Genomic DNA, 72089 nt, shown 5'->3' with positions numbered 1-72089 from the left:
TATAAAATGTGTGAGTAAAAGTATAAAATGTGTGAGAAAAAGTTAAAATGTGTGAGTAAAAGTATAAAATGTGTTAGTAAAAGTATAAAATGTGTGAGTAAAAGTATAAAATGTGTTAGTAAAAGTATAAAATGTGTGAGTAAAAGTATAAAATGTGTGAGTAAAAGTATAAAATGTGTTAGTAAAAGTATAAAATGTGTTAGTAAAAGTATAAAATGTGTGAGTAAAAGTAATTAGAAACAAATAATAAATAAACCTAATATATAAAACATCAAGACATTTAAAGCCCTAGCTTTCATTAATACACTCACCAGTGGCTGAAATAATGAGTGAGTTACAGCAAACATAACCATAGTTTTCATATTGTCAATGATGGTAGAGGTTGTTGTCAGCCACATATCTGCACCCTTATCTGCACACATCACATATCTGCACCCTTATCTGCACACATCACATATCTGCACCCTTATCTGCACACGTCACATATCTGCACCCTTATCTGCACCGGTCACATATCTGCACCCTTATCTGCACACATCACATATCTGCACCCTTATCTGCACCGGTCACATATCTGCACCCTTATCTGCACAGGTCACATATCTGTACCCTTATCTGCACACGTCACATATCTGCACCCTTATCTGCACACGTCACATATCTGCACCCTTATCTGCACACGTCACATATCTGCACCCTTATCTGCACACGTCACATATCTGCACCCTTTTCTACACCGGTCACATATCTGCACCCTTATCTGCACAGGTCACATATCTGCACACGTCACATATCTGCACCCTTATCTGCACACGTCACATATCTGCACCCTTATCTGCACACATCACATATCTGCACCCTTATCTGCACAGGTCACATATCTGCACCCTTATCTGCACACATCACATATCTGCCCCCTTATCTGCACAGGTCACATATCTGCACCCTTATCTGCACAGGTTACATATCTGCACCCTTATCTGCACACATCACATATCTGCACCCTTATCTGCACAGGTCACATATCTGCACCCTTATCTGCACAGGTTACATATCTGCACCCTTATCTGCACACGTCACATATCTGCACCCTTATCTGCGCACATCACATATCTGCACCCTTATCTGCACAGGTCACATATCTGCACCCTTATCTGCACAGGTTACATATCTGCACCCTTATCTGCACACAACACATATCTGCACCCTTATCTGCACACATCACATATCTGCACCCTTATCTGCACACAACACATATCTGCACCCTTATCTGCACAGGTTACATATCTGCACCCTTATATGCACAGGTCACATATCTGCACCCTTATCTGCACAGGTTACATATCTGCACCCTTATCTGCACACGTCACATATCTGCACCCTTATCTGCACACATCACATATCTGCACCCTTATCTGCACAGGTCACATATCTGCAAACTTATCGGCACAGGTCACATATCTGCAGCCTTATCTGCACAGGTTACTTATCTGCACCCTTATATGCACAGGTCACATATCTGCACCCTTATCTGCACAGGTCACATATCTGCACCCTTATCTGCACAGGTCACATATCTGCACCCTTATCTGCACAGGTCACATATCTGCACCCTTATCTGCACAGGTCACATATCTGCACCCTTATCTGCACAGGTCACATATCTGCACCCTTATCTGCACAGGTCACATATCTGCACCCTTATCTGCACAGGTCACATATCTGCACAGGTCACATATCTGCACCCTTATATGCACAGGTCACATATCTGCACCCTTATATGCACAGGTCACATATCTGCACCCTTATCTGCACACATCACATATCTGCACCCTTATCTGCACACATCACATATCTGCACCCTTATCTGCACAGGTCACATATCTGCACCCTTATCTGCACAGGTCACATATCTGCACCCTTATATGCACAGGTCACATATCTGCACCCTTATATGCACATGTCACATATCTGCACCCTTATATGCACATGTCACATATCTGCACCCTTATATGCACAGGTCACATATCTGCACCCTTATATGCACAGGTCACATATCTGCACCCTTATCTGCACACATCACATATCTGCACCCTTATCTGCACAGGTTACATATCTGCACCCTTATCTGCACAGGTTACATATCTGCACCCTTATCTGCACACGTCACATATCTGCACCCTTATCTGCACACATCACATATCTGCACCCTTATCTGCACACGTCACATATCTGCACCCTTATCTGCACAGGTTACATATCTGCACCCTTATATGCACAGGTCACATATCTGCACCCTTATCTGCACAGGTTACATATCTGCACCCTTATCTGCACACGTCACATATCTGCACCCTTATCTGCACACATCACATATCTGCACCCTTATCTGCACAGGTCACATATCTGCAAACTTATCTGCACAGGTCACATATCTGCAGCCTTATCTGCACAGGTTACATATCTGCACCCTTATATGCACAGGTCACATATCTGCACCCTTATCTGCACAGGTCACATATCTGCACCCTTATCTGCACAGGTCACATATCTGCACCCTTATATGCACAGGTCACATATCTGCACCCTTATCTGCACAGGTCACATATCTGCACCCTTATCTGCACAGGTCACATATCTGCACCCTTATATGCACAGGTCACATATCTGCACCCTTATATGCACAGGTCACATATCTGCACCCTTATCTGCACAGGTCACATATCTGCACCCTTATATGCACATGTCACATATCTGCACCCTTATATGCACAGGTCACATATCTGCACCCTTATATGCACAGGTCACATATCTGCACCCTTATCTGCACACATCACATATCTGCACCCTTATCTGCACACATCACATATCTGCACCCTTATCTGCACAGGTCACATATCTGCACCCGTATCTGCACAGGTCACATATCTGCACCCTTATATGCACAGGTCACATATCTGCACCCTTATATGCACAGGTCACATATCTGCACCCTTATCTGCACAGGTCACATATCTGCACCCTTATATGCACATGTCACATATCTGCACCCTTATATGCACAGGTCACATATCTGCACCCTTATATGCGCAGGTCACATATCTGCACCCTTATCTGCACAGGTCACATATCTGCACCCTTATATGCACAGGTCACATATCTGCACCCTTATATGCACATGTCACATATCTGCACCCTTATATGCAAAGGTCACATATCTGCACCCTTATCTGCACAGGTCACATATATGCACCCTTATCTGCACAGGTCACATATCTGCACCCTTATATGCAAAGGTCACATATCTGCACCCTTATCTGCACAGGTCACATATATGCACCCTTATCTGCACAGGTCACATATCTGCACCCTTATCTGTACAGGTCACATATCTGTACCCTTATCTGCACAGGTACCATATCTGCACCCTTATATGCACAGGTCACATATATGCACCCTTATCTGCACAGGTCACATATCTGCACCCTTATCTGTACAGGTCACATATCTGTACCCTTATCTGCACAGGTACCATATCTGCACCCTTATCTGCACAGGTCACATATATGCACCCTTATCTGCACAGGTCACATATCTGCACCCTTATCTGTACAAGTCACATATCTTTACCCTTATCTGCACATGTACCATATCTGCACCCTTATATGCACAGGTCACATATCTGCACCCTTATCTGCACCCTTATATGCACAGGTCACATATCTGCACCCTTATATGCACAGATCACATATTTGCACCCTTATCTGCACCCTTATATGCACAGGTCACATATCTGCACACTTATCTGCACAGGTCACATATCTGCGCCCTTATCTGCGCCCTTATCTGCACCCTTATCTGCACTGGTCACATATCTGCGCCCTTATCTGCACAGGTCACATATCTGCACACTTATATGCACAGGTCACATATCTGCACCCTTATCTGCAAAGGTCACATATCTGCACACTTATCTGCACAGGTCACATATCTGCACACTTATCTGCACCCTTAAATGCACAGGTCACATATCTGCACCCTTATCTGCACAGGTCACATATCTGCACCCTTATCTGCACAGGTTACATATCTGCACCCTTATCTGCACAGGTCACATATCTGCACCCTTATTTGCACAGGTCACATATCTGCACCCTTATCTGCACAGGTCATATAACTGCACCCTTATCTGCACAGGTCAAATATCTGCACCCTTATCTGCACAGGTCACATATCTGCACCCTATCTGCACAGGTCACATATCTGCACCCTTATCTGCACAGGTCACATATCTGCACCCTTATCTGCACAGGTTACATATCTACACCATTATCTGCACAGGGCACATATCTGCACCCTTATCTGCACAGATCATATATCTGCACCCTTATCTGCACAGGTCACATATTTGCACACTTATATTCACAGGTCACATATCTGCACCCTTATCTGCACAGGTCACATATCTGCACACTTATCTTTACAGGTCACATATCTGCACCCTTATCTGCACAGGTCACATATCTGCAAACTTATCTGCACAGGTCACATATCTTCACACTTATCTGCACAGGTCACATGTCTGCTCACTTATGTGCACAGGTCACATATCTGCACAGGTCACATATCTGCACCCTTATCTGCACAGGTCACATATCTGCACCCTTATCTGCACAGGTCACATATCTGCACCCTTATCTGCACAGGTCACATATCTGCACACTTATCTGCACATGTCACATATCTGCACCCTTATATGCACAGGTCACATATCTGCACACTTATCTGCACAGGTCACATGTCTGCACACTTTTCTGCACAGGTCACATATCTGCACACTTATCTGCACAGGTCACATATCTGCACACTTTTCTGCACAGGTCACATATCTGCACAGGTCACATATTTGCACACTTATCTGCACAGGTCACATATCTGCACCCTTATATGCACAGGTCACATATCTGCACACTTATCTGCACAGGTCACATGTCTGCACACTTTTCTGCACAGGTCACATATCTGCACAGGTCACATATTTGCACACTTATCTGCACAGGTCACATATCTGCACAGGTCACATATTTGCACACTTATCTGCACAGGTCACATATCTGCACACTTATCTGCACACGTCACATGTCTGCACACGTATATGCACAGGTCACATATCTGCACCCTTATCTGCACAGGTCACATATCTACACCCTTATCTGCACCCTTATCTGCACAGGTCACATATCTGCACCCTTATCTGCACCCTTATATGCACAGGTCACATATCTGCACAGGTTACATATCTGCACACTTATCTGCTCAGGTCACATGTCTGCATACTTATCTGCACACGTCACATGTCTGCACACTTATCTGCACAGGTCACATATCTGCACACTTATCTGCACCCTTATATGCACAGGTCACATATCTGCACCCTTATCTGCACAGGTTACATATCTGCACACTTATCTGCACACGTCACATGTCTGCACAGGTCACATGTCTGCACAGGTCACAAATCTGCACAGGTCACATGTCTGCACAGGTCACATGTCTGCACAGGTCACATGTCTGCACAGGTCACATGTCTGCACAGGTCACAAATCTGCACAGATCACACAATCTTTGTCAGCTCTTACACAAGCACATTTATCTATGTGAAGTGGCTTTTTGCAGAGTTTTTCCTTTATAATCCCATAGAAAACTGCAATAACCCACAAGGTATCTAAATGCATAGGGGACAAAGTGACAGTAGTTTTCTAATGCATCAGAAACATCTCCAGTAGTTTTTCTCATATTTGTCGATTTTTCAAATTTCACAGCCTTAGCAATTTGAAAACAAATTTCTGTTTCAAGTGTACATCTTGCCTGTTTACAATGTTTCGTATATTTTTTTTCTTAAAGCATATGCTTAGAAACTAACACCTAGATTTAGAGCTTTGCGTTAGCCGTCAAAAGCAGCGTTAAGGGGTCCTAACGCTGCTTTTTACCGCCCGCTGGTATTTAGAGTCAGGCAGGAAAGGGTCTAACGCTCACTTCCCTACCGCAACTTCAGGCTACCACAGATCCCCTTATGCCAATTGCGTATCCTATCTTTTCAATGGGATCTGCCTAGTGCCTAACGCCGGTATTTGGAGTCTTGGGAGAAGTGAGCGGTAGACCCTCTACGGACAAGACTCCTACCGACAAAAAAAGTCAATAGTTAAGAGCTTTATGGGCTAACGCGTGAATATAAAGCTCTTAACTACTGTGCTACAAAGTACACTAACACCCATAAACTACCTATGTACCCCTAAACTGAGGCCCCCCCCACATCGCCGCCACTATAATAAAAATTTTTAACCCCTAATCTGCCGACCGGACACCGCCGCCACCTGCATTATACCTATAAACCCCTAATCTGCTGCCCCTAACATTGCCAACTCCTATATTATATTTATTAACCCCTAATCTGCCCCCCCAAGGTCGCCGCTACCTAACTACACTTATTAACCCTTAATCTGCCGACCGGACCTCGCCGCCACTATAATAAATGTATTAACCCCTAAACTGCCGCACTCCCGCCTTCGCAAACACTATAATAAATGTTATTAACCCCTAATCTGCCCTCCCTAACATCGCCAACACCTACCTTCAATTATTAACCCCTAATCTCCCGCCCGCACCGTTGCCGCTACTATAATAAAGTTATTAACCCCTAAACCTAACTCTAACCCTAACACCCCCCAACATAAATATAATTTAAATGAAACAAAATAATATTCCTAAAATTAACTAAATTAACCCTATTTAAAACTAAATACTTACCTATAAAATAAACCCTAATATAGCTACAATATAACTAATAATTACATTGTAGCTATTTTAGGATTTATATTTATTTTACAGGCAACTTTGTATTTACAACCAATCAGATTTTTTCTACCTTAATTCCGATTGGCTGATAGAATTCTATCAGCCAATCGGAATTGAAGGGACGCCTTCTTGGATGACGTCCCTTAAAGGAACCTTCATTCGTCGGTAAGTCATCGGTTGAAGAGGATGGCTCCGCGTCGGCTCCGTTGAAGATTGCTCCGCTCCGGATGGATGAAGATTGAAGACGCCGCCTGGATGAACACTTCTACCGGATGGAGGACCTTTTTTTTGGGGGGGGGATTTTTATTTTATTAGGGGGCTTAGATTAGGTGTAATTAGTTTAAACTTCTTGTAATTCTTTTTTATTTTTTGTAATTTAGTGTTGGTTTTTTTTGTATTATAGAATATTTTATTTTATTGTATTTTAATAGCTAATTGTAGGTAATTTATTTAATTAATTTAATGATAGTGTAGTGTTAGGTGTATATGTAACTTAGGTTAGGATTTATTTTACAGGTAATTTTGTACTTATTTTAACTAGGTAGCTATTAAATAGTTATTAACTATTTAATAGCTATTGTACCTAGTTAAAATAAATACAAAGTTGCCTGTAAAATAAATATAAATCCTAAAATAGCTACAATGTAATTATTAGTTATATTGTAGCTATATTAGGGTTTATTTTATAGGTAAGTATTTAGTTTTAAATAGGATTAATTTAGTTAATTTTAGGAATATTATTTTGTTTCATTTAAATTATATTTAATTTAGGGGGGTGTTAGGGTTAGGGTTAGAGTTAGGTTTAGGGGTTAATAACTTTATTATAGTAGCGGCGACGGTGTGGTCTACAGATTAGGGGTTAATAAGTGTAGGTAAGGTAGCGGCGGTGTTAGGGAGGCAGATTAGGGGTTAATAAATATAATATAGGGGTCGGCGGTGTTAGGGGCAGCAGATTAGGGGTTCATAGGGATAATGTAGGTTGCAGCGGTGTCCGGAGTGGCAGATTAGGGGTTGATAATATAATGCAGGTGTCAGTGATAGCGGGGGTGGCAGATTAGGGGTTAATAAATGTAAGATTAGGGGTGTTTAGACTCGGGGTTCATGTTAGGGTGTTAGGTGCAGACTTAGAGAGTGTTTCCCCATAGGAAACAATGGGGCTGCGTTAAGAGTTGAACGCTGCTTTTTTGCAGATGTTTTTTTTCAGCCCAAACTGCCCCATTGTTTCCTATGGGTATATTATGCACGAGCACGTTTTTCCAGCTTACCGCTACCGTAAGCAATGCTGGTATTGAGGGTTGAAGTGGAGCTAAATTAGGCTCAACGCACCCTTTTTTGAGCCTAACGCAGCCAGTCAGACAACTCTAAATACCAGCGTTGTCTTAAGGGTGCGCTGGAAAAAAAGCAGCGTTAGCTACGCAGGATTTTACCGAAAAAACTCTAAATCTAGCGGTAATTTTGTACACTCAATTTGTTTTCTCTCCCCTTTCTCTTTCGTTCTCCCATTTTAAATGTAAACATGAATCATTCAATGAAAAAACATTAAAGTACTGGAAAATCACTGATAAAACCTAGGTTATAATCATTTGATTTTAAGGTAAACTGTGATTTTAAGAGGGAAGATGAACTTTTAAATTTATAGTTGTTTTCATTGGTCGATTAAAATTCAGCATTCCCGTAAAGGGTCATAAAGCCCCAACTTTCCAATTTACTTCTATAATCAATTTTGTTTTTGTTTTCTTGTTATGGTTTGTTGAAAAGTAGGAATGAAAGCTTAGGAGTGTGCATGTGTCTGCAGCACTATATAGCAGCGGTTTTGCAACAATGTTATACATTAGCAAGAGCACTAGATGGCAGCACTATGTCCTTTCATGTAGTGCTTCAGACGTGCACACTACCTAGGTATCTTTTCAACAAAGAATAACGTGAAAACAAAGCAAATTTGAAGTAAAATAAAATGTATTCTCTAGTTGAATAATTAAAGACAAATTTTGGGGTTCATATCCCTTTAAACGTCAGCATGTACAGGTGTGTGATAACTCTGGTTAAGTGCCTTTGTAGCAGGAAACACATTGGTTATTGATGCTATGATGGAGAGCTGTGCCCAATTGTGTTTTTAATATGAGGTATTAAAGTAGTCATTTTAAACACATACAGCCCTGTCTGTATGCTGTCGCTTTAAGATGATTACAATTGTAATGTGTCTGCACATGCTCGGTTCACTAGAGTTTGCTTTTATATTATTTACCAATATGAGCAATTGTACTAATCCAGATTGCAGCTTGTTTAATGTACTGAAGAGGCTAAGAAGGAAAAAATGCACCTGAGCTAGCACAAAATATTTTTGCACTGATGGATTGGAATTTAAAAATAGAATCCATAACTTCACAGAGACAAGGAACAGCATTTACTCATCTTGTGGAAAAAAAGCTAATACAAGATATACATTGAATTCAACTTTTTATGGCTTAGTCCTAGATTTACTAAAACAAATGTTTCAGCTGCTGTATTCTATATACAACCTATTCACTAAAGCTCGCTCATATCTCCATTCTCAGGTTATTTCTGACTCGGTAAATCATGGGAGTGTCTAGTTAACTCCTTGGCTGACAGAAAGATCTACAACACGTTGTTCAACACTGTGTTTTCATCCATTTTGGCAGTTAAGAGGTTACACAACATAGATATGTCCTAAACACATGGGAGAATGCAAACAATAAATTGTAGTTGTCAAGAGACAGACGGTTACTGGTGAGGTATAGATTCATGTCATGTTTTTAGAATCATTGTTTAAAGATGCCTTGCTCAGCGTGAATAAATGGTCCATTTACAAAATGCCCATTTTGACAAAATGCAATCTTGCGTCTACGTATCAGGCATCTGTGAGTCAGTGCTGTCAGTGCGTGAGTTTCATGCTAATCAGCTAATGTGCCATCACTTGGATGTATATATTTGATGCATATTGAAGCAGACAATTTTCTATCAGCCTTCCTGAATTGAAGTCTGTTTGCTAACTCTGCTATGTATATATACAGTTTATAAATATATTTATATATATAATACACATACATACATACATGTACACAGATGTTGTAAACATACTGCAGACTACTAATTTTAGATTATAATATAAACACTTTATTCTATTAAAATGAAAAATCCACTGAACATAATGCAAATAAATAAAAAGCTTTCTAAGCTATTTTATCTTTATTTGTTAAACTATTTTAATAAATTAAGAGGGGGTCATTTGTTTCAAGATCATTAATTCTCATTAATTCTTTTTATTTTATGCTGGGGGGGGGGGGGGGGGTTCTGCCAGCAACGCACAGTAGCTTTGCATCTGTTTGCTTCAACTTAAGTTATGTTTTCAATAAGGAAAAAGGTGTAGGCGAAGAGCCAGTAGATAAATGTGAGGAAATATAAACTAAACTAATAAGAATCTGTCTAATTGCACATATTTTTTACAGACATATACATATAACACATATAAACACATAAATATATATGTACACATATATAGACATATACTGTGTATATATATATATATATACTATATATATATATATATATATATATATATATATATATATATATATATATGCATTGGAGCACTTTGCAGTTAAGTAAATTAAAACATGTAAAAGCATATTTATGCAATATTCTCATTTAACAAAGTGTTCAACTATGTATTTAGTGTAAATATTTCACATTCCAATGTTCTTCACATAGCAGATTATGCTCTATGTATTTATAAGTAGCGATGTCGCGAATTGTTCGCCTGCGAATAGTTCCTGGCGAACATAGCTTGTTCGCGTTCGCCGCGGCGGGCGAACATGTGCGATGTTCGATCTACCTCTATTCATCATCATTGAGTAATACTTTGATCCTGCACCTCACAGTCAGAAGACACATTCCAGCCAATCAGCAGTAGACCCTCCCTCCCAGACCCTCCTACCTCCTGGACAGCATCCATTTTAGATTCATTTGGAAGCTGCATTCTTAGGTAGAGGAGGGACAGTGTAGCTGCTGCTGATTTAATAGGGAAATCGATAGCTAGGCTAGTGTATTCAGTGTCCACTACAGTCCTGAAGGACTCATCTGATCTCTGCTGTAAGGACAGCACCCCAAAAAGCCCTTTTCAGGGCTAGAACATCAGTCTGCTTTTTTTTTTCATGTGTAATCTAATTGCAGTTGCCTGCCTGCCTGCCAGCGTGTGTGTAAGGCTCACAGGGTATACTGTCCCCACTTGCCCAGTGTCACCACTCATATCTGGTGTAACAGTAGTATAGATTTTAAAAAAACAACACTTTTTTGACTGTGTTTAAGGGACATTCAACACTTCCCTTAACATTATTTGAGCTAGAAATATAAGAACCGAAGTTCCGCATACACTATACCCCTCCTGCCATGCCGCCTTGATTCAGTAGTAATCACTTTCGGTAACTTGTGTAATACCGGGTAAATATGGCAGCCGGACTCCCCCCACCGTTACGTAGCTGTCTTCTTCTTCAAATCATCATCAAATAAGAATCCAGTCCTCGGACAGAAATTGCAAGCGCGTGCAATTTCTGTCCGAATACTGGATTCTGATTTGATGATGATTTGAAGAAGAAGGCAGCTAAATAACGGTGGGGGGAGTCCGGCTGCCATATTTACCCGGTATTACACAAGTTACCAAAAGTGATTACTACTGAAGCAAGGCGGCATGGCAGGAGGGCTATAGTGTAGGCGGATCTTCGGTTCTTATATTTCTAGCTCAAATAATGTTAAGGGAAGTGTTGAATGTCCCTTTAAATAATAGCAGTCAGTTTCCTTCACACGTGTGCGTTTCAGTGCCTGCCTGCCAGGGCACAGTGTCACCCCAGTGCAACTCATATCTGGTGTAACAGTAGTGTAGATTTAAAAAAAAAAACACTTTTTTGAATGTGTTAAATAATAGCAGTCAGTTTCCTTCACACGTATGCGTTTCAGTGCCTGCCTGCCAGGGCACAGTGTCACCCCAGTGCAGCTCATATCTGGTGTAACAGTAGTGTAGATTTAAAAAAATGGGGAGTTTGCGGTTGTGCAAATGGACTGTTTGCGGTTGTTTGCGGTGCGTTAAAGGGACAGTCTAGGCCAAAATAAACTTTCATGATTCAGATAGAGCATGTAATTTTAAACAATTTTCCAATTTACTTTTATCACCAATTTTGCTTTGTTCTCTTGGTATTCTTAGTTGAAAGCTTAACCTAGGAGGTTCATATGCTAATTTCTTAGACCTTGAAGCCCACCTCTTTCAGATTGCATTTTAACAGTTTTTCACCACTAGAGGGTGTTAGTTCACGTATTTCATATAGATAACACTGTGCTCGTGCACAAGAAGTTATCTGGGAGCAGGCACTGATTGGCTAGACTGCAAGTCTGTCAAAAGAACTGAAAAAAGGGGCAGTTTGCAGAGGCTTTGATACAAGATAATTACAGAGGTTAAAAGTATATTATTATAAATGTGTTAGTTATGCAAAACTGGGAAATGGGTAGTAAAGGGATTATCTATCTTTTAAAACAATAAAAATTCTGGTGTAGACTGTCCCTTTAAACGGGGAGTTTGGTCTGTCACTGTGAAGCGGGCGTAACCCTTACACTACCTGATCGATACAACATCATACCTGATGTTTTAAAGCACGTTATTCCAAACAATTTAGGAATGTTAGGTGATTTATGCCCTTTATGGATTAAAACCAGACTCTGCATCAACTATGTAATTTTCCATAGGACTTTTGCCATGGATCCCCCTCCGGCATACCACAGTTCAGGTGTTAGTACCCTTGAAACAACTTTTCCATCACTATTGTGGCCAGAAAAAGTCCCTGTGGGTTTTAAAATTCGCCTGCCTATTGAAGTCTATGGCGGTTTGCCCGGTTCACCCGTTCGCGAACAGTTGGGGAAGTTTGCATTCGCCGTTCGCGAACGCAAAATTTTAGGTTCGCGACATCACTATTTATAAATAGATATTCCTATATATATATATATATATATATATATATATATATATATATATATATATATATATATATATATATATATATATATATATATATATATGTATATATCTATACCTATATATAATTATAGATAGATAGATACTGTAGATAGATATTGTACCAAAATGCCATCATATTTATATATATATAAATATGTATTTATAGATAAATAGAACATATTCTGCTATGTGAAAAACATTGTAATGTAACATATTCATATTTTCATGTTGGGTTAGCACACATGAGAATATGTAATCGGGTTGCGCGCAAGTAGGGTGTTTTTTTTTCTCAATTTTTTCCACTTTTTTTGCTAATTTTCCTCTAATTTAGTTCTGAAAATTTTATTTTTTCCCACTTTCCCAGAAAAGATGGAGTGCGTTTTAACCCTGCCCTTCACTCATGCTGCACATTGATTAGCTGTGTGCAGGAGCTCATTTATATCTGTCCCTAATTGGCCCCTCTATAAGTAAGATGAACATTTACAACACGTTTCAAAGGGTGTGTCCTGGGACAGCAAAGCAATGCATATTTTTCAAACAAACTGACAAGCTTTTAACCATTTATTTTGTATGCACATCTGATGCAACACATTAAAACTTTAATATCCTGTTTAATTAACAAAAAAATGGGGCAACATGCATAATAAAGTTTTCTTTCCACACATAATTAAACATTTTAAGTGTTTCATGACCATTTTAATATGTTTAAATGGACATAAAATTATTTTTAGTGGCCGAGCTATTTTGCATATAAAGCTTAGCAATACACTATGTATAAAAAGACTAGAGCTTGTCTCAGAGGGAAAAAATACGTGTTTTTAAGGCATGCACATCCAGTTAAAGGGACATAAAATCTAACATTTTCTTTTTCATAATTCAGATAGAAAAATCTGTTTTAAACAACTTTCTATTTTAATTCTATCATCAAATGTTTATCATTCTCTTGGTATCATTTTCAAAAAGCAGGGTAGTAAGCTCAGGAGCGTGCAAGTGTCTGCAGAACTTTGTGGCAGCAGTTTTGCAAGAATGTTATACATTTGCGAGAGCACCAGATGGCAGCACTTCCTGACATGTAGTGCTCCAGAGATGCATGCTACCAACCTAGGTATATAACAAAGCAAATGTAATAATATAAGTCAAATTGAAACTTTTTTGAAAAATTGTATGGTCTGTCTGAATCAGAAACAAAATTGTGCTAAATGTCCCTTTAAATATCTTTATTTATCTTTTCTTTTAAATGAAGAGTATCTCTAACAGACTTGTTCTGGGGTAAAATAGACTCAACATTAGCAGTATTAGAAAATTGTTTTATCTTCCTTTATTTAAGACTTTTGCTACTTCAAAATCAAATTAGAACTTGTAAACATTCAAATTTTTACATATGTTATTTATTTTAATAACCAGTTAGAGAAGAATGCATGTAGGTTTATTGGAACATCACAAAAAAGCGCCTAGCAAGTAAGTTAAACAAGGATCCTGTGTTTTTTTAAACATGCAAATTGTATTGTTTGTTGTATATTTGCATCTGTAAAATAGGTCCATTTGGGGATGGGACCAAGTGTAAAACAATATCTTATGTCATTTAGGCAATATTTATATGTCATAAAACAGCTTATACATGTAACCTAAAGATAGTTTTCTATAGCTTTTAATATTTTTATTCATAGTATAATCAGATTATATATTACAGTAATCAGAAAGGTAAAATTTGTTTTTGTTTTTTTAAATAAATATCGACTAGAATTTACATTATATGACACAAAAAAACAAGCCAAGAACACAAGCAGAGGAGATTGTAACTAACTGATGGGGAAAATGGTAATTTGTAATCATTTGAGTGTTAAAAAATGTTAATAAAGAAGTCTGGATTTAGGAATAATTCCATATTTTGGAATCCTGGATTTGGGGATTTATACCTCTACATTTTGGGTTGGTAGGCACTGCAACCTTGAAAATTTAAAAAAAAAATCATTCAGTATTTTTTAGATACTTATATGGAAAAAAGTTTATTTTGCTTTGTGGAAATAGAACCAAAATGTAGCCATTGTTAACAGTCAAAAACTAGTGCACCAAAAATACATACATAAATTAAATAAATACATTTATTCAAGTTAATCTTCTAATTTATTTGTCAGATAATGCTACTGTAAATAAATAATTCTCATATTGCATTCATTAATACACTTTAATTCCTTTGGGGAAACAAAAATTCCGATCCATAACAATATTGTATAATGGGGTTGATCTTTAGCTGAATTTAGAGAAAAACTACTTGGCAAATTGAAACACAAACACATCTTAGATCATTTGTTGAGATATTTCTCTGTTGAAACTGCCATCTATACTGGAAATGTCAATTCCTCAGTAACACATATAGAAAAGCAATTTAAACAAGAGACAGGGGAAGAAATCACACTCCCATTATGGGGTGGAAGAGCTATATGATAAAATATTATTTTTATTTACAGACAGAGATAAGGAAGCCTTTGTGAGAATATAGAGTGATAAGATAATGAAGATTGCTCTACCTGCAAGTTCAGTTCATGTTAATGAACTAAACAGCTATTTAATCTAGAAAAATAAATGTAAATGATCAATTTTGAATTCATTGCATACTCTGCCGCTGGTTTAACAGTACACTGCCCCTGTATTGAGATCTAGGCTGCTTTTGATAGTCTACGTCTTCGTACATTTGCAAAGAGCCAAATGTTTCTCAGTCTTGTTGTCTGAGTGATGCACTAAACAAGCTTCATGTTTATATATCAGCCATGACATCACCAGAGGTTTGTGATTTCATCAGGAGTTTTTAAAATGTTAGATTGTTAAGTACAAGTAGACTGCTTTGTTTAGGATAAAACTCTGTAAATACATATAAACAAAGTATCAATAATAAAATGTAAATGTACAGTATTTATTATTAAACCATGGTGTGGTGCAATGTGTGTGTGTGTGTATATATAAATATGTGTATATATATATATATATATATATATATATGTATATATATATATATATATATATATATATATATAAATACCAATAGGATCCCACACTCACTACTCCAATCCAGCCTCCGGGGTGCACTTAAAACAGTAATATGCAAAGTAGAAAGAAAGGCACTCTCCGTGTAGCATAAATTCAATTTTACTAGATGAACGTTTTCGGGGTTGCCCCCGTCCTCAGACCTTACAAAACAAACAAAAAGTGAACAATTTATGTGATTACATGGTTGCGATCCCACCAGAGCGTGTAGCGTCCCCATTGCGCAACTGCGCATGCGCAAGAGATTATACAGAGGCCCTGGAGGTTCAAAAGAGTCACCAAGTCAAAACATACAGAGAAAAGTAAAACAAGTTAAAAACACGACACATAGCAAATTCGCCTTAACTGATATGTGAAATAAGAATGTGAATGAAATATATGTCCTATATATAAATTATGCAAGTATATCATAAGTGTATATAAGTGTATACTATCGATGTGTTAAACGGCTATGTCAACGTGTGGCTTAGTGGATCCACATCATACCCTCAGGCAATATAGAAATCATTCAGATATAGCAACAAATTAAATACTACTGAGTACGCATCCAATCACTTGCTTTAACTACATCAACTATAATTTTCACAACTACGATTCTAATTTTTCACCAATGTTGTTGCCCAGCAACTGTAAGCATGATTGCTGCACAAATCCAGTGATTGACCTCTATTGCAGAGGGAGCGTAGGTGGATCTTTACATTAGACACTCTGGCACCTAAGGGATTGAATGTTCATTTTGATATGCAGTGTTTCCTGTGAGTATCTATCTCCGTATAAGGGTGACTTCGGTTACATAAGATACAAGCAATTTCTAAATGATTACTTCTTTCTAAATGACTATCTTTGAGGATATTTATCTACCTTTTTAAGGTTGAGTCTCAATGATCTCTTCAAATATAGAGTAGATGTTAGTACTCCCTGGATGTTTTGAATATATACTTTACTTTTATTTTTATTTTTGATACACTTCAGTTTTGATATACACCTCATTTTTTATATATATTTAAATTTTTATATGTACATCTCTTGGCACCTTTGGATTTGGAGCATGTTGGAGTGTTATCATTACATATGATTATGTAGAATATATCTTCTTGATTTGTTACATGCTATTGAAAGTGTATTTAACGTTTTTCTTGTTTTAGAATATACATCATTGACGATATACATATGAGGTTTTGACTTAAGTTGACAACATTGCTTTGCTGTTTATATGTTCTTGTTATCATAGTGTATAGATATGACCAACCATAGGATTCTACGATATGATGTTATGGCTATCTGGTGATTGTTGTCTTGCTGACTAATAAGAGGTTCTTGTGATTAAACTGCTGGATTATACCATTACTCGCTGGAGTTTAGGTATCTTGTGTATATCTACGGTGATATATTAACTAATATAAAGATCATGTTATTAATGTTGTTACTGTGAAAAAATGTGTAACTAAGGTCTTTAAGTTTATTATAACATTGTATAGGCAAGATCAGGTTATGATATTGACAACATATATTGTCAAAATATGTATTTTGACTGTGGCAGCGTGTGTCCTGATAATATAACCATTTATTGGTGTTTATGAACTATAGGGCGTGGGTTAACCACGTATGACTTGTGGATTGGTTATCTGAGAGGTCAATCACTGGATTTGTGCAGTAATCGTGTTTACAGTTGCTGGGCAACAACATTGGCGAAAAATTAGAATCGTAGTTGTGAAAATTATAGTTGATGTAGTTAAAGCAAGTGATTGGATGCGTACTCAGTAGTATTTAATTAGTTGCTATATCTGAATGATTTCTATATTGCCTGAGGGTATGATGTGGATCCACTAAGCCACCCTTTGACATAGCCGTTTAACACATCGATAGTATACACTTATATACACTTATGATATACTTGCATAATTTATATATAGGACATATATTTAATTCACATTCTTATTCCACATATCAGTTAAGGCGAATTTGCTATGTGTCGTGTTTTTAACTTGTTTTACTTTTCTCTGTATGTTTTGACTTGGTGACTCTTTTGAACCTCCAGGGCCTCTATATAATCTCTTGCGCATGCGCAGTTGCGCAATGGGGACGACGCTCTGGTGGGATCGCAACCAGGTAATCACATAAATTGTTCACTTTTTGTTTGTTTTGTAAGGTCTGAGGACAGAGGCAACCCCGAAAACGTTCATCTAGTAAAATTGAATTTATGCTACACGGAGAGTGCCTTTCTTTCTACTTTGTATATATATATATATATATATATATATATATATATATATATATATATGCATAAGAGGTTCCAGTGAACAGAGGCACTCGCCGTTAAGGTGAACAAAAGTGTTTTTATTCTATCACATCAGAATAAACGTTTTCGGGCGATAATGCCCGTCATCAGACTCCTGTGAAAACAAACAGTGTAAATTTATTATTACCTAGCCAGGGCCTAAATAGACCATGAGCTGCCCGGGACGCCACCAGCCCCTCCGCTGCCGCACCGGAAAACCGGAAGTGACGCGTGAGCGTCTGACGTCACACGTTGGAAGCCGTAGCGCCCGGACCACTCCTGGCAGGAAACAAAAAAAGTTATTACAAGAAGTGCATATAACATCGATTACTCAAATTAACATGGTGTATAAGTGAACTTTTAATTTCCACATTATTTCTTATAGTAATTTACACTATTGAGTATACACATATTTCCCAATAACATAAAATTATCCCACTGGATTAAGTCACTTTTTCACTTATACACCATGTTAATTTGAGAAATCGATGTTATATGCACTTCTTGTAATAACTTTTTTTGTTTCCTGCCAGGAGTGGTCCGGGCGCTACGGCTTCCAACGTGTGACGTCAGACGCTCACGCGTCACTTCCGGTTTTTCGGTGCGGCAGCGGAGGGGCTGGTGGCGTCCCGGGCAGCTCATGGTCTATTTAGGCCCTGGCTAGGTAATAATAAATTTACACTGTTTGTTTTCACAGGAGTCTGATGACGGGCATTATCGCCCGAAAACGTTTATTCTGATGTGATAGAATAAAAACACTTTTGTTCACCTTAACGGAGAGTGCCTCTGTTCACTGGAACTTCTTATGCATACTTAAACTTGGGAGCACCCCGACGCTGCAATTTAATAGAGAGTGCTGGTACTATTGGATTTATATATATATATATATATATATATATAAAAAACATACACGCATGCATATTTGTCTGTATACAATATAGAACATGCATCCATGCCTATGTATCTATACAACCTATTCGAAAAATATTTAGGGCTAGATTAGAAGTGGAGCACTAATTTATCGCGCGATAAAGAACCAGCGATTAACAAGTGGCTGGTTATTGATACCGTGAGCTTGTGGTAGCAATTAAGGCTCAAAATGTAAGCCCTCTGGTTAATTTTTTAAATGTGCCCCAATTGCCCCCAAAATGCAGTGTTTAGTGCTTTTTATTAAAATAAAAAATAGCATTTTTTATTTTAAAATAAACTGCACTAAGCAGTTTTTGGGGGTTTTAAGTTGGCGGCTGTGGTGTGTTAGAAAGAAATAAGTGATATAAATATAAGTCTACCTTCATCAACTTGTTTATCCTTATTCTTTGCAATTGGAATTCCAATGCAAAGAATAAGGATAAACAAGTTGATGAAGGTAGACTTATCTTTATATAACAATTTAATGACCATAGTGAAAAAATATCTTATATCATAAGGAGGCATTGGCATGTAATTCAAACTTGTAATAAAAGTATAGACATATTACAGAAAACCCCTATCATGGCACATAGGAGAGTTAAGAATTTGAGTGATATTTTGGTACAGTCAGACATGGATTCTAAACGTATTAGTAAAACTAGATACATCACTGAAAAGAATTCAGGATGTTACCCATGCCTAAACTGTAGCAATTGTAATTCTGTTATTAAGGGAGGTGAATTTGTTCACCCAAGGAGTGGTCACAAATTTAAATTAAAATCTTATTATACTTGTAATTCAGTATTCGTGGTCTATATGATAAAATGTCCATGCTCCAAAATTTATATAGGGGAAACGACACGAATGATGAGGGAGAGATTGAACCAACATAAATCTAACATTAGGATTGGTGACCTCCAAGCCCCTGTAGCATGTCATTTTTTGGAATGTGGCCACCAAATTAATCAAATTAGGTGGCAAATTATTGATCATATGGATATACCTAGAGGAGGAGGTAATAGAGAACCCCTCCTGAAACAAAAGGAGGCATACTGGATCCATAAATTGGACTCTATGTATCCTAATGGATTAAACAGAGAATTAGATCTGTCGGTCTTCCTCTAGGTGTACAAAATTATATGGGTTTCTTCTCACAGCTGCTCCAAATCTCTGTGTGTTTATATTGGTTTTATTTTAATATCTATGACATTATATTTAGTCTAGTTTCACTTTTTAATAGTTTTAATAGTTTTCTATGCCATTGAGTGTTCATTTACACTTAATTGTATGCTCCTTGTATCTATATAGAGATATATTTTGCTAAAAATGATTGTATCCATATCCGTTATATCCTCTAGATGGCGGTGCTATTACTGCCTGCATATGAAATGCTTAAAGGAAGGATGTGTTCAAAATGCTGTATTGTGATTGGTTAGTCACACCTTTAAGTAAAGGTACAGGTGCACAGTTTAGTTTGCATGATTATGGGACTGTGTTCCCGAAACATTGCATAACTTTCCGTCCATGTGTATTCAATAAAGGACATTTTATTTATTGAAAGGTGCTGAGGATTATTATTCTCGTGGATCTATGTGTGGCTGGAGGTCGCAAGCTTTTCCTACATGCACCTAGACTGATAAAGCTACACCGGTGGTTTCTGGGTTCATCTTGTTTTGTTTCTATATTCAATAAGATGAAATCTACTGAAATGCTATTGGCTGTTCAAATCAGCCAATAAGATTTCAGTAGCTCTCATCCTATTGGCTGATTTAATCATTTCAGATAATAGGAATGCAAGGTACCCCAAAAAATATGGGGTACCTTGCATTTAATCTTCAGTGTGCGGTGGACGATCGCATGAAGAGGAGCCTCTATGCCGCTTTGGACCGCCGCTGCTGAGAACCGCCACTGAGGACTGCAACTAAGGATCCGCGCATCGGGGAAGCGAGCTCTGCACCTCCGCTCCCCGCCACCTTTGCTCAGGGTGAAGATAGAAGGTGATGGAGCCACCTGGAAGAAGGTTTTTTTTAGATTAGGGTTTTTTTTTACTGTAAAATAGCTGATTGCCCTTGTAAGGGCAGTAAAAGAGCTGAATGCCCTTACAGCTTAACTTAGGGCAATGCCCTACAAAAAGGCCCTTTTAAGGGCTATTGGTAGTTTAGATTAGGGGGCATTTATATTTTGAGCGGGCTTTTTTATTTTCATAGGGAATAGGTTTAATTTTTTTTATTTTTGATAATTTTGTTTTTTTTCTGTAATTTCAGTTTTTTTATCTTTTGTCATTTTAGATAAAAAAAATTGTAATTTGATGTTAGGTTTTATTTTTAAATTAATGTTAGGATTTGTTATTTTAATTTTAATTTAGTATTGGGGTTAATTTAGGGGGTGTTAGGTTAGGGGGGTTTAATTAAATTAGTTATTTGCGTTGCGAAGGGTTGGCCGTTTAGGAGTTAAAAGGTTAATTAGGTTTATTGCGATGTGGGGGGTTGGCGGTTTAGGGGTTAATAGGCTAATTAGGTTTATTGCAATGTGGGGGTTAGCGGTTTAGGGGTTAATATTTTAATTATGTTATTTGCGTTGTTTAATTTGCGGATTAGGGGTTCATTACTTTATTATTTTGCGATGTGGGGTTTGGTGATTTAGGTGTTGTTATTACTTTGTGAGGTTAGTTTTTTTTGTTATACTTCATGCAGGCGGTTAGGTTTTTTTATTATTTTGTGCGGGCGGTTTCTTTTTTTTATTATTTATTGCGGGTGGTTACGTGTTTTTTTTTTTAAAGGCTTTGTTTGCCTATGCTGCATCCAGGTGGATTCCAAAAATGGCATGGTGGATTATTTCGCTGCATCCAGGTAGATTATTTTGGCTGTGTGTGCAGCCAACATTCTTTTGGCTGCCACGCGCAGCCAACATTTCTTTGAGAATGCGTTTGCTACTGCCGACGGCGACAGACGCGTTACACACGTAATTATATTATGCTGTATATATATATATATATATATATATATATATATATATATACAGTATATATATGTTATGGGTAAAGTCAGAAATTGGGCAATCCTAGGATTACCCGGGTAAAATGGACATTACCCAAGTGGCTGTGGGTAAAACCTGATGTAAGTTAATAAATCCCTTCAGAGTGCATTCGCTTCATCAAGCCACCACATAAAACATATATACGATGCACTTTGATTCCCCCATCTTCACTATCTTTTTTGCCTCTGCCTAGGGGGTTCAAGGGGGTTGAAGCCCTCTTGTAAACCTCATTCCCCAAGGTTCACTTGGGTTGGATGCCTGAGGTTCAGTGAGGTGCCCCCCTTCAACCCCGCAGGCAGAGGCAAAAAAAAATAGTGTAGATGGGGGAATTACAGTACATCGGGTTTTACCCACAGCTGCTTGGGTAATGTCCGTTTTACCCGGGTAAAATGTACAAATGCAGAAATACAGATGGGTAATGCTATGTAGAGTTATACTTGCGTGTATTATTACACACATTGAGGGTGCACAGTCGAGAATGGACAAGCTGAATAGATATTCAAAATTGTCAAAATTATCACATTTTTCAAAGGTTACCATACGTACACTCGGTAAATGCTACTAGTATATAATACTGGTTAACTGGGGAATGTCCCATTATATATAGTGTGCAGATTACCATAGGACAGTTTGATAAAACTGTATATTATTTCAAAGCTATTCAGACCTTATCCACCTCTTATGCCAAAAAATGGATGAATATTGAGCAAATTATATTAGATATAACATATTCTTATATATGACAGTTTTCAACAGGGACATAATGTATAAGGTATAACAGCATACTAAAATACTTTTTACTTTCTAAATGATGTAAGGAAGGCATATGTATTGCCAGGGCTATGCTATTCCCAATGGTTCATCACATCATATCTGGAATTAAGGCCCATTGGAACTCTGGTACCCAATGTGAAAATCCAGTATGCCTCTTGTTTAGCAAGAATTTGATCTAGATTACCACCTCTTTTTGGTTTTAAAGCTTTCTCAATAGCACACCAAGAGAACGTGTTTAGGTTGCCATTGTGATAAATACCAAAATGCTGCACCAGAGAGGTGGATAATCTAGTTGTTTTGATAGATGAAAGATGCTCTCTAATCCTTGTGTTAACATCACGTGATGTCGTCGTTCTTAACCAATGATTTTGTTTTGTACTCTTTTTAAACATGGATCTTGTATATGCACAGAAGGCTATGATTACGGCTCTTTAGCCGAAACGCGTAAGCTATGTGTGCTACGCTGTATGCATGGAAAACTTATGGTTGCGTGTTTAAAGCTGACCAAATACATTTTGGACTTTTAACCTGCAAGAAATCATTCCCTTTTTTCTCATAGTTAATATGTGTATATACACATATAAACACATAAATATATGTGTATATAATCATATACATATATATTTAAATTTGCTGCCCATCACTGCGTGACTTACCCCTTTCACTGTGCTAGTTCTTATGCCGTGTCTTACGGCATGAGAATGAGTCTACCATTAGAGACTATGGAAGCGCTTTTCCGTGCAATGCGAACGTGAGGCCGTGTTTGCATTACACCTAACTTATAATACCAGTGCACATATGCATGCGCTGGTATTACAAAGTGGAGCACAAATATCGCTTTAGCAAAAGTGATATTTTGCACTCCACTTGTAATCTGGCCCTTAATTTCGTTGCTCACCTAAACTAATACTAGTTGCATGAAAAAAAAATGTAATAGCTGTTTATTTAATTCTTATGAACATAATACTTTAATGTAATATATTAAACATACTGTATAGTAATTCAGTTAGCAAATGTATGCATAGGAACTTACATTATATACATAGAAACTTACACTGTATGCATATTAACTTACACTATATACACCAAACAATCTCTTGATTCATTTATAGCCAATTTTTTAATATGTATGATAAGATGACTGCTTTTACTTTAGGATAACTTGAATTAATATATTTTGTCTGTTACTATTAAACTCACAGCAGGACATTAAATGCCTCATAGAGTTTGGACAAACTTATTGTTAATATCAAATCTTTTAGTTTCAATTATATTGTAACCCACATTATTAGTATTGCTGCTTGTTATATTTCTAACTGCCCTGAAGCCCTAATATTTATTTTCCATTTTCTCTCTGAGCAGTACTTTGATCATTGATAGTTCTTAATTGGCCCAGTAACAAAAATGTTACCCTATGTGGATGAGCTGTGAAGTAATGAAAGTAAATGTTAAATATTTATCATTTTTCTTAAATCTGTCTTCTTTAATCTTGATTCCTGACTTCATCCTACAAGTCATTAAAGGAACATTAGCCATGCAGCATTTTCATGGTCATTGACTCATTTGGCCAACACTCCTTACCCTACCACCTTCTGACTTGGTCATTACTAATTTGTTTATCCCTTGCTATTCCTATGATGTAGTTGATAATTACTGTCCAAAGGGGATACAAATGCTATGTTGTCTAAGTGCTATGTTGTCTAAGAGTCCTGCATAGCACTGTATTTTCAGATACTGCTGGAATTACAGTAAATATATTATTTGATCACTGCATTTGATCTTAGTATGAAAACTTCAAGAGATATTTCCCATGAGACTGCATTAAATATGATTTCTGTGCATGTAACAGAAATGTAAATGTGCGTGCATATTCTACAGATAAAAAAATATTCAAATGTCTAAAATATCTCTATTTTTTATGTTACATTACTAATTTCAATTTATTTGGAGGACTAATTATGAGTTTCATGCAGAGAAATATTTAATAGACTTAAAAACTAGATAACAAACATCTGTACGATTTGCTTACTGTTTTCTAATCTGTATTACAGATGTATGATTTTTAAATTAAGATAATAATTTAATCAGCATTAAAATATCAAATAACTATCGGCTAGATTACGAGTTTTTGTCGGTAATGGTGTGCGATGCTAACGCACAGTTTTTCCTTACCGCTCACCACAGACAGCGCTGGTATTACGGGTCTTTAGAAACCCGGCGTCAGCCGCAAAAAAGTGAGCGTAGAGCAGAATTTAGCTCCACATCTCACATCAATACCAGCGCTGCTTATGGTAGCGGTAAGCTGGAAAAACGTGCTTGTGCACGATTTCCCCATAGGAATCAATGGGGCTGATTCAGCTTAAAAAAGTCTAACACCTGCAAAAAAGCAGCGTTCAGCTCCTAACGCAGCCCCATTGATTCCTATGGGGAAAGACTTTTTATGTCTACACCTAACACCCTAACATGAACCCCAAGTCTAAACACCCCTAATCTTACACTTATTCACCCCTAATCTGCTGCCCCCGGCATCACCGCCACCTGCTTTATTTTATTAACCCCAAATCTGCCGTTCTGGACACCGCCGCCACCTACATTATACTTATGAACTCCTAATCTGACGCCTCCAACATCGCCGACACCTACATTATAGTTATTAACCCCTATTCTGCCTTCCCGAATGTCGTCGCAACCTACCTACAATTATTAACCTCTAATCTTCCGCCACCAACGTCGCTGCCACTATAATAAAGTTATTAACCCCTAAACCTAAGTCTAACCCTAACCCCCCCAACTTAAATATAATTTAAATAAATCTAAATAAAATTACTATTATTAAATAAATTATTCCTATTTAAAACTAAATACTTACCTATAAAATAAACCCTAAGCTAGCTACAATATAACTAATAGTTACATTGTAGCTAGCTTAGGATTTATTTTTATTTTACAGGCAACTTTGTTTTTTTTTTTAACTAGGTACAATAGTTATTAAATAGTTATTAACTATTTAATAACTTCCTAGTTAAAATAAATACAAATATACCTGTAAAATAAATCCTAACCTAAGTTCGAATTACACCTAACACTACACTATAATTATATAAATTACCTAAATTAACTACAATTAAGTACAATTAAATAAACTAAATTATGAAAAAAACACTAAATTACAGAAAATAATAAAATAATTACAAGTTTTTTTAAACTAATTACACCTAATCTAATCCCCCTAATAAAATATAAAAGCCCCACAAAATAATAAAAATCCCTACCCTATACTAAATTACAAATAGCCCTTAAAAGGGCTTTTTGCGGGGCATTGCCCCAAAGTAATCAGCTCTTTTACCTGTAAAAAAAGTACAATACCCCCCCAACATTAAAACCCACCCCCCACACAACCAACCCTACTCTAAAACCCACCCAATCCCCCCTTAATTCCAATTGGAATAAAGGTAGAAAAAATCCTATTGGCTGATCCAATCAGCCAATAGGATTGAAGTTCAATCCTATTGGCTGATTAGAACAGCCAATAGGATTGAGCTTGCATACTATTGGCTGATTGGAACAGCCAATAGAATGTGAGCTCAATCCTATTGGCTGATTGGATCAGCCAATAGGATTTTTTCTATCTTAATTCCGATTGGCTGATAGAATTCTATCAGACAATCGGAATTGAAGGGACGCCATCTTGGATGATGTTATTTAAAGGACCTTTCATTGTTCCAGTCGCCGTTGAACGAAGAGGATGCTCCGCGTCGGATGTCTTTAAGATGGACCCAATCCGTTCCGGATTAAGATATAAGATGCCGTCTGGATGAAGACTTCTGCCCGTCTGGAGGACCTCTTCTGCCCGGATAAGATGAAGACTTCGGACCGTCTGGAGGACCACTTCTGCCCGGTTGGGTGAAGACGTCTCAAAGTTGGGTGATCTTCAAGGGGGTAGTGTTAGGTTTTATTAAAGGGGGATTGAGTGGGTTTTAGAGTAGGGTTGGGTGTGTGGGTGGTGGGTTGTAATGTTGGGGGGGTATTGTCTTTTTTTTTTACAGGTAAAAGAGCTGATTACTTTGGGGCAATGCCCCGCAAAAAGCCCTTTTAAGAGCTATTTGTAATTTAGCATAGGGTAGGGATTTTTATTATTTGGGGGGGGGGGGTTATTTTATTAGGGGATTAGATTAGGTGTAATTAGTTTAAAAAACTTGTAATTATTTTATTTTCTGTAATTTAGTGTTTTTTTTTTCGTAATTTAGTTTATTTAATTTAATTGTAATTAATTGTAGATAATTTAGGTAATTTATTTAATTATAGTGTAGTGTTAGTTGTAATTGTTACTTAGGTTAGGATTTATTTTACAGGTATATTTGTATTTATTTTAACAAGGAAGTTATTAAATAGTTAATAAATATTTAATAACTATTGTACCTAGTTAAAATAAATACAAAGTTGCCTGTAAAATAAAAATTAACCCTAAGCTAGCTACATGTAATTATTATTATTATTATTATATTGTAGCTATTTTAGGGTTTATTTTATAGGTAAGTATTTAGTTTTAAATAGGAATAATTTATTTAATTTTAGTAATTTTATTTAGATTTATTAAAACTATATTTAAGTTAGGGGGGGTGTTTGGGTTAGACTTAGATTTTGGGGTTAATAAATTTAGTATAGTGGCGGCGACGTTGGGGTCGGCAGATTAGGGGTTAATAAATGTAGGTAGGTGTCAGTGATGTTAGGGATGGCAGATTAGGGGTTAATAATATTTAACTAGTGTTTGCGAGGTGGGAGTGTGGCAGTTTAGGGGTTAATACATTTATTGAAGTGTTCAGTTAGGCAGATTAGGGGTTACAATTTTTAGTGTTTGCGATGTGGGGGGCCTCGGTTTAGGGGTTAATAGGTAGTTTATGGGTGTTAGTGTACTTTTTAGCACTTTAGTTATGAGTTTTATGTTACGGCGTTAGCCCATAAAACTCTTAACTACTGACTTTTAAATGCGGTATCAGTCTTGACAGGAGAGGCTGTACCGCTCACTTTTTCCAAGACTCGTAATACCGGCGTTATGCAAGTCCCATTGAAAAGATAGGATACGCAATTTACATAAGTAGATATAATACCAGCGGGCGTTAAAAAGCAGCATTGGGACCTCTCAACACTGCTTTTTAAGGCTAACACAAGACTCATAATCTAGGCGTTATATAAGCCATTTGCATTTCATAAAATTTCATTTCATAGTGGCTGCTCTTCCAACCTTATATAAAATATATAGCAACAGTCATTATTAATTTTGGGGTGCATTACATCAGTTTAAAAATTACTGGGTTCACAATGCATAATAATCACTGTTTAATTTAGGTTTAATTTTTTTAAACATATTAACTTAATTTTTCTATTAGATATGGAAACTGTTTGAGTTATCTAATAAGCATCTTACAAGCATTAAATTACAAAAGTTAGACAAGAGAGTGCCAGGATAGTTCAGGAAACAGAACACATCATTAGTGTTATGTGGTTCATATTTCCAAAAATGTAAATCAGGAAACATATGTTATTTTAGACAAACTTCCACCTAACTGTCCTGAATATGGTGTTAAAACATTGCATGACAGGCTGTTCTTTGATATCTCTAAAGACATTGTAAAGCGGTACCTATAGAAGTATGTCAGTAAGTGAATTAGTGTAGATAAATCAATCAAAAAGGAAAGTTTACAGAATTACACAAAGATGTTTTCAAAAATGTTTCAGTGAAACTGTAGAGCAGTGATTTTTAACCTTTTTTTTGCCGTGGCACACTTTTTTACATTAAAAAATCCTGTGGCACACCACCATCCCAAAATGTAAAAAAAATCACATATTGTAGCCTAATACAGCATATATATATATAAACATACACACAAACACACACATACTGTATGTATTGTGCTGTTATGCCATGCCTCCTACAAACTACCCCTGCACTGGGAGTAAAAAACAAGCAAAGTTTAAAAAATATGTCACACTGTTGTCAGTCTGCCGTGGCACACCTGAGGATCTCTCACGGCACACTAGTGTGCCACGGCACACTGGTTGAAAAACAATGCTGTAGAGCATCCAAAATGAATGTTTGAAATTATGTACAAAGTGGCACTAATCTGGTAAATTATTGTTAAGTATTTAAAACTAATTGTGACAATAATCTACTGTTCTAATTAGAGTTTTTTAAAAGCATTGACCTTCTTAACTGTAACAAATGATTTTATAAGTCCTAATGTTGGTAAATTATATGATAGGTTCTTATCAGAACCAGACACAAACTGTTAACTACATACAACATATTACTGTGACTGTAGTGACAAAACACCTTTGTAACATATCTCGCCAATTACTTCACCCAGCTGTATTGCAATTGTTACTCAGTAGGTGTTTTTCTGTGAATCCAGAGATCAATGTCCTTTACCTAACCCCTTACCTAACCCCTTAATGTAACTTAAATTGCACCCAACACATAAAAAAGAATTACACCTAATCTGATAGCCCTATCAAAATAAAAAATCCCACTCAAAAAACAAACAAACCCTAGCCTACAATAAACTACCAATAGCCCTTAAAAGGGCCTTTTGTGGTGCATTGCCCCAAAGATATCAGCTATTTAGCCTAAAAAAAAAATACAAAGACCCCCCAACAGTAAAACCCACCACCCAACCAACCCCCCAAAATTAAAAACCTAATTCTAAAAAAACCTAATCTACCCATTGCCCTGAAAAAGGCATTTGTTGGGCATTGCCCTTAAAAGGGCATTTAGCTCTTTTGCTGCCCAAACCCTAATCTAAAAAAAAAACTCACCCAAAAAAACATTAAAAAAACCTAACACTATCCTCTGACGATCCACTTACAGTTTTTGAAGTCCCGCTTGAACGATCTTCATCCAGGCTGCAAGAAGTCTTCATCCAGGCATCCTCTTCTATCTTCATCCAGACGGCAAAGTCCTCATCCAGGCGGCGAGAAGTCTTCATCCAGACGGCCTCTTCTATCTTCATCCAGACGGCATGAATAGGGAATAGGGGTTAATAACTTTAATATTGTGGCGGAGGTATCGGGAGCGGCAGCTTAGGGGTTAATAACTTTATTAAGGTGGTGGCGATATCGGGAGCGGAAGAATAGGGGTTAATAACTTCTTATAGGTGGCGGCGATATCCGGAGCAGCAGATTAGGGGTTAATAACTTTATTTAGGTTGCAGCGATATTGGGAGAGGCAGATTAGGGGTTAATAACTTTATGTAGGTGTCTGTGATGTCAGGGGCGGCAGATTAGGGGTGTTTAGACTCGAGGTTTATGTTAGGGTGTTAGGTTTAAACGTAACTTTTTTTTCTTCCCCGTAGACATCAATGGGGCTGCGCTGCAGAACTTTTCATTCCGCAATCGCAGGTGTTAGGCTTTTTTCTGACCCGCTCTCCCCATTGATGTCTATGGGGAAAGTGTTCACGAGCACATCAAAACAACGCTTGTATTGTGTGCAGTATGGAGCTCAACACAACCATATCGCACGCACAAGCCGGCTGTTTGAAAACTTGTAATGGCTGTGCTATAGAGGGTTAAATAACACAAGTTTTGTTGCGTTCATTAATTTTCCTATAGCGCGCATAACTCGTAATCTAGCTGATAGTTAGTAAGGACATTTGAGGGTGCAAGACAAGAAAAATGTGGAGAGGCTTACATCTCTCTGATTTCACAAAGGGGATACAGAATATTACCTTTCAGCTACATTAACATGATATGGATCAATATTTTTTTTTTTTTCCAAAAGTAATTTTTATTTTAAGGTAAACTGATACATAACAATGACATGTTATACAGTTTCTTGTATATACATAGGTCTTTCTGAAATCACAATGGGAATGTCAGCATAAGCAAACACAGGTCGTATCAAATACCCACAAGGGTTTCTCAATTTACATAAACACACAAGACAATGACATTACATTTTGACTGATCTTAATTATAATGATTGGTAGGATATAATAATCCTAGGTATTAACTCAACATTATAGTAGTTACAGGAAGTCAGTCTAGGGAAAACCATTACCATGCTTCTCTCAGTGATCCGACGGATCAATTCCAGTGTGCATCTCCAGGCGGGGCAAACCGCCCCAGAAGAAATAGGAGCAGTAGAAAGTAAGGTCTGGGGTAGGGGAGTAGGTTGCATAGTGGGAGGTGAGAGGGTGGGGGATAGGGAAATAGAAGGTGGAGATGAGAGGGTGTGGGTCAGTGATTGCAGGTGAAAGAGAGCAGATGGGGGGGTCTGTGACAAGGGTCCAGGATTGCCCATCTATCTAGAGTTTTCTTGGTAATAAAACCAGGGTTCCCATATCTGCCAGTAGAGATCTTCTTTATCCATATTGAAGTAAAAACCTTGCTCCATCCTGGCATATGTCTGTATTATGGAGGTGATGGCTGCAATGTCTGGGGGTTGTGTCTGTTTCCAGGCTCTCGCTATCGCCAGTTTAGTGGCCGCAAGGACAAAAATTAGTAGTTTAGACAGAGGGGCCTGAATATGTCTCGGGAATATGTGCAGTAGAGCTATATCAGGGGTAAGTGGTCTATCAAGCCCTAGGGTAGAACAAAGGGAGGACACTTGCGCCCACAGATGCTTTAACCTAGGGCAGTCCCACCAGATATGTATATCAGAACCTCTCAAATCGCAGTCTCTCCAGCAGAGAGGAGATGTTGTAGGAAACATCTGGGAAAGTCTAGAGGGGGTATAGTACCATTTTAGAAACAATTTCATATACGATTCTAGAGTGTTCGCACAATGTACTGTCTTCTTGGTTAGTGTCATTGCCGTGTGTAGATCTTTGTCAGTGATTGGTCTGGACAAGTCTCCCTCCCAAGCTCTAATTTGCCAAGGTCTGTCTTTGTTTGTGGACGACTGTAGTAAGTTGTAATGAAATGAGATAAGTTTAGGGGTCCTAACAGGGAGTTGCCATAATTTTTCCCAGGTGGTCAAAGGTCTATTAGGGCCTTTAGGGAATCCCCAAGAGATCAAGAAAGCGTATAGTCTAGAGTACTCGAATTTAATCCATACGGGGGGGTTTGGAATGACAGATCTTACATTGCTCGGGGCGACCAAAGTGCCCGAGGGATATAGCTGGGAGATCGTTTTCAAATCCCAGACACCCCAGCTCTGCACATGTGTGTCAGGTAGGGCTGCAAGCAAAGCGGGTAAAGACTGGATAGGAGATGGGTGCGGAGCAACCTCTGGCAGATTTCGAAGGGTATACCAAATTTTCAAATTTTCTCTAATAATGACATTTTTAATTCCCAGAGTGTCTAATCGATAGGCAGGAATCCATGGCAGGTCAGGTAACCTCAGACCTGTAGGGAGATCACAAGCCTCAATGGTCTTCCATCCTTGCGGTTCACTTTTATCTGCCCATGCTAAAATATGAGAGAGCCTGGCGGCCTCATAGTACCCGCGAATACTAGGCATAGCTACGCCTCCTTGGTCATACTTTTTCTGAAGCATCTTTGCTGCAATACGAGGCTTAGAGTTACCCCAGATATACTTTTGACCTAGAGATTGGAGCTTATCTATAAGGGCACTAGGAACATTGAGGGGAATGCAGCGGAAGTAATAAAGAATTTTGGGCAGGATCGTCATCTTAAAAGAGGCTATGCGGCCCAGCCATGAGATTTATTTGAAGTTCCATGAAGTGGTGAGCTCAGTAACTTCTTTAATAATATTTGAGTAGTTTATAGCAAGTACTGCTTTTGGATCTGCCCCAAGTTGGATCCCCAAGTGACGGATGGTGGAATGTGACCATTGAAAGGAGTATGAGGTTCGCAAGATATCTAGTTCAAAAGTAGGGAGACCAACAGGCAGAGCCTCGGTCTTAGAGACATTGACCTTATAATAACTATGGGCACCAAATTTGGAGACAAGATCCAGGAGGGCAGGTAGTGAGCCCAGTGGGTTTGTAAGGAATAGTGTCACGTCATCCGCGAACAATGCAATTTTTGCAGTTCGGCCGGAAAACTGTACACCCTGTATCATACGTGAGTTTCTAATGGCTTGGGCCAAAGGTTCAATGGCAAGTGTGAAAATTAGGGGTGATAGGGGGCACCCCTGTCTAGTGCCATTTGTGATACAAATTTCCGGAGAGGCAAAACCCAAGCCCTTAACAACCGCAGATGGAGAGGAGTATAAGGCGCGGATAGCTGTTATCACTTCGCCTGGCATGCCGAATTGGGCTAGTGTACACCACAAGTAATCCCATCTGACCCTGTCAAACGCTTTTTCTGCGTCTAAAGACAGGGCCAGCATGGGAAGTTTTAAACGAGATGCCTCTATGAGAACATTCAGCATTTTCCGAGAATTATCTGGCCCTTCTCTACCAAAGGTAAATCCAACCTGATCTGAGTGTATTACCTTCGGGAGTAGGGTATTAAGGCGGTTGGCCCAAAGTTTGGCATAGAGCTTTACATCGCCATTAATCAGTGAGATTGGCCTGTAGCTGGTACATTGAGTTGGATCTTTATTTGGCTTGGGGATTGGTAGAATTATTGCCTGCAGGAATTCTTTAGTAAAAAGGCCTGACTCTCGAGCTTCCGAAAAAACCTTGAGAAGGATTTTATTTAAATCAGCTTTAAAGAGCTTGTAGAAGGATGCCGGGTATCCATCCGGGCCCGGGGCTTTATTATTTTGGGTATGCTTGATGGCTAAATTAATTTCAGTTAGGGAGAATGGGGCCTTAAGTATTTCTTTATCTTCCTCTGATAGAGTGGGCAGATTAAGACTTTGTAGGAAATCCTTCACTTCTGATATGGGAGATTCTTCACCAGCCATTGAAGGATGAAGATGGTATAAATCAGAGTAATAGGCCGCAAAAGTTTGTCCAATTTCTTTAGGCGAGGAGACCGATATGGTCCCCTGTTTGAGTGACAGAATTCTAGCTGCCGCGGTTCTACCTCTTAGTTTATTCGCTAAGAGTGTCGAGGCCTTATTACCCTGACAGTATAGTAACTTTTTGAATCGAGTATGGGCTTCTTTAACTCTCTCTAACTCCTTGTCTGCTATTTGCGCTCTAAGCGTTTTGATTTTATCAGCCAGAGGGCCCGATGGGGAAATCTTATTTTCTTGTTCAGTCAGTCGTAATTCTGTCATAAGAAGGCCCAGAGGGGCTTTCAACTGATGTCTAAGTTTTGCCTGCCTCCGAATGCAGATTCCTCTCACATACGCCTTCAGGGCAGCCCAAACTGTTTGAGATGGCATGCCTGGAGTTTCGTTTAGACTTAAGAATTCTCTTATAGAGTTTTGGAGGGATGTCCTAAAAGGCTTATCCTGGAGGGCCTGCCTAGGGAATTTCCAGTTAGGCCTAGACATAGTTGTTTGGTCAGTGGAAAGAGTGAACATGAGAATATCGTGGTCCGACCAAGCACAGACCTTTATATGCGACATTAAAACTCTGTCAAGTGTCCATGAATCTGTGAAAAAATGGTCCAGTCTCGAGTAAGAGTGGTGGGGTCTAGAGAAGTATGTGTAATCTCTGTCATTATGGTGGTATGCCCTCCAAATATCATAAAGATTGTGCCGGATTATGTGCTGACGGAATTTGTTGGCAGTATTTATGGTATATGTGTCAATTTTTTTCTCCTTCTGAACTTTCTTGTCAACTAGGGGGTCCCACACCATATTGAAATCGCCCCCTAGAATCAGAGTTCCAGTCTTGTATTTTTCTACTTTAGACAGTATCCCTTTCAAGAAATTGGGCTGCGATTGGTTAGGGGCATATATATTTACCAATGTGAATAGAATTCCGTTAAGCTTACAGGTGAGTAAGAGGTATCTACCCTGAGAGTCTTTTTCTTCATAGATATGTTCAAAGTGCATAGTTTTATGTATAGCAATAGCCACCCCTCTAGATTTCTCAGAGTGAGAGGCTAGAATCACAGTGGGATAGTCTGGGGTCCTATATGGGGCCTGGGAGGACGCTAACCAGTGTGTCTCTTGTAAAAAGATAATTTGTATTTTGAGAGCCTTCATGGTGTTTGTAAGCATGCTCCTTTTATCTTGCGAGTTGAGGCCCTTAGCATTCAATGTTGCAAAAGAGATATTATTAGGGATCGACATGTTTGCAGGCATAGGAAACTAGGGGAATGAGAGGGAAGAAGATAGTGGAGAGGGGAATAGGGTTAAGGCACGAAACTTACCCCGCCTGGATCTGCACACCGAAACACGACTCTTGGTAATCTTAGGTTAAGAAGTTCTGGTCTATTTTCAGAGAGGCCTCGAGAGACCAAGTTCCAAGGGAACTATAATTGTTACCTGAAAGAAGAAGTATAATTAGCCTGGGATTATTTATGTAATATAAACAGTACGACCTATATTGTTAATACTAAACCAAGTTTACTCTGGTGTATTTGCTTAAGGTGGAAGTGTATTAACAAGTATGATGATCCGCCGGATCACCAAATGGAGAAGCGTATCTAGAAATTAGACTAACTTCTCCTGTCCCCTTAGAAGGGGATATCACAAATATAATTTGCGTATGTGTGGGGGGGGGGGCGGCACAAGTATATCAACTTGTAGGAGTAGATTGACTAATCATGGGGGAATGTGAACTGTAGAACAGCAATCAAAACTCAGATTAATTGACATAGTAACATAAGTCTACATTCAGTGCTATTAGTCTGTTGCATGTTATAACCATATATACAAATTTCAATTGGATCTAGATTTAGTTTAAAACAAATCTTACTATATGTCTGTTAAACAGTTTGCAGCATAGATTATTTGGAGAAGGGGAGATATTCGCGACCTTCAACATCTGAAAAAATAGGATGTTTAGTAAATAGAGGCAAACGCCTCAGGACGGATTTTCTGATTCCGACAAAAGATCCCGAATCTCCACCTCTGCAACATGAAACAAGTATCTAAACAGAAACTTAAGTATCTATAACAAAACTCGTAATGACATATATCATTTGAAAAAGTGGTATCATATCATTTTTTGTCTCTCAGAAGAACAGCGGCTAAACTTCAGTTGGATCTAGATATTAGTTTTAAGCGATTCTTACTGTATGCCTGTCAAACTGTTCGAAGCATAACCTAGTTGGAGAAGAGGAGGTAGTCGCGACCCTCAACATCTAAATAAAAGGGAGAAGGGATGTTTAGTAGATGGAGGCAAAACGCCTCACGCTAGATTTTCTGTTATTAACAAGGAATCTCGAATCTCCTCCTCTGCAACATGGAACAGGTATATAAACAGAAACAGAAGTACACACAACAGAACTTATAATGACATATATACCTAAACAGAAACATAAGTGTACACAACAAAACTTGTACTGGCACATACATCATTTGAGAAAGTGCTATCATATCATTTTTTATCTCTTAGAAGAGCAGCAACTGAGGAAATTTGTTTTCCTATAGAAGGCTTTTGTGGGCCAGGTGTGAAGTCTGGGGCTCCAGCTCGTAATTTAGGTTGGGGGGCCAGAGGGAGTGTATCAGGGCCAGATGTATTAGGTAGTGAGTCCCTTCTTGTTCTAGATTCAGGTGTTATCAGATCCCACTCTTTAAGCAAGTCAAATCCCTCCTGAATGGTGAGAATGGTATGGGTTTCCCCATTTTTTGAGACTACCAATTTCGTCGGGTATCCCCATCTATATCTAATATTTTCAGCTCTTAGGATTTGGGTAATGTTCCTAAAGGTTCTTCGTCTTTGTAGGGTGAAGCTTGAAATGTCTGGAAAGACCGAGACCTGCTGGAACTTTTCTGGTAGTTGTGGTTTATTGGCCAATTCTTTCATTATTTTCTCCTTATGGGTGAAGAAGTGTATCCTAGCAAGGACATCTCTCGGCTTATCTTGAGATACCGACCTTGGTCTTGCCACTCTGTGGACCCTATCTAATAGGAAATTTGTCGGGTCGGTATCAGGCAATACAGACTTACAAAACTCTAAGACATATGGTTCCAGATCTTGTGAGCCAATTTCCTCAGGTATCCCTCGGAACCTCAAGTTATTCCGTCTGGATCTGTCCTCCATATCGGCCAATTTTATCTCTAGGTCAGATAACTGGGTTGCCAAGCTCTGGGAATAAGCTAGAAGATGAGCCTGATCTACCGCAAGATCTTCTTGTTTGCGTTCTAGGGTGTCCGTCCGTTCCCCTAGTGACGCAATCTCCCTGCGTAGCTCAGCTGTAGAACCTTTTATTTCTTTAGTTAATGTGTCCTGAAGGAGGTTCATTCATTTAGTGAGAGCATCCACAATAGATGTAGATATTGCGTCTGATGTAGGAGCTTGGGAGTTAATGCTGTTGTCAGATTCACTATCATCCATCACAGAAGTAGAATCTCGGTATGCTTGAGCTTTATGAGACAAGTGGCCTTTAAAGTGGTCAACTACTGTCTTCTTGGGTGGTTGAGATAGCCTTGGCCTTCTTCTAGAATTTTGGGACATGCTCTGTTTCCTGTCTTCAGTTGTAGAAGTGTAGCCAACTGTAATCCAGTCAGATATTGCACTGGAATGTATGATAGCAATTATAAAGAGTAGATTGTAGAGGATTGTGACATAGTCCCCCTGACGTCAATCTTAGGTTAAGCGTCCATGTTCAACATATTGCCTGCAAGCAGGGGAAATTGTAATAATATACTGTGTATCAATAGAATGTCCTGTTTAACTTCACAGAAAAACTGATTATTCAATATTCTACAGAGTATAGATGGCTCAGTTTTAATTAAGGTATAGATGCTTGTCTAGTTCCCTTGTCACTGCGCTTGTTCTATATGCGCCAGGAGGGTGCCGAGGAAGTCTATTGTGTATTACTCCGGCCCTTCCAAGTGCAATTATCCTTCCAGCCTGGGCACTGTTTAAGCCTGAGTTATATTGCTTTAACTGGCATATCAATCTCCAGCTCCTATTCCCTGCGCTGTTCAGAAGGGGTAGGGGAGCTTAATAGTTAGATGAGTATAACAGTAGCAAGCATTCAGTATTGTAAAATAAAGCCCTGTATGAGCAAGGCGTCGCTTTTATGTCTTGTAAATACCCCAGGGCAGAGGTTGAAATAGTTATGTCGTAGTTCGTTTGTATCCTCAGCTTAATCTCAATGAGCTGTTAAATAAGATGTGCCAATAGTTAGTGTAGTCCAAAGGTTGATTTGGCAGGGTTAATGTCTCAATGTGATGCCTGAATTATTAAGTTAGGGAGTGCTACGTAGTGCCTGCAGGGTGGGAGGCTGACTGGCTATTGATAGTTCCCAATGTATAACAAGTGTATTAAAGTCTGCGGTAGTGGGGGCTATCAGTATAGAAATGTCGTGCTTTTGTGTCTCACCCTCCGTTCAGGCTGATGTCAGTTTCCAGCAGCGCGTCTCTTCTGGTCTCAGGACGTTCTCCTCCAGGGTAGGCTGCAAAGATGGCGGAATTCGCGCCAAAATGCAGGGCACTGCGCGCACCCCTTCTCCGATGCCTCCAAAGAAGACCGGTATGCTCCGGTAAGTGAAAAGTAGGAACCGGGTCCACTCCCGGGTTGTAATAAAAGCCAGGTCACTGAGAAAAGACTGCCCGATTAAGTAGGTGTCCTTGCGTGGCGTCTCTCAGGCAGGTCTGATGTGCGGCACTGAGCTGCTGCTCCGGAGCGGAGCCCCGACCCTCCGGGCAGCAGCGATGAGTGTAGGGAGAGAGGAGGGTGAATGCCGGGGACAGGCAAAGGCAGGATCAAGGCTGTACCGCAAGGTAGATATGCACCTCCGGCTCCTGTAAAGATGGTGCGCTGCTTCCGAACTGGGTCAGAGGTATGCTGTTGTAATGTTCATGCAGCGTGTCTTTCACAGCCTCAGGCGAAAACTTCGATAGCAGGAGATCTGGTATACTATATTTTAGGGTTGGCTAGGAAAAATATGGACTTTATATATTAAAATAGAAGTTTACTAAGAGAGAGCTCTGTCGACACACGTCTTCCTAGCTAGACGGTTAGCTCCGCCCCCAATGGATCAATATTTTGACAACTTTACATTTGTGCTTCATCAGAACTTAGTGAATTTCCACTTATAAATTAATTTTCATATAAAAAGCATCAGATATAATTTACTATAATACTCTTTCAGTTTCAGGTGCTTCAGAAACCTATGTATTTGACTAAAATCTTTTCCACAGCTTGTCAAGGTTTCCTGCATTACAATTCAGTTTAAGAGACATTCAATTATGCAGCTGCCACCATAAACAATCAGTTGATGATCTCTGTGTGTTACTGATTGGTTTACATGGGGTTATAACATTTAGATTAGTTTTGAGCAATATGAAAGCAGTGAAATGTACAATTTCTGGTAAAAATATTTTGCACATTTGCTTTAAGAAAGTATTATTGTGAACATCCTGTTAGACTTAAAACTCAAAATATACTTATTTATTTGTGCTAATAGCAAAAGAAAATTAGGTTAATGAGGTTAAAAATAATCTTATTGGTATCTAATTTTGCCTCACACAGGTACAAAAATGACTGTTCGTCGATATTCCATGTCCTCATCAGTTCTTCATAATATGGGTTATTATAAACAAGGTATCTACAAAAAGAGGCATTCCAGTAGCTCAACACTGGACCTGAACAGTTCTGTACAGATTAATGACACAATGGAAGCTCCAGAGAAACAAGCGAACTCAGAAAAGGAAAGTACTGCATCTGATAGTGTACTGGCTACTGAAATCCCCAAAGCAAGATCCTTCCAGGAATATATGCACAGATGCAGGTAAAATACACAATCTAGACATGAAGAGACAATACCATGCTTTATGTAAATGTACTGTAGGGACTATCACTGATATATAGCGAACAATATCTTGTATATAGCAATTCACTTCAGCCTCTTCTGGGATTCTAACTTAAAAATAAAAATGGGTTTAGAGTCCCTGAAAATATTTTTTTCTGATTGCAATTGTGGGGCGAAGAAACATGATTAGTACTTTTTTATAGAGCCTTGACTGGTTAATTTCTCAAGTTAGCAAATTATATAAAATAGTGACCATCTTTATCAAGAAGCTCCTATTATTTTTTTTTTTTTAAAGGGACACTAAAAACCAAAACTTTTCTTTCATGATTCAGATAGAGAATACAATTTTAAACAACTTTATAATTTACTTCTATTATCTAATCTGTTTCATTCTCTTTGTATCATGTGTTGAAGGAGCAGCAACGCACTAATGGTTTCTAACTGTACACATGGGTGAGCCAATCACAATCAATATATTTATGCAGCCACCAATCAACAGCTAGATCCTAGGTTCTCTGCTGTCCCAAGCTTGCTTAGATAAACCTTTCAGCAAAGGATAGCAAAGGAAGGAAGCAAATTAAATAATAGAAGTAAATTGGAAAGTTGTTTAAAATTGTATTCTCTATCTGAATCATGAAAGAAAATGTTTGGGTTTCATGTCCCTTTAATGTGACCAAATGATTTGTTATACCTACTGCAGAGTATTGTATGTATGGAAAATTGTTCCTTCTTATTTATTTCTGTATTTGAAATATAAACATAAAAGGCCAAAGTTGCTATTTCAAATAACAAATAAAGGTAAATAAACGGTTTTCAAACAATTCAATCTACTCCAGCAGGTAAAATGGACCACTGAGAACACATTATAGCCGAGGCATATTATGGCCTAGGCCAACAAGGCCCGTGCCTAGGGTGGCAGATCTGGGGAAGATTTGGGGGCAGCCAAACTGCAGGATGTCAGCTTGAGCGGCTCTGGGACCCAATGCCAGTAGCCTAGAAAATAAACCACTCCTGAAACACCAACAGAGGGTTCAGCTTCAGGACCGAAAGTGTTGTGACGAGAGCTGTGTCTCAGCCTTTGTGACTTGAACCACTTCCTTTTAACTAGGAAGATGACAGCAGGGGCCACAGGACATAGTCTGTCACAAGTACAATGACAGCAACCACAATAACATTCTTAGTCCACCCACTGTCTCCCTCCAAAGAAATGTCACAGAGCTAAAGACACCAGGTGCAAACACAGAGAGGCATAAAACACTAACAGTGGGTGCAGCTTCAGCCTCAGGACTGAGAGTGACCGGAGCTTGGTCATGGCTGCAGATAGTGATACAAATGACTGGCATACCTCCTCCTGGTTGTGCCTGGTGTCTTCAGCTCTGTGACATTTTTTCACAGGGAGACAGCAGGTGTACTAAGATAAATAACAAAAATAACAAACATTTTGCACTATGCAGTAATACCTTTTTTATTTGACAAACATTACATAGTAAAAGACAAGCTGTCTGGAGTTTCCTCTCTTCCTCAGGTCTGAAGCAATACTGATCAATTTATCAAATTGTCAGACCTGAGGAAGAGAGGGAACAAGCTTGTCTTTTACTATGTAATGTTAGTCCAATAAAAATGTGTTACATATATACATACAAAACAGATTAAAAGCAAAATTGAAGAGTTAGTTACAGCATTTGGCCAAATGGGGATAGGCCCAGGACCACATTAAGGTCCCATCCTCCTTGGGTCCCTAACCTTCAGCCACACAATGCATGCCTTCAACCAAACACACTGAGATACAAACAAGAGTGACACAGGTCCTCTGTAAATTCCATACACACACACAAAACACAGAAATGGATGCACTCTCAAACCGGACTGGGTACACATCCCATGACACTGCAAAACTCACAGCCCTGGGTGCTCACCAGCACTCACAGACAGCTGCACAGCTACTTGGCCAGTTAACCCCAGACAAGTGCAAAGCCCATAAGGAAAATAACAAATCAAGATTATTAACACAACACATAAAAAGTCTGGCACTCTCTTGCAAGCACACAGCTAGATCAATAGCACAATGGAAGAGTTAGTTCGAACATTGGCCAAAAGGTTTAACTAACTCTTTCATTTTGTGTACCCAGTCTTGTTTGAGAGTGCATCCATTTCTGTGTTTTGTGTGTGTCTAGGGAAATTACAAAGGCATGTATTGTGTGGCTGTAGGTTAGGGACCCAGGGAGGAAGAGACCGTGAATGATGTGGTCCTGGGCCTATCATTATTTGGCCAAATGCTGTAACTAAAATTAATATTCAATGCTTTGTAATCTTTGGGGTACATAACCAGTGCAGAAAGCGAGAAGAGTGTTAAAAACACAACATCTGTGCAATGGGTCACTCATGAGCTGTTGCACTACACAACTACACAATCCATGGTGGAGGTACTATGGTATTTAAATGGCTGTACACCCACACAAATTACATTTCAAAATAATGCTCAGTACCTACAGTATATGTGCTCTACTCTAAAGTTTACAAAGCACTAGAGAAAATAATAACATTTACTGTCTACTTAACACCAAGCTCATACAAATGTAAAGATGTTGTGGGTAGCACTGGTACAGTATATCAACAGCTTGCAATTAATTACTGCTTTCATTTGACACAATGTAATTTAAAACTAATTTGATAGCACTTAATAACACCTTTAGCAAGTATCATTAACTGAATAGAGAGTTGATAATTAGTGCGTGTGTCAATAACAGAGTTTTGTTACTTTTTTTTTTTTACCCTTTGAATTTAAGTGCATGTGGCCAACTGATCGTGGTGGTAGAGATCACTAGCTCAGTTGGTAAGATCACTGGCTATAATTGAATCCTGCTTAAAGTGTTATGAAATACAGTTTACTCTATATATCAGCTGTTAAATTAAAAAATAAATTAAAACCTGCATTTTGTATATAGGTACACTATACATACAGTTGATCTCTTATCTTTACAAATACCCATTGGATCTCTCCCCTCAACCAAGCACAACTCTTGAAATTTTATGCTGAGCCACCACTAGACATAAAAAAAAAACACGTGAACAAAAAACAGGGCTGCAACAGCACTACACAAATGTTTGGGGGATGCCTTATCTGGTTACTTGTGTTAATAAACCTTTGCGGCTGGAGTGCTAATGCATGTACAAACTTTAGTAAAGTTAAAGTAAAAAAGGAAGAATTGACCAAAAAATATGCATCTAAATAGCACATCATATTTCTAAGGGGTAATGGTTAGGTAATGGTTTTAAAAATTAACTTTTATTAAGAAATATTAAAAACAACAAAATATGAAGTTAAAAACACAGAGTGCAGACATATGTGAATAGTATAATTTGGCACTGAGGGGATCAGAGTCTGGGTTACTCAAAGACTGTATGATTGTAATTAGATAAAGTTATACTAACCAAATAGTATGCCCTAGATGGGTGTGTTCTTCATTGAACTGATATATATATTGTCTATAAATAACTTTTATTAGCTTATAATGTAAAGACCAATTACATTCAGTTCCTCTGTGATTCACAATCTTGCAGTTTAATAACTTTTTAGGAGGATACAATAGGTTAGTCAAAAAATATTGTGTTGTAATGTGTTCGGTAGTGCAATAGCACACACTTTGAAAATTAAGGTTAGAGTAAAAGTTTAATATCCCTTTAATTAAGTAGAAATATCTTGTATTTGAGCAATAGGGATATGTATATACTGTATATATCTGTATACGTTTACACTTATCAATATAGTCCCACCGTATTGAATTGATTAAGATTTTTTTTGTCAGGATGATGAATTTTGAAATTCAACAATTCACCTTTAAATTCTTGGGTTTATCTTACATTTTAAATCACTGTGGATGTGTATATATATATATAAGTTTACACTAAATAGATAGATTGAACATTTCTTCATTGGTTAAGATATAATTCTATGGGTGATTACAAATATATCACAATCTCAGTCTGAGCATAAATTGCTCTCGAGTTTTTTGGGGATACACTTACTTATTTGCTCGTATTAGCACTCAGACCGAGTGTATCACTATAAGGATTGTTTATTACAATAATTTATCTTTTTAATGAATGTTCTTATACCTTATAGAGCAATGATAGTGATTATAATCACCATGGTTTGAGAGGTGCTTAACTTATCTAATAAACTCTGAATAAGTTTTAATCATAGCTGTTTAAAACAAAACCCACACGAATAGTCGGGCGCTACGTGGTCCCTGATATTTCTTATCTATTTGTTATAAACATTCAATGCTGATATTGTTTTAAAATACTTGAGCTTATCTATTAACTTGTAAATGCGTCTGTTATCCGCATGGTTTAGAACAAGCACATTACGATTTATCACCTGATAAATTATTGCAGATATTTTTATCAGTTAGTGGTCTGTGTTTCAGGTTTGATTATTACCGCTTGGAACATCTTTGTTTAACCTGTCTCCTCTATTAGTTATACTACTTTCAGCCTCTAAATAATTCCTTTTGAGCTCTTAATAATTAGTCTTGGCAATAATGCTGAATTTACCCCATCAAATGCATAGTTAATACAGTTATATTAAATCATTGTAAGTGTCAAATCTATTTGCAACTTTAAAATAAGTAAGGAGTTAAAAAGATCAACAGCCCTCCCTTAAAAAAAACATGATTATATATAGCCTTGCAAGCTGCCTCATTTTACACTAAACCCTCCATCATTCTTAAATGGGAGAAAGATATAGGTAACAAATTAAATATACACAAATGGGATGAAATATTCCATTCTTCGAGTAGGGTCTGCTCAGTGTAGATCTGAGAGAGAATTGCATTAAGACAAATTTCTGATGGTATGTAACCTCTTTGAGAACATCCCATTTTGTTAAAGGAGGCTCAAGACATTTTTACAAGCGCTGTAGGGAAGAGGGGACCTATCTACACATGTGGTAGGAATGTCCTAAAGATAGCTCCATATGGATATCTTTAAACAAATACTTGAGTGCCTCCATTAAACAAACATTTAACCCTTACTATCTCACAAACTCTTCTAAATGATTGCATTGCAAAATACAATAAACATATAAACACTTTCATTAGAATTCTATGTACCACCACAATAACTTGCATTGCTAGGCACTGAAAGGAGGGGGTCTCAACCTGGTCTGAGATAATGGACACAATTAAAGCTACCTACTCAATGTATGAATCAGATTCAGGATACAGTAGACACATTTAATTAAATATGGTTTTACTGGTTACTCCAGGAAGACCTAAGACCTGCTAGGCAAAATTTTGGGATAGCGGGTAGTCAGGGTATCCTTTATTCCATCATATAGCAGAACCAGTGGATCTGAGATAGGGTTCGTCTCGATTTCAACCTCTACAGGAAACTTGTAAATAGATGCTTGATGCTAGTTAGTAATGCTCTGACACACAACTTTGGTATTCAGTAATATGGTTTATTTTTTCTTGTTTTACTTTTTAAAGTAAATTTACTTGTAAAGTTAATTTACAAGATGTTTATAACAGTGTCACACCTTGTATTAACAATTTACTAGATTGTATATAGCAATAAGACTGCTTTCTTTAAGTTATAAGATGATCGTCCATAGGTTATAACGGCAGTGATGCGGTAGGAAGCCCCTTAATTTTACTTCATATGTATCCTGAAGATGGTCTTCCATTTCTTGATGGACAATTTCTGTTACATTCTTCAGGAACTTTTTCTCAGGCTCTGCGCTGGATGGGACCTTTAACTGCAGTATTAATGTATTTGGTATATTAAGTGTGTAATTTTTTATACTGTGTTAAAAATTTGAATAAAAATATTTCAACATAAAATATTCAGGTGCAAAATACTACAGATTATAAATAACTCAGTTTTATATTAAATATATTTAAATATATGCAATAAAAAGAAAATGTTGTATCACTTTACCTAAAAAGATACAAAAGTGCAAAAAGAAAATTATTTAATATGTAAGAGCATTTTATTATTACACTACTACTTGTTTTTAACTGCTTGTTTAATCGTTTTGCTGGGGTTAATCACACAGGGCTAGATTAAGTGTTGCGCACAAGCGATAAAGGGTATTACAAGTTAAAAGTAAATGCTTTCACTTGAGCACAATCACATTAAACGGGTGACTTGAGAGCTCTGGTTAACTGTTATGCAAGACAAAAAAGTGGCATAAAACAAATCAAAAATACCTTTAAAAGTACAGTTACACTCATAATAACACTGTCTGATAACATTTATTTTAAAAACAATATTACGTTAAAAAGTTATAAGGGCTCAAAGATATACTGTATAATTGTATATATATATATATATATATATATATATATATATATATACATATACATTATCCAATTAGCATGTGTTCCAGCACTCCAGCTTCAACTAATAATGAAGCACCTGGGTGCAATCCTCAATGGATTGTAGATAAGAGCTAGGAAAGGGAGGGCACTCTCAGGATTTATAAACATCAAAGTTAGTTTATTGTTTATAACAACAACGTTAGAAAGTCATAAGGATAGGTCGACGTTTCGGCTTACATAGAAGAATGTTCTGTTTTGCTGGTGGTGTGGTGTTCGGCTGCAAGTCGCCGTTGTGAGTTGTTCATCTGTCTTGATGAAGGCTTCTATGTAAGCCGAATCGTCGACCTATCCTTATGACTTTCTAACGTTGTTGTTATAAACAATAAACTAACTTTGATGTTTATAAATCCTGAGAGTGCCCTCCCTTTCCTAGCTCTTATATATATATATATATATATATATATATATATATAAAAATATATATATATATAAATATATATATATATATATATATATATTAGTATCAAGTATCACAGAAGAAATAGTTGCAGCTAGTGGTTCAAGTATAAAAAGTTTCAAAAGTCTTTATTCAAAAAACATTCTTTAAAAATGATCCACAGAACATCACAGTGTACATCATCAAATATGAAGTCAGCTAACATGTTTCGGCCCTCAGACCGTAATCATAGCTCATATATATATATATATGTGTGTGTGTGTGTGCATATGTATTTATGTATTTATATGAAATCAATGTAAATATTTGCATAGGAAATTAGCACATCTAGGCAAGATTCCCCGCTTGCTTTTTCCCAGAAATACTCCATATACAATGTTACCAATGCACAAGAGAATTCTGGGTAAGATATGCAAATTAGATATGCAAATTCTCAGTTTTTTTGCTTCAAATACTGTTTTAACACAGCAATCCTTTTGACAGGATTATTGGAGCAATCCAGAAATCACTCACTAGACAGCCTGTTTCGTTCTTTTTGGAACTCATCAGTAGGAGATAGATTTCTGGTTGCTGCATTGGTAAAGCTACTTTCAGGGTTAAATCAAAATGATATATGTATTAACAGACCTATATAGACATATAAACATACACACATATATATATATATATATATATATATATATATATATATATATATATATATATATATATATATATATATAAATCCCAGATTCTGTTGAATGCGGAAGAAGGCAGACGGTCGTGGCATTCAGCTTTTTTCAAAATCAGATTCCTTCTTATGAAAGTGCAACACACTAATATCTGGATTTCCACATTCGGATGCTAACGAGCAATAGTAATTGAAAAAGTATAATATCAAATAATATTTTTACTAGTTTTTAATCTTACATTTTATGCAGAAACCGAACAGGAATAAAATACCCACCCATACAATGGGGTCTATTTCAGTCTATTAGAAGACCCATGCAAATTGGGGGGGATTTTCTCAGGGCTTTCACAACTATTCCTGGTTATTCTAAAATGTTGCAAATTCTACAAAATGATTCCATTGCAGAAGAAAATAATTTCTAGCTGGATTTTTGGGCTTGTCAATTTTAAGAACCTTTATCTCTTGAACATATATACTGACCTATTTCACCTGTTGTGTCTTCGCTTCTTCGCTTCTCATACATATTTTTTCCATTTTAAAATGCCCGCAGATGCTTAGTTAAGATATGATTGTGTCTATTCATATTGGTTTTTTTTCCATTCTGATGACATTTTTTAACATGCACAATTCTAGTTAACAAATATGCACTATTCTTTTTCTTCAGATGACAGATTTAAGCAAGCTCAGTAAATGTTTAAATAAACACAAACAACAAAAGCAGGATCATATTTAAATGACAATTCACTGCATAAAAATGCATTTTAGTGTTGCTAGCTAATATGCAGATACATTTTATATGTTAAAGGGGTTAGATAAACTCTGCAAATAAATATTTAAAAACTTGTATTTGAAAGGGTTTTAATACATGGATGTTACATTATGATAACAAAGGGTTAAAGTGAACAACTGTCAATCAACCTTATACTTAATATATAATTACATGGACAGGGGACAGTTAAAGGGACATGCCACCCACATTTTTTCTTATATGATTTAGAAAGAGAATGCAATTTTAAACATCTTTTTAATGTACTTATATTATCTAATTTGTTTTATTCTCTTGATATTCTTTGATGAAAAGCATATCTAGATATGCTCACTAGCTGCTGATTGGTTGCTGCACATAGAAGCCTCGTGTGATTGGCTCACCACGTGCATTGCTTTTTCTTCAACTAAGGATATTTTAAAAATGAAGCAAAATAAATAATGGAAGTAAACTGTAATGTTGTTTAAATTTCTATTCTCTATCTGAATCATGAAAGAAAGATTTTGGGTTTAGTGGCCCTTTAACTCTGGGAAGATCTTGCTTTGCTTGGCCATATTGTAATGCTGTGGAGAATGAGAGAGTCAAATCCTGTAAGAGGGGCTCTGCTAAAGCATCAGAGAAGCGTATGGGCACAGCCTGTGGGTGGAATCAACAGAGCGCCTCACGTGCTGTGTAAGAGGTTTTTACTTCAGAAACTAAGGGGATTTAATAGGTGTTCATTGGCCTGCAGAATTCTCTTTGCTTTGTATGAGCTACTCAAGGATGAATTGTGCAATAAGTGGGAAGGGTGTTAGGGAAGAGATACACTTGTGCCACCTTAAATGTTGCTCCAGACCAGTTCTGTGTCTTTGTGCATGAGGAGGTTATGCTGCTGGGACTGGGAGCCTGCAGATTCAACCATGAAAACACAGAAGTGGTCTGGGTTTGACAGTGACTTAGTCACTGAAGTGCTGCCCCTTGTCAAATGCTGCCTGGGTTCATTGGACCCACTTGTTCCCATGGTTGAGCCGGCCCTGGCCTCGGGCAGTAGTCAGTTGTCCAAGGTACTTGATCTAGTACAGTCTTTATGAGGTACTGGTATTATTCCTGGTAGCTTTGAGGCTACACAGCCAGCAGATCTAAGCAGTTTATAGAAAAATGGGGAAAAGAGGTGTATTGCCATAGCTCAAGGAGGTGAACTAGCTATGTATATACCAATATCAATGGAATATATAGAAATATATATTAAATTTTGATGTATAGTATATATTGGAAATATCACATAAAATTACTGATTTTACTGAAAGATAGGAACTGAATGTTCACATAAAAATATGACTGCAGTCCAAAAAACAAAATATATACGTGTTAAAGTGAATGTAAATTTTGATGCTAAAGTTCCCGGTTTTTAAAACTTTGATTAAAAACAGGGGCACTTTAATTCATCAAAATTTACATTTCACTCCTGTTGTGAAAAAAACCTTACCTTTTAATCTTCACAGCAGCTCCAACTTCCTCTGGTCTCACAAGCCATTTCTGATGTCAGAAATGATTGATAGGTCATCCTCCAATCACAGCTTCCCCCCCGGGGGATTCAGTGTCTGATTCAACGCTGTGATTGGAGGAAGCTGGATGCCTCATTTTAGACCCAGGAAGAGGCTTTGAAATGGGTGGAGGAAGCTGGAGCTGCTGTGAAGTTTAAAAGGTAAGTTTTTTTTTCACAACAGGAGTGAAATATAAATTTTGATGAATTAAAGTGCCCCTGTTTTTAATCGAAGTTTTAAAAACCGGGCACTTTAGCATCAAACTTTACATTCACTTTAAGTCCCAAATACGCCAAATCGTAGAAAGAAATAATAAGTTCTTAAAGGCTCAGTCCACAGGGTGTATGTAAAAAGGTGAAGTCACTCTATAATTAAAAAACAAAAACAAAAGGGGTGCCTCATAAAATAACTATGCATACACAGAAGTATATATACAGTATATATAATACCAATGGAAAACAACTCACAAGTGAGATGGCACTTGAGGATAAAATGTGCTAGAAGGCAGACTGACATTAACAGCAGTCAGCTAGCTGCAAACATGGCATCTACTTCTACGAGGAACGCCAATCTCCGTAAGTATTGGTCCACTCAGCACTGGATGGAAAAACTGACAGCATCAGCTTCACAAATTGCAATAAAATCGGACTCTGTAAAACTCTGACAGTCCTGCACAAAATACTCCAAAAGGAACGGTTGAGTGCACACCCCACAACACAGTGATAGACCACAATGTGTATCCGTGTAATCGTGTTTCGTGTTTCTTCAGACAAACATACAAATTTGAAATTAAAACACTGCTTTTTAAAAGGAGGGTAAACGTTTTTAAAAAAAACAATATAAAATGTTAATTTGTAAGTATATGTAAAAATACTCAGAAGAATAAATATCATAAAAAATGGGTAATGATGATTCCATACAGGACTCATATCATGCATCACACATGCTTCTTTAATAGGTTTGAATTGGGTGAATTCCCCTAATGATGATTATTGGTTTAGTGTCAGTGTTATATGATTTGTTTTTTTTATCCATCTTTTTTTATACCTTGTAAAAGCTTATGTACATTATAGTGCTGTTATAGTGCTGCGGAATCTGTTGGCGCTCTACAAATAGCCAATAATATTAATAATAATAATAATAATGTACCGCTGAGTCCTTGTGTGGGTTTTTTCAAAAGGAAAACTCTATTACCAGTTTTACATGTGCTGGCTGAGGTGTTATAACTGTCCATGGCTGACTTTGTCTAAGCAAATCCACTCTGTGCTATGCTTAACATTGCATTTAAATTAGTACTCATTATAGGGAGACCAGCATAAAAAGCACAGATTACTATCATATAAAATAAAAGCTAATATTATTATACCCCTCCTCCAGTTTTCAGAAATGACCACAAAGACAAAACAGGATGGCTTAACACTTAAAATACATTTGCATTTGTCATATTACCTCATAAGACTCTGTTAAAGGGCCGTTAAACTTGAGATTTCAACAATGCATAACTTTTTCATACATTTATTTTTTATTTTGCTAACTTTTGCAGTAAAATACATCTGAAAATTGTGCCTTTTTCTATGGAGGTTTGGGTTACTACTTGGTAGTTCAGGTGTAAATATTATAGTAAATACATAAATATATATTTGTATTTAGCTATTAGATGGGAAATTGAAGGGAATATATATTTGTCTATTTAAATATCTGTTACATAAATGATTACTAAGTAACTAATTTGAATCAGTGCTAAACCATATTAAAGGGACATTAAACACTAAGGGATATATTATAAGTGAAGCGCTATTTTAACATGCGCCCATAAAGTAACAATTTTGCCCGTTTACATGCGCACATTAATTAACCAGTGGCTGGTTAATGCTCCCTCAAGCTCGCGGCTTCACTTTGAGTTTATTGCAATTAAACCAGAGGTCTAACCTCTGGTTAATGAACAAAAATGTGCCCCAATTGACCCCAAATAAACAGGACAGTTCATATGTATGTGCACTGGTATTACTGAGTGGAGCGCAAATATTGCTCTCGCAAAAGTGCAATTTTGCGCTCCACTCATAATCTAGCCCTACATAAATGCTAAATAAAATGATGCAATCAAAGAAAAGATTAGTCTGAAAATAGCATGTAGATGTAACTTCATTAGCTGTTTAAATATTGAAAAAAATAAGTGTAAAGGTTTAGGGGCCTATTTATTAAAGGTCTTGCGGACCTGATCCGACAGTGCGGATCAGGTCCGCAAGACCTCGCTGAATGCGGAGAGCAATACACTCTCTGCATTTAACATTGCACCAGCAGCTCACAAGAACTGCTGGTGCAACGCCGCCCCCTGCTGACTCGCGGCCAATCGGTTGCCAGCAGGGAGGTGTCAATCAACCCGATCGTACTCGATCGGGTTGATTTCCGGCGATTCCTGTCTGCCTCATCAGAGCAGGCGGACAGAGTTATGGAGCAGCGGTCTTCAGACTCGCCAGAAACACGGGCCCACAAGCTTCATTCGGAGCTTGATAAATGGGCCCCTTAGTCTCTATAAAATGAGAGCTGCCATGTTGTAACTTAGTGTCAGTTAAAAATATGTCACTAGAGTGTGCAGCCAATGGCTGTGTGGAATATAACAGTGTTCTGCACTTCCATTTCTAACAGGAACCAAAAAGCTCACAATTTCAGAATGGAATTACAGGAAAAGGAGACAAAATAAATAATGAAAGTATATTAGAGAGTTTTTTTATATATATATATACACAGTTTATTATTTTATGTTACCATCTCAAAGTGTTTAATGTCCCTTTAAGGCAAGAGAAGAGGGCAGGCTACCCCAGGATCTCTCCTAACTGCACGTATGCAGAGTACATGCTATATCTGTGTATTAGTCTGTGATTGGTTAGCAACGGTTATTGTGTTCTCACACTACACTAAATTATTCGATCAAGTTGACTAAGAGCAGGCGGACAAGTTATGGAGCAGCGATCTTTAGACCACTGCTTCATAACTTCTGTTTCCGGCGAGCCTGAAATTTGATAATTCAGCCCCTTTGTGTTTAATGTCAGTTTAATTGTTTAAAGGGACACTGAACCCATTTTTTATCTTTCATGACTCAGATAGAGCATGCAATTTTAAGGAACTTTCTAATTTACTCCTATTATCAATTTTTATTCATTTTCTTTGTATCTTTATTTGAAAAGCAAGAATGTAAGTTAAGAAGCTGGCCCATTTTTGGTTCACAACCTGGGTTGTCCTTGCTGATTGAACAGCCCCAATAAGCAAGTGCTGTCTGTCATGAGATGCAGGACATATGCAGGACACAGCAATGATGGTACAACTCTATTTTATTACAGAGCATAGCAATACACATCTAGTCAGGTTGATTGTACTCAACTAACTGCGACACAGACTACCGGACCTCAGCCCCACCCCCAACTAGTGACATCACATCCTGCTCTCATCACATCTTCCCCTTTTTCAAAGGCGAAGCATACATTTGAATATAACAAATAACAAAGTATACGAACAGAGTATACAACAACATTTTTTTTTCCAAACAATATATAAACACATAAATTACATCCTGACTTGGACATCGGGGTAGACTACCCTAGTCCACAGTGACCATGGGATTATTCTGCCCATACTTCCGGTCACTGTTCTAGCTAAAGTCAGTCCCTATATCGGGCCGGAAGTCTCACCACTCTTCCGCTTGATGTAACTTTGTATGAACTGTCCTCTGATACAGAAGATGGTGAATTAGAGTCCGCTGGAGGCAAAGATATATCCCTGCTGTGATCTTGCTGAGGGGAAGGCACCTCTCTTAGAACAGGGGCTCCCACCGGCGGTGTTACTGAGGCATCCAGTTCCAGACTCTCAGGTACAGGCTGAAGATGTCTTCGGTTACGGCGTGTAACCATCCCTCCCTCAGTAAGGACTGTATAAGACCTTGGTTCTGGAGAGCGGCCAACTACCGTAGCAGGCGTCTTCCATTTCTTCTCATCATCCAGTTTAATTCTGACAGTTTGCCCCGCATTCAGTTCCTGTAAGGGCCTGACAGAATGTCTCCTGTCGTAGATGAAACGATAACCCTTTTTGGCCTCTTCATCCCTCCTAAGGACTTCGTCCCGAGGAACAGGGCCAGGCGGCTTGAAGACACCCACTGAGGGTAAAGTGGTGCGAATCTGGTGTCCTAGCATCAGCTGTGCCGGGCTAAACCCGGTAGCTTGAATGGGCGTCGCCCTGTATGACAAGAGGGCCAGGTACGGCTCAGATTGCTTTAGAATGAATTTTGTTGTTTGAACTGCCCTTTCAGCCATTCCATTGCCTTGCGGATAATGTGGACTTGACATGGAATGTACAAAGTCGTATTCCCTGCTGAAAGCACTGAACTCTGTAGAAGCAAACTGCATACCATTATCACTCACCAGCTCCATTGGAATGCCCCACCGGGCGAACAAGCTCTTCAGGCGAATGATAACGGCTTGACTTGTGATATCATTCAGGGGTGCAATTTCCAAATACCTGGAATAGTAGTCGATCACAACAAGGAACATTTTTCTGTGCAGTTCACACAAATCAGCAGCTATTTTCTGCCATGGCCCCGCAGGCAGCGGAGTAGAAATCAAGGGCTCCCTTCTCTGAGTAGGCCGGCGTTCCCGGCAAAAGGCACATTTAGACACGTGATTTGCAATGTCGGAGCTGATCCCAGGCCACCACACAGCTGTAACTGCCCTTTCTCTACACTTTGTAATGCCTAAGTGGCCATCGTGAATCCTGTTTAACATCTCTTTCCTCATGCTGACAGGAATTACAATGCGGTCTTGGAACAGCACCAACCCCTCCAGCTCCGTGAGCTGCGACCTCTCTGGCTGGTAAGCACTTAAAGACATCCAGGCTGCCCGGCTCTCGGGCCAGCCTTCTTTTATGTACTTTATAACCTCTTGCAGATCTGTGTCCAAATATGTCTCTTTCTTTATTTCCTCCAGTTTCCTTGAAGAAATGGACTTAGAGGCCAGAACTGAATCAACATACACTTTCACATCAGATTCTGTGGAGGATTCTTCAGCAGCAGCCAGTGGGAGCCTGGATAGTGTATCTGCCACAACCAGTTGTTTCCCCGGCACATGCACTGCCTGAACATTGAACCTGAGCAGTCTCATAAATTCAGCAAAAGACATTACAGTGATATCTGCTCATGTGTCAATCTTAAAATCAACTTTGGCTCCCATTACAGTAAAAGTAACTTTCCAATCTTCCTCTGAGCTTGGCCGTTCCACAACGGACCCCACAAAAGACACTTCCTGACCCTCCTGGTCACTGTCCACCTGCATCTCCTTAATGTATTCAGTTTTACACACCACTTCAAAATGGCCCATTCTGTTACATTTTCTGCATATTTTATCTCTGGCCGGGCATATAACACTCTGATCATGGGCACGGTAGCACCGTGTGCATCGGGCATATTGCGCCCATCCACTTCAAGGCCTTTCCATTATTTTAGATCTACCGCTCACACTGTGCCTTTCACTAGCAGTTTTCCTGGGCTGTTGCACTTCATCCACAATACTCTCAGACCTCAGATCAGCACTCTGCTTTTTCACCAGTTCACTCTGGCGGGCCATCCTAATAGCCCCATCTAATGTTAAATCAGGCTCTAACTGCAGCTTCAGGGAGACTTCAGCATCTGCAATTCCAATAACAATTCTGTCTCTGATTTGCTCTTCTTTAGCAACACCAAACTCACAGAATTCAGCTAGTTCATACAGGCTGCGCACAAATGACTCCACAGATTCTCCCACACGCTGATTACATTTGTGAAAACAAGCTCTCTCGTGAATCACATTTCTTTTGGGCACAAAGTGGGCACTGAGTTTATCCATAACTATATCAAAGTTAAATTCTTCCCCTTCTTGGAAAGTAAAAGCATTGAACACTGGCTCCACATCTTTACCCATAGAGTATAAAAGAGAATTAACTTGTACATCACCACTCTCCTTGTTCAGTTTGGAAGCAATCCGGAAGCGCTGAAACCGCTGACGCCATGTGGGCCAAGCTGCAGGCTGAGAGAAATCAAAAGGCTCAGGTGGGGTAAACTTAGACATTGCAATCGATCAGGAACAGAAGCGCAGGCCAGAACTTCTGACACCATGTCATGAGATGCAGGACATATGCAGGACACAGCAATGATGGTATAACTCTATTTTATTACAGAGCATAGAAATACACATCTAGTCAGGTTGATTGTACTCAACTAACTGCGACACAGACTACCGGACCTCAGCCCTGCCCCCAACTAGTGACATCACATCCTGCTCTCATCACACTGTCCATGGTCTGAACCAATAATTGGCTGGCTCTTTAGTTTAGATGTCTTCTTTTTCAAATAAAGATAGCAAGAGAACGAAGAAAAAATGATAATAGGAGTAAATTAGAAAGTTGCTTAAAATTGCATGCTCTATCTGAATCACGAAAGAAAAAAATTGAGTTTAGTGCCCCTTTAAATTTGTGTTTAATGTTCCTGTTATATGTTTCATTAAATGTATTTCAAATTGTAAATACTTGTGTTTTTACACTTATGTCCTCCAAAGCCTAGATTTGTGTGTGCTCGATCTGCTGATAATTTATGAGTGCTTTACAACCAGCTACATTTTCCATCAGTGCATGATATAATTTGGGGTCCTTGTTGCGCATTGATCAACTGGGTGATAGGTGTCCTATGTGACTCACTATCTTGAAGTAGATGTACAGGAGGATCATATATTGAGATAAATAATGGCATCATTATTTAGGCTGCCAAAGGGTGTTGCTGTAAAGGTGATATTACTTTTTACAAAGGGATTTTATTAAATTTAGGTCAATGAGTCTTTCTGGTTTAATATGCTAATATGTGAGTAGTGTCACCTTTGTCATATTATGGGCTAGATTACAAGTGGAGCACTAATTTAGAAAGCACCCGTACATGGGCAAATTAGCCCATTTATGGGTGCACGAGAAATAACCAGCCATTGCAAGTGGTCAGACCTCTGATTCATTTTAAATATCTTTTTTTTTTTATTAATAACTGCAGGAAGCAGTGACGGGAGTGGGGTGTTAGGAAAAAAAAAAAAGATACTGAAAAATGCCTTAACATTGTGGTCTATGGGGACTGTGTTATCCCTGTAAATATGTATATATATATATATATATATATATATATCTATATGAATATATATGTGAATATACACATATTAACTCATAAATATATATGTATATAGTCATATACATATATATTTATATTTGCTGCCCATAGCTGCTTGACTTACCCTTTCTCTGTGCAAGTTATCATGCTGTGTCTGACGGCATGAGAACGAGGCTTCCATTGGAGCCTATAGAAGCGCACTCTTGTAAGCGCAATGCTTTTGTGCAATACGAATGCAAGGCCGCTTTCACATTGCACCTCAATTGTAATACCAGCACACGTTTGCTGAGTGCAAATAAGTTGACTGCAAATATCGCTAGCCTTATATTGTTTTTTAGTGGATTCAGGTTCAGTGTCCGTTGATGATGCTGGACAATACCCTTTTTCCCTGGTTGTTTTGCATGATAGGTTGATGACACTATTGTACACCTTTTACATTATGTTTTTGGTCTTGATGAATTGCTTGGATGGTCTGCTGAGTAATTTATCTACATTGAAAAAAACCATAAGGTAAGTTTTACTTTGTACCAATGAATGGAAAAGTTAAATAGATAACAATGGTGTGTAGTTTTTTTTTCTTCTATGCTTTACTCACAAGGCTGCATAATAGATGACATATCAGTTGTATACACACCCAATTCAATTCCTATAATAGCTGCAATTGGTATGGGGTTTCTCTCTATTTCTTCCAACTCAATAAGATTTTCTCAATAGGAGAACCACTACCCTTTTCCCTAGCCACCTTGGACACCCATTATCGTGGCTTTATAATCATAAAATCTATGGGCTAGATTACAAGAGGAGTGCTAAATTATCGAGCTCCCACAAACGGGTAAATTTGCCCATTTGCGGGAGAGTGATAATTAACCAGCCATTACAAGTGGCTGGTTCTTAATGCAGCAAGCTCGCAGTAGCAATTAGTGCTCAGAAAATTAAAACAGAGATCCAATCTTTGTTTAATTTTCTAAAAGTACCCTAAATGCCCTCAAAATAATACAAATAATAACAAACTACACTAGGCAGTTTTGGGGCTTTAAATTTGGTGGTAGTGTGGTGTTAGGAAAAAAATGGCACTGAAAAGTGTCTTTACATTGCGGTCCATGTGAACTGTGTATTCTCATAGACCACAATGTAAATATATATGCATATGCTTATTAACACATAAATATATATGTATATCAGCATAAACATATCACCCATCGCTATGCTACTTACCCCCTTCACTGTGAGAGGTTCTGATGCCAACTCTGGGCTAGTTTCTATTAAGGTGGTAAAGTTTGGAAACCGATGGTGATAGAAAAATTCTACATAGACTTTAATGGCGATAGATGTTTTTACCAACAGTTTCCAAACTTAACCAACTCAATGGAAACTAGGCCTCTGTTGGCATCAGAACGAGGCTCCCATAGGAGCCTATGGAAATGTGGATTGTGAGTGCTAAGCTTCCTAACAATGCGAAGACGGAGCGTTAAATTATCGTGCACTGGTATTACAAAGTGGAGTGCTAATATCGCTTGCATGCATGCGATATTTAACGCTCCACTTGTAATCTAGACCCATGTGTGATAGTGTATTTTTCGCTTAGCACCATAGACTCTTATCTCAGATGCAGCAAGCAAATATCTAGATGGTTAGATAACACAGTCTATTAAACATTAATTTTCCTCATAAGTAAATCCTAATTATATGAGCTTACATAGGGTACAATTATGTATCAGTGTTGGGATAAAGTAATTGTTTGCCATTGGCTGATAATAAAATCTGTGTTGAAAGTACTCAAAGATGGTATGAAGCTCAGTGTAAATCCTGCAATAATACCATTAAAGGGACATAATACTCATATGCTAAATCACTTAAAACTGATGCAGTATAACTGTAAAAAGCTGAAAGGAAAATATCGCCTGAGCATCTCTATGTAAAAAAGGAAGATATTTTACCTCACAATTTCCTCAGCCCAGCAGAGTAAGTTTTGTGTAAAAAGTTATGATTCAGCTGCTGCCCAGCTGCAGGTAAAAAAATATATATATATATGAAGAAATGAACAGCAGCCAATCAGCATCAACAGTGCTGAGGTCATGAACTCTTTTACTGTGATCTCATGAGATTTGACTTAACTCTCATGAGATTTCATAGTAAACTTCCTTAAACTGAATAAGGAAATTACATGAGAGTGCACAAGGCTCAATCCCTTAGCTGTCCCGGGACAGACATACTGATTTGCTGCTTAGAAGTCCTTTACAATGGGATGTGGCTACTGAGGAACTTTTGAGGAAAAATATATTTCTTTTTTACATAGAGATGTTCAGGTGTTATTTTCTAGTCAGCATTTTACAGCTATGCTGGATCACTTTCAAGTGTTTCAACAATTGGTTATCATTGCCCTTTAATGCACACATTTTTATGCATTTTTTTTTTTTAAAAAAAAGTCAATAAACTGTAACTATTGTGTAAACAAATTATACTCACCAGTCCAGTTTGAAAAATGCCTTAAGGTTGTTTGTTATGGCTTCTAAATGAATAAAAAAATTGCCATAACATACAGGCAATGTTTTCACTCTGTTCTTCTAGGGTTACATTACAGTGGAGGGGACATATAGTGATATTTTGCCTTAACATTGCTTGAGTGCAATAAATAAAGCTTCTATTTTCGCTCTAATTTTTACAAGTCCAAGTTAAATTTTAGCTATCGAGTCTAGAGCACGCTAACATCTGTACATCGGATAGCACAGGTGTGCTAAGGCCCTCACATAATAGACTTCCTGTAAGGGAAAGAAGTAAAATGTATGTTAGATATCACACTGTGCGCTAAGGAGTGGATGCGCTAGGCCTGATGGTGCCCAAGTAGTGCAGTTCTTCATGAATTTAATTTGTTGTTGATATTAAGCCTAATAAATTGGGACAAGAGATTACTGACAGATTATCACGGGGATCACATAGCTATATGGAAATAACATTTTATATTGTAATGTTGGTACCCGCCACCAATTTATGTGAATGGTTAGGATGATATGGGTTTAGAGGTTGTGAGATATTTGCTAGTGTCATTATAATTATTTAATAGACGGAAAGACCCAGGACCATTTTTTTTTTTTAAAGAGAATGATAGTTTATTTTTAGATAAAGGGTCTCATGTCTCTTTGTATTTTGGGGTGAGGCACTGTCCCATCCCCTATAATTTTGTTTCAGATGCTTATAGATCCTTTTACATTGCAGTGTCTCACTACCTGATTGCCACCAGGTTGTGAGTCATCTAAACTGAAAGAGGTCACCTGCCCATTTGGTGCTTAGGTGGGTGTACTAAGATACAAATTAGAAGAAGTGATACAAATCCGAGGTAGATAAAATAAAAAGGCTTTTATTGATATACAATCCATTAAAAACACATGTTAGAGTAGGACTAACAGGTTTTACGCGTTTCGGCTAGGTGCCGTATTCATAAACCTGTATACTAAGATCTCATTATAACCCCTAACACCATTAAAGGCACCTAATAGACAGGTGAGTGCAATTTCTCACCTAGAAGGATGAGTGACCCTTCTATTTAAAGAGAGGGTCTTCTCTTTAATATGGTTTGTGTGTGTGTGATGCATAGTGTCTTTAGAGCCTCCATTATAGCCACAGTTTCCCTTACAATAGCTGTATTAAGGAGATCATTAGCAAAAATTGCAATTACCTCCTAATGACAGGGGCATAAGGACTTTTTTTTACTTACAGCAATCTTTTTTGTCACATATCTATGTGCTTTTAGGCAAATAAAAAGGAGCATAAGGACTCTCATTTGAGTAATGGGACTCCTCACCATCCAAAAATTGATGCATCAATTAATATAATATAAAGGCTTTCTGTGTCTTGTAAGACAGGTGATCAGGTCACTTGCATGTTAGAAAAGCATATGAACTGAATACATGTAAACACTTTAATATTAAAAAAGTGTCCCAAAGTAAAAAATTTAAAACTAAAAAAAACTTGCCTAAAAAGGGTAACATCACATAACTATCCTATTTTTATGCTACGATATACATTTTTACATGAATCATTTCACTTATTTTACATTTTGGCAGGTGCGTGTTGCCTGGAAAAGGGAAAACTATAAAAATATGTCTGGCTATAAGGTCAGTTATTTTTGGAAATAGTAAAACACTTTTCCATTTCAGTAAGCGTTAAAGGATGATGCTTTTGGCAATAAGCTAACTCTATAAATAGAATGATATCTCTCATGGGCAAACCTAATTCATGCAATATTTCAGTTTTGTAGCAGTTTGCAAAATAAAACCCACATGCAGAGATTAATATTTGTTCAATTCTCCTTGTACTTGAGTTGCTTAAAGGGACAGTCTAGTCCAAAATAAACTTTCAGGATTCAGATAGAGAATGTAATTATAAACAATTTTCCAATTTACTTTTATCACCAATTTTGTTTTGTTTTCTTGGGTATTAGTTGAAAGCTAAACCTAGGAGGTTTCATATGCTAATTTCTAAGCCCTTGAAGGCCGCCTCTGTATTTTGACAGTTTTTTCACCACTAGAGGGTGTTAGTTCATGTGTGTCATATAGATAACACTGTGCTCATGCACGTGGAGTTCCAGTTCTGATTGGCTAAAATGGATGTATGTCAAAAGAACTGAAATAAGGGGTCAGTTTATAGATGCTACGATACAAGGTAATCACAGAGGCAAAAAGTGTATTCATATAACTGTGTTGGTTATTCAAAACTAGGGTAATAAAGGGATTATCTATCTTTTTAAACAATACAAATTCTGTTGTAGACTGTCCCTTTAAGTTAAAATGCTATTTGAATAGTTTACAAAATACACCCTTCAGATTTGTTTAGCACACAGTATTGTATCAAGTAACCTAGGTCTAGAGGCAATGCAGATTTATCCTAATGGTTCCATTTTAGTAACATGGTTTAAATCGGTAAGCTGTTATTTAGTGATATCATTCTATATGTGGGTAGCTTAATGATAGAGGCTCCTTGCAGGTGATCTGATCATAACTATGACCAGCGAGTTTCTGCAGTAAACTGCTATACCAATGGTACCTAAATTACAGTCACAAGAGTTAAAGCGCTTTACCCATAACCTCCCCCAACTGTAAAAAAAAAAAATTAAACATAACTCTTCTGTACCCCCAAACTGAAGTGAACCTTAACTGCCACTGGCCCAGCCACATAAAGCCACCCAAACCATTATTCTGTACCAGTTCAATTATCCATAACATTGACCTTTCCTCACATCAGTACTCTCCATGGGACTCCATCATCATAATACCCCCTCTAAAATAGATACTATATTATATGCCATCACAAATCCCCCTTATAAATTCTAAAAATTAAAAAGTCATAATTCCAACTAAGCTTGAAATTTTATTTACCTGAATTTCAGCTCAAGAATCATCATTCTACTGCCTCTTCTGGCCATCAGAAACAGATCCAGATCTATTTTTTTTTTCTTTCCTCATTGAATTTTATCTGCTTAAGTGTTGTATGGAAGATAAAAGCTTTGTACAACTGCGGCAGTACACACACACTTGAGTGTGTAATAGAACATATGGGCAGGGGACATATAGGGTTCGCTACACATTCGTCACAAAGTCGTGTTGACAGGTTACCAAGTTAAGAACTTGTCCACACACCCTTCAATACATGAGGCCCTAATTGGTCAAATTGGCATTGTTAGCATCAGACTTCAAAATTGTATTTATACTTAGTTATCATTAGCAATTTTAAGGAGGTGTAGCACAAGAAGTCATAACACTACAGATAGTGGGGATGATGACAAAAGACTGATCACACAATTACTTTAACATACTGCTGGTAGTAATTTAAAGGGACATGAAACCCAAAAAAATTATTTCATGATTCAGATAGACAATACACTGTTAAAGGGACACTGAACCCAATTTTTTTCTTTCCGGATTCAGATAGAGCATGAAATTTTAAGCAACTTTCTAATTTACTCCTATGATCACATTTTCTTCATTCTCTTGGTATCTTTATTTGAAATGCAAGAATGTAAGGGTTGTCCTTGCTGATTGGTGGATACATTCATCCACCAATGAAAAAGTGCTGTCCAGAGTCTGAATAAAAAAAAGCTTAGTTGCCTTCTTTTTCAAATAAAGATATCAAGAGAACGAAGAAAAATTGATAATAGGAGTAAATCAGAAAGTTGCTTAAAATTGCGTGCTCTATCTGAATCACGAAAGAAAAAATTTGGGTTCAGTGTCCCTTTAAAAAACATTCAAATGTACTTATATTATCTAATTTGCTTCATTCTTTAGATATCCCTTGTTGAAGAAATAGCAGTACACATGGGTGAGCCAATCACATGAGGCATCTATGTGCAGTCACCAATCAGCAGCTACTGAGCCTATCTAGGTATGCGTTTAAACCAAGCATATCAAGAGAATAAATCAAATTAGATAATATAAGTGAATTGGAAAGTTGTTTAAAATTGCATGCTCTTTCTAAATCATGAAAGAAAAAAAATTGGGTTTCATAGGCCCTTTAAGATTTTTTTTCACTATCCCATTTTGGGCCAGAATGCTATTGATAATGCAGGATAGTGCGCTCAGAATAGCGCAAATCTGGTATTACAAGTCAAAGGTACATACTTTTACCAGAGAATCTTTAGCGTAGCTGAAATCCCTAAAGCCTGCATAAGAATTTGAATGGTGAGCGTGGTCACACTAAATTAGAGAGCAACACATAACAGCGCTGTAAAATGCTAGCATGACTGGAGACCTAAAGTTCTTCAAGATAAGTATAACAAAACATATATTAAACATATAAAATAAAAGTATTAAAATTAAGTATTACACACACACATATTATCAGTAATATATATGTATTTTTATTAAAATAAATGTATAATAAGTGTTTTAAAGTGCTATGGTATATGACAAGGTGTTTGACTGGGATATTTATATATGTGTTTGTATGTGTACATATGTATGTGCAAATATACACATACATACATACACATATACTGTACATACACTCATACAAATAGACAAACTTATATGTACACATTTGAGCCTTTCCCAGTCAAACACCTTGTCATATACCATATAACATTAAAACAATATTAACAGCACGTTCTTAGTTTTCTCGCTTTATGTATGCTAAATATAGTTTACACAAAATACAATATAAAACCTTCATCAGTCACCGCACGTCAAACAAAAATTATATCCGTGACTCACAGTGCCTGGAAAACATTGCAATTTAAATAATTTATAAAAAAAATAATAAAAAAATGGTAAACAGAGTATTTTTAAGTGCATAGGGTTAGGGCAAGCGCTCAAAAGACTGAGCCAATCTAATATTCTATATAATATAATACCTGTTATCAGTGCCGCAAGTCAATTAAGTTCGAGGTTGTGCGCTATACAAGTATTCAATTATTATTAAGTATGTAAAATACAAATTTATTCAGCTCATATGAGGCTAAATATGATGTGAATAGACAATTAATATGAATTTTGCTGTAAAAATACACAAAATGCCGGCATCAGAAAATATAATACCTATATTAAGGAGTTAATACTCGTTAAGCACAAAGTATAATTTGCGCCTGTCCAGCTTCTGTAGCAGATATGCCTGTGGTGGGTTAGTGATCAAAATCTACGTGTTTCAGCAGCATTACCTGCTTTTGCCTGCATTTATGATCTGTCGTAGCGCTTCTGAATGAATACAGCACGCATATGCTGCTCCCCGTAGCTTTATTAAGCTTTCCTTAGATGGTTATGATGTTACAACAGTGAACAGTACAGAAGCCACAACAGCAAGCAGTAAAGGAGCCATAGATCCCCTGGAAAGCTGAAATCACCTGCGAGAGTACTTTACTGCGAGTGTACTTCACTATACAGACATACGGAGTATAACCGCTCTCACACATCTGATACACTGTATCTAACAAGACCACTGTGAAAGAAAATAACATCCTGTGATTGAGCGATCTGGATTGGACATCTAGTAGTCACGTGACTAAGAAGTCTCAGCCTTTACAGCAGTAAGATCTATAAGGTACCTCATAGCTATGCATAGTAAAAAAACGAATGCGTTTTAAATAAATTCCTATCACCATTCTTTAAGAATTATCAAGGATTACCAAGGATTTCACTATAAGATTGGACTATAGATATCCTAATCACATCTACTAAACGGACATAACTTGTGCTCACGCACTATCTATGTGTTTAAAAAACACAATTTTTTTTTTTACATTTCAGTATTTTTTAACATTTAGTAATTTTGCATATATACGGCTAGATTACGAGTTTTTGTCGGTAAGGCTTGCGGTGCTAATGCGCAGTATATGCTCACCGCTCACTTACAAACAACGCTGGTATTACAGGTCTTTTTAAACCCGGTGTTAGCCGTAAAAAAGTGAGCGGAGAGCAAAATTTAGCTCCACATCTCACCTCAATACCAGCACTGCTTATGGTAGCGGTGAGCTGGCTAAATGTGCTTGCGCACGATTTCCCCATGGGAATCAATGGGGCTGATTCGGCTAAAAAAAAGTCTAACACCTGCAAAAAAGCAGCGTTCAGCTCCTAACGCAGCCCCATTGATTCCTATGGGGAAATACTTTTTATGTCTACACCTAACACCCTAACATGAACCCCGAGTCTAAACACCCCTAATATTACACTTATTAACCCCTAATCTGCCGCTTCCGGACACCGCCCCCACCTACATTTTACTTAAGAACCGCTAAGCTGTTGCCCCCAACATCGCCGACACCTACATTATAGTTATTAACCCCTATTCTGCCGCCCCCAATGTCGTCGCAATCTACCTACAATTATTAACCCCTAATCTGCCGACCCCAACGTCGCCACCACTATAATAAAGTTATTAACCCCAAAACCTAAGTCTAACCCTAACCCTAACTTAAATATAATTTTAAAAAATCTAAATTAAAATACTATTATTAAATAAATTAATCCTATTTAAAACTAAATACTTACCAATAAAATAAACCATAATATAGCTACAATATAACTAATAGTTACATTGTATCTATCTTAGGGTTTATTTTTATTTTACAGGCAATTTGTATTTATTTTAACTAGGTAGAATAGTTATTAAATAGTTATTAACTATTTAATAACTTCCTAGTTAAAATAAATACAAATATACCTGTAAAATAAATCCTAACCTAAGTTACAATTACACCTAACACTACACTATAATTAAATAAATTACCTAAATTAACTACAATTAATTACAATTACATTAAATAAACTAAATTACGAGAAAAAGAACTCACTAAACTACAGAAAATAATAAAATAATTACAATTTTTTTAAAACTAATTTCACCTAATCTAATCCCCCTAATAAAATAAAAAAGCCCCACAAAATAATAAAAATACCTACCCTATACTAAATTACAAATAGCCCTTAAAAGGGCTTTTTGCAAGGCATTTCCCCCAAAGTAATCAGATCTTTTAACTGTAAAAAGACAATACCCCCCCAACATTACAACCCACCACCCACACACCCAACCCTACTCTAAAACCCACCCAATCCCCCCTTAATAAAACCTAACACTACCCCCTTGAAGATCACCCCACCTTGAGACGTCTTCACCCAACCGGGCAGAAGTGGTCCTCCAGACGGTCCGAAGTCTTCATCCTATCCGGGCACAAGAGGTCCTCCAGATGGGCAGAAGTCTTCATCCAGGCGGCATCTTCTATCTTCATCCATCCGGAGCAGACCGGGTCCATCTTCAAGACATCAGACGCCGAGCATCCTCTTCGTTCGACGGTGATTGGAACAATGACGGGTCCTTTAAATGACGTCATCCAAGATGGCGTCCCTTCAATTCCGATTGGCTGATAGAATTCTATCAGCCAATCGGAATTAAGGATAGAAAAAATCATATTGGCTGATCCAATCAGCCAATCGGATTGAGCTTGCATTCTATTGGCTGTTCCAATCAGCCAATAGTATACGAGCTCAATCCTATTGGCTGTTCTAATCAGCCAATAGGATTAATACATTTATTGAAGTGGCGGCGATGTCCGGTTAGGCAGATTAGGGGTTAAAATTTTTAATATAGTGTTTTCGATGTGGGGGGGCCTCGGTTTAGGGGTTAATAGGTAGTTTATGGGTGTTAGTGAACTTTTTAGCACTTTAGTTAAGAGTTTTATGTTACGGTGTTAGCCCATGAAACTCTTAACTACTGACTTTTAAATGTGATAGGAGTCTTGACAGGAGAGGGTCTACTGCTCACTTTTTCCAAGACTCGTAATACCGGCGTTAGGAAAAGCCCATTGAAAAGATAGGATATGCAATTTAGGTAAGTGGATTTGGGGTATGCTCGAGTCACAGAAAAAAAGTGAGTGGTACACCTGTACCTGCCAGACTCGTAATACCAGCGGGCGTTAAAAAGCAGCGTTGGGACCTCTCAACGCTGCTTTTTAAGGCTAAGACAAGACTCTAGGCGATAGTATTTTGCTGTTTTCAACAAACTAGGAATCACTAGGAATACTATTATTGTTTTTTAGATTGCTAATATATTTTAAATTAATATTTGTTTTTATATACAGTATGTATTATATTTTCTGATGCCAGCATCTTGTGTTTTTTTTACAGCGAACTTATTCATATTAATTGTCTATTCACACCATATTTAGTCTCATATGAGCTGAATAAATTTGTCTTTTTACATTCTCACTCCTTTTTTATTTATTTTATCAGTTTTGTCTCAGTCTTTTGAGCGCTTGCCATAACCCTATGCACTCATTCTGATTAGTTCACATTTAGAGAGATTAGGGTGAATACTTGGGTATAGCATACTGATTAATTAAAGCTATCACACAACCCACACTTTCTCAAACAGAGTATTTTTGTCCAGTACTCAGTGCGTTTTGTCTTAGTGTACCTTCATGTTAGTGATTGAGAGAAAACCCAAACAGGGTTTTGTAGTGCTCCCCATAGAAGTCTAAGAGGAGTGGGATTTTAGCATGGCCGCGCTATCCAATGTTTTACTTTCAGCTTGTAATATGAGAGCAAGAATAAGAGCACTATTTATTTATTTAACTTCAGCTGTGTTAGCGCTCAATAGTGCCAATATTTTTGCACTACACTTGGTATCTAGCCCTTTGAATTTAATGTGTTGTAAATATATAGGAATACCTTTTGCATAGATAACTTGTAATTGAAAAAAATACGGTTATGTGCTCCATTTAAGAAACTCAATCACCTCCGGACGGAAAAGTTGACCACTCGCAACTAGTGGTGGGGTTGCACACTTTGCAATTGTAAATGCAGGCAGGGTATTGTTACCCACTAGGCACACTGCCGGGTGGACAAGGCAGAGATGTCTGCCCCTGTCTATCCAGCCAATGATAAATCTAGGCCTATGTCTAAGGTTGACAAAATGCTTTACTCTTTAGGTAATGTCCTCACGAAACAGAAAACTACTATACAATTTAGCCAGAGTCAAGACAGATTAGGGTATATAGCAAATTAATTATACTGCCAGATATTACACTGAAATGTCCTAAACCTAAAAATGCATTCACACCTCAGGCAATGCAATAGTAGTGTATTGTTTTTATTTATAAGAATTATAATACAAGTTTAGACTCATTCTTCAGAGTACTTTATGTTCTCCTTCTGGTTTCAATTCCACATTTGTTTTTTTCTTTTTTAGGGGCAAAGTAAAGGCTGTAACATTCCTGATGCCGATGGACATGAGAGAGTACAATGAAAATCAAATGACTTTCCAGGACCCACAAAATCAGAGCTCAAATCACTTAAGTACCATCATTGAAAAGGATCCATGACCTGTGAATTTTTTAAGACTGACTCATTATGATGAGCTGGCACTGAAATGATAGCTGGGGATGAGGTTACTCAGCAATAGGTGTAAGCCGTCTCATATGGACAAAACAATCGCTTTGGGTCTCTAAGCTTTTGTTATTAGAAACCTGAGGACATTCAAAACAGCATAATGCTGTTATCTTACATATATCTGTTCAGCAATCTCAATAGCATAAATTCTTTTATTTAACTTTTGTAGTTGTTACTATATACAATGTGCCCTTTGATAACAACAAAAGGTCAGTTTTATAATGTCATATAAGGAAATGTATTTATCTTTTGTTCATAAAGAAATTAAATAAACAAGTGTTACTTTATGTTAAAAAGTAATGGATACAAAACAATATTCTTTTCTAATAAACAGGAAAGATGCATAAGAAAGTCTGTAAGATCCATAGTGCTTAGCATATAATTATTTTGCGGGTTTTACAGCCAGAAGTAATATTTTTTAATGCCTCATTATTTGCTGCACATTTATAATAGAAGAAAACCCATTTTTCTATTTTTTTTACTTTGCTTAAAAGAATTGTATTTAGGGCTAGATTACAAGTGGAGCGCTAATTTATCACACACCTGCCAAACGGGAAAATTTGCCCGTTTACGGGCACGCAATAAATAATCAGCCTTTACAAGTGGCTGGTTAATACTACCACAAGCTCGAGGTAGCAATAAGAATTTATAAAATTAACCAGAGATCTCATCTCTGGTTAATTTTATAAATGTGCCCAAAATGGCCCCAAAATACAGTATAGTGTATTTAAAAAAAAAAAAAAAAATTGTAGCAATTTTATTTTTTAATAAATTAACTGCACTAGGCAGTATTTTGGGGGTAAAGTTGGCAGGAGTGGGGTGTTAGAACGAGGCTCCCATTGGAGCCAATGGAAGCGTGCTCCCGTGAGTACAATGCAAACGTGTCAACATGTAATACCAGTGTACATTAGCGTGCGCTGGTATTACTCAGTAGAGCGCAAATATCGATTTCACAAAAGTAATATTTAGCACTCCACTTATAATCTGGCCCTTAATCTGTTTCAATACAACCAATGTAACATTGTAAGCATCATCTTTAATATATATAGGAGCCTCCTGTACCTTGTGCCTGTGTGTCATGCTTATCACAAGCAAGTCAAAGGCCAGGGATGGGACATTTTTCTATTTTCTGTGCTGATGATAACATTTCATGCTCATAAGATAGAAACAGTGACATCATTTGTAGGGTGGACTAGTTAAACACAGCAGACATCAAAGCTGTAGGTATGAGTAATGTAATTTGTTCCTGCAGATAGTGAATTTCACTCCATCCAACTCATAGTAAAGTAGTTCTGGGGTGTCAAGTTCTGTTTAATAAAACATTTTCATGCAATCTTTTAAGATAATTAAATCACCTTATTCAAGATTAATGCTTAAAGTATAGTAATAATTTATATGCCCGAAGTGTAATAAAGAGAAGCAACTAATTATATGACTTGATAAACAAAAACTTTTGTGATATAGCAATTAACAAAACATTTCTAGTTTTTCCAACATAACTTTACAGATGTGTACAGAGAACGTGTCATTGACATTATTTATGTTATTTATATATATAGGAAACATTCAAACAAAAAGAAAATATAAAGTAATTTCCTACTATCATTTTGTGTGTATATAGAGAAGAATTTCGTTCTAAACGTCTGCAATCATGAGATATGTGGACTAAATGTTTCATAAAACATTAACTTTAAATTTATCTGAACTATAAATTGTGGTTATGATCAGCATAAGTCATTAATCTAATAGAATGTCTAACCCTTTGAGTGCTAAGCTGTTTAAAGTTTTTTTATTTTTTATAATATTTTTTTTTTCAACTTTTTTTTTTCACAGATCCCCAAGACTTACACTGTTGGAAAGGTTAGGTGATTTCCAACGGTGGGTCTTGGGGGTCTGTAGCTGCTTAGATGCCTGAGATACAGGCTTCTAAGCAGCATGCCCCCTTTTCCTATACTTAAAGGGACAGTAAACCTTAAAAATAATGTTATATAATTCTGCACATAGTGCAGAATTATATAACATTATATTAGCCAAACATTTATAAAACGTAATTTCCCCTATTAATTTTAAAAAAACAACGCTGTTTCACAGACCCGCTCTCTGCTGAGCGGGTCTGTTATATTTACTCAGAGCATCGGGCCAGCTGTATAGTCACAGCCCAGCCCGACCGCGCCATAAGACTAAGTGCAGCTCGCTCCTGTCAAACAGCGAGCTGAAACAGCGTTGTTTTTTTTAAAATTAATAGGGGAAATTACGTTTTATAAATGTTTGGCTAGTATAATGTTATATAATTCTGCACTATGTGCAGAATTATATAACATTATTTTTAAAGTTTACTGACACTTTAACATTCAGCTAGATTACGAGTTTTGCGTTATGAGTGAAAAAGCTTCATAACGCAGCTTTTTCACTACCGCTGCTATTACGAGTCTTGTAGGTATAGCTGTACCGTACACTTTTTTGGGGGTCACGCAACGTAACTACCGCACCTTTCAAAAAGTCCTTTTTCAATGGGACTTCCATAGCGCCGGTATTACGAGTTTGCCTGTCTGGCCAAAAAGTGAGCGGTACAGCCTATAACTACAAGATCTGTACCGCCACCTGAAAGTCAGTAGTTATGGGTTTTACGTTACAAAGCTGCACCATAAAACTCATAACTAAAGTGTTACAAAGTAAACTAACACCCATAAACTATCTATTAACCTCTAAACCGAGGCCCTCCCGCATCGCAAACACTAAAATAAAATTATTAACCCCTAATCTGCCGCTCCAGACATCGCCGCCACTATAATAAACATATTAACCCCTAAACCCGCTGTACTCCCCCATCGCAAACACTAGTTAAATATTATTAACCCCTAATCAGCTTCCCCCAATGTTGTCGCCACTTACATACACTTATTAACCCTTAATCTGCTGTCCCTAGCATCTCCGCAACCTACATTACTGTTATTACTGTTATTAACCACTAATCTGCTGCCCCCAAAATCGCCTCCACCTAACTACATTTATTAACCCCTAATCTGCTGCCCCCAATGTCGCCGTCACTTTACGAAAGTTATTAACCCCTAAACCTAACCCTAAGTCTAACCCTAACCCTAATGTAACCCTAACCCTAACACCCACTAACTTTAACATAATTAAAATAATTCCAAATAAAACTTACAATTAAAGGGACATGAAACCCAATTTTTTTCTTTCACGATTTAGAAAGAGCATACAATTATAAACAACTTTCTAATTCACTTCTATTATATATTTTATTTTGCTTCATTCTCATGATATTCTTTGCTGAAAAGTATATCTAGATATGCTTAGTAGCTGCTGATTGGTAGCTGCACATAGATGCCTCCTGTGATTGGTTCACCGTGTGCATTGCTATTTCTTCATTAAAGTATCTAAAGAATGAAGCAAATTAGGTAATAGAAGTAAATTGGAATGTTGTTAAAAATTGTATTCTCTACCTTAATCATGAAAGAAAATGTTTGCGTATGGGGCGGAGCTAGCCGTCAAGCTGGAGAGACGTGCCTGGAGTGAGCTCCCTGCTATTTGCCTAAATTAGTTATAAACCAGCCGAATAAAATAGCTTTTTTTCTACCTATAAAGGAGGACCGTTAGGGATCTGTGTCCCTACTAGCTGGAAATAGACTGACACATCGGATCGAATA

The 72089-nt window shown here is 37.6% G+C and overlaps 1 protein-coding gene across 1 annotated transcript; it reads left to right on the top strand.

The window, feature by feature from the left end:
* The first annotated feature begins 17956 nt into the window (after positions 1-17956).
* Positions 17957-70026, top strand: CCDC195 (coiled-coil domain containing 195). Its single transcript, XM_053709005.1, has 3 exons — positions 17957-18025; positions 39368-39626; positions 68222-70026. Exons 2-3 carry the CDS (start codon positions 39376-39378, stop codon positions 68352-68354), a joined length of 384 nt encoding a protein of 127 aa, XP_053564980.1. The 5' UTR covers positions 17957-18025; positions 39368-39375; the 3' UTR covers positions 68355-70026.
* Positions 70027-72089: the final 2063 nt, after the last annotated feature.

The sequence above is a fragment of the Bombina bombina genome, chromosome 4 (assembly GCF_027579735.1).
Source record: "Bombina bombina isolate aBomBom1 chromosome 4, aBomBom1.pri, whole genome shotgun sequence".
Lineage (NCBI taxonomy): Eukaryota > Metazoa > Chordata > Amphibia > Anura > Bombinatoridae > Bombina > Bombina bombina.
Note: the sequence above shows the minus strand (reverse complement) of the source record. Positions and strands in the feature narration are given on the sequence as shown.

What these genes read in the sequence shown, in the direction of transcription:
- CCDC195 (XM_053709005.1), top strand. Translation starts at nt 39,376, where the DNA reads ATGACTGTTCGTCGATATTCCATGTCCTCATCAGTTCTTCATAATATG. An exon ending in GAATATATGCACAGATGCAG is followed by an intron (nt 39,627 to 68,221) that starts GTAAAATACACA and finishes TTTCTTTTTTAG; the next exon opens with GGGCAAAGTAAAGGCTGTAA.